This window comes from Vipera ursinii (assembly GCF_947247035.1).
Source record: "Vipera ursinii genome assembly, chromosome: 6".
NCBI lineage: Eukaryota > Metazoa > Chordata > Lepidosauria > Squamata > Viperidae > Vipera > Vipera ursinii.
In genome coordinates, this window is record NC_139515.1 from 70,080,911 (window position 1) to 70,143,504 (window position 62,594).

Sequence of the window (62,594 nt, forward strand, 5' to 3'; positions counted from 1 at the left end):
AAAGTAAACTTAGATGGTTCAGAAATGCCTCAGGGCTTGTTTGCAAGTCCATTTGTCTTTGACCTAGCTCACCTGCTGCTTTTGTGCAATATCCTTTCGCAAGTGGACAGTCTCTATCCCATGAAAAAAGACTGCCCTAGAAAGCCCCAACACTACCATGATGCCAATTTTACCACTGAAGTGAAGGAGCGCTAGCTTGAGGTCCAGCGGCTTTGTTTGGGCACGCTATTCCTTGTTCTCTTGCGCCCTCTGCTGACGGGAGAAGCCCTGCCCTCACCGCTTATAGAAATACTTTAGCACCTTTTGAGGCTAGACGACGGTGATAGGATTTGGGACTAGCGCAAATATCACAACCGTAAAATGATCTATTTACTGTTTTTTCATATTCTTGAATATAAATTCCATGCAATGCATAATTGATAAGTTTGGGCTTCTCAGCAACCATTTTCCATCGTAGATTTAATTTTCCGTTTAATTCTCTGTGTTTCTGTTTGTTTGTTTCATTTCCTCATAAATTAGGTACGTTAAGCTTGTTGGAGGGTTTACAAACTCTTAGGACGCATTTGCTTGTTGAAGGAAGCCTAAACAAAGGTGACATTATAATTGAGCAGGTTGCCAATTCTGACAGCATAACCTCAGGGGAAGGATTCCGGGTGCAGAACAAGAGGCTAGCCACATCTATTATAACAAATGAATTGAGGGACAAGATCCTGTTCTGACCCTTATCGGATGCTGAATCATTTTTAACTAAGAGGATTTGCATTTTCTCCATTTCTGGTATTGATCCTGCTTTCCTTTTCAGAATGTGTATCTCTCAATAATCTGTTTACGAGAATGATAACACAGTAAGCATCTGACATCCAACAGTCAACACTACTTGAAACTATTCTGCTGTAGAGCTGTTGCTTTGTTAACCATTGTAAATCTTTTTGGGTTCAGAGAGAAAATAGAGTACTTTGCACAATCTGAATTCCCCTGCTGTATCTGAAAGCTTTGCCTATAATTCCCAGGGCTCCCAACTGCCATTGAATTGCAATTTTAATTGCCTTTCATTAAAAGCAATCAAGACATAAAAAGTGAAGCAGTAAACAAAGAAAACAATAAAAGCTAGCAAGGAAAACTAAAAACTAAACAAGAAAGAAATAGAGAGAAAGCTTGGATATATTTTTTAACATGTATCTATTAGTAATCACAACAAAGGTTTTGTTAAGTTATAAAGTTTAAGCCTTCCAGTTCTGACAAAAAGGGAAAACACTGCTTACAATTTTCTCCCAGCCATGTACTTATTTGAAACTCACCCTAAACCTGTGTACTTCGTGTATTTCTCAAAAGCTTATCCCATAAATACATCTGATCATCTGAAAATGCCCCAAAATTCTCAGCTATTTATTGAATATGCAGCAAAGCACATATCCCACTTCTACTGAAACAAACACATGTCTATTCCAACGTTTTTGGGAATGCCCTAAAGGATTGTGAGCAGTCTACAGTCTCCACTTTACTCTGAGCAAAGTTAAAATAGCTTAATGTTTGGCTTTTAGTTTCTTTTATCAACATTGCATCTTCTGGAGATTTCTAAGACTTTTGAAGTTGGGCATGACTTGGATTAGGATCAGTCTAAGAGTATGCAAGGGCTTATCTTCTCCAGAGCTCTAGATGGTATCAGGGAGTGAGGGACAGAGCAAGACAGAGAACTACTATGAAGGCTGCAGCATAGTCTCTAGAAGGAAAAAGTAAGCTGAATTTTACTACATTGAGTTTTAATACCAGAGAGGTCAACAGAACAATCACAAAAGCAGCATCCATTTTATCTGTAAGATATTGTGAGGAGGCAGTGTCCCCAAACACTATTTCTGTAAAACAGATGGCAAATTGCTTTATGCAGCATGATGTCCATTGGGTTAAAAGGTGTTGGGGAGGGGGCATGAGCCACAGCTCAAGAGATCAAGAGAAAGTAGAGGCACAAAAATTGTGATTAGTTTTAATGTAGGGTTCTGTTTGTGAGACGTGTTGCTTTCATTCCTCAGCTTGATTGAAAACAAGAAATCGAACTCTTTCCTGCTCGCCTTTGCTATATTCCTTTGCTGAAGGAGAGCTCAGGAATCCTTCCTTTCTTCCATCTTCCACTTGTTCCTTCTGAAGTTCTTCAATCTTCTTCACACCTAGATCTTATCAGAAATTATAAAATAATTAAATCACGGAAGGTTAAGTAATTTGTGTCCTAATCTCTTCCTTGATTTCTCTTACGTAGCAGTCTCCAGGCTCAAATGGACAGTTTTGACAGTTTGAAAACCCACTGAAGATGTAGATTTTGAAGGGAAAAAAATGTGCAGAAGATCAGTTGTAATCTGTTTCCATTTGTCAGAGGGTGGGAGTAGATAGGAAAGAAGATAGAAAATGCGTAAATGCCAGTTATTATTATACAAAGCATTACTAAATGTATTTACAAAGCTTTATGTGATATAAGTGTTTATATGTCTATCTATAGTGAGCAGGAGTAAATATATATTCTAATGCTTAACTTATTATTTTGAATAACTTATTATTCAAAACAGCGAGTTAAATTGTGGTCCCTATTTTTCTACTTGCATTTTTACGTGCTTTCAAAGTGCTAGTTTGGCAGAAGCTGGGACGAGTAACAGGCGCTCACTCTGCTACGCAGCATATTTCTGTGTGTATATATGCCTTTCTGTGTGCGCATCTCTCTCTCTCTCTCTCTCTCTCTCTCTCTCTCTCTCTCTCTCTCTCTCTCTCTCTCTCTCTCCTACAAATATTATATAACACATTTGATGTTTGGTCCAGTGGTTAAGGCACCAGATTAGAAACTGGAAAAATGTGAGTTCTTATCCCATGAAAGCTGACCAGGTGACTTTGGGCCAGCCACTCTCTCTCAGCCCAACTTATCCCACAGGGTTGCTGCAGGAAAAAGAGGAGGAGGAAGGAACATTAAGATATGTCTGCCAGCTTCAGTTATTTATAAAAGTAATAAAAGGCAAGATAAAAATAAGGAAACAAATGAAGCTTTTTAACTTCTTGCAAGTTTATTTATTGTATGTCTTACTTGACCTGTGCTTTGATAAAAACTGAATGGCCCTACAATCTGCTGTTTTGGGATAATTTGTTTAACAAATGCAGAAGGGAGTGAAGATAATAGCCTTGAAGAAAGCATGCAGGAACCAGTAAAGGAAAATAAAAGATAACCCTGGAAAGAGGAAGATATGAGAAGAAGTCAACAGAACCCGCCTTGTTTCTTTTTGACACAAAAGGGACAGAAGGAAATTCTGACAGACTTTCCTGATTGTGTTACTCTACCCCACAACTATCAAGCAGCAGTCCTGGAATCCTTGTGCTGTCTCTTTTCTGAGCTGGTTTTTCAAAGGGCTAACAATAATTTCACTCTAGAATCACAGGACTGGAAAGGGCCTTGGAGGTCTTCTAGTCCAATCCTCTGCAGGATACTTCATATCACCCCAGTTAAAAGTTGTCCTGTCTATTCTTGAAAACCTCCAGCAATGCAGCACCCACAACTCTGGGAGACAAGCTGTTCCATTGATTAATTGTTCTCACTGTCAGGGAATTTCTCCTTGGTTCTACACTGGATCTCTCTTTCCACCCATTACTTCTTGTCCTCCCCTCCCGGTGGTTTGGAGAATAGGTTGACCCCCCCCCACCTCCTCATCTCTGTGACAGCCCTTTAAGTACTGGAGAAGATCTATCATGTCACTCCTTATCCTTTTCTTTGATAGGCTAGACATATGTGCTTTCCTTTAACATTCATCATACGGTGTAGCCTCCAGACCTGTCATCACCTTTGCTGTTCTTCTCTGCTATTTGCTCTTCATTTCTATTGGCAGATCTGTTGCATTTAAAGCCAGGGAAGGTCTTTACAGGAGGCCCAAATCAGTGGAATTGACACTGGATCTGGGATCAGGTGCTGCAGTCTAAGTGGGGAAGGAAAATTCCACACTCTCATGCATGTGCTTTCTTAATCTTACGTATCTCTATACAGTTAAAGCAATCTATGCCAAAAAAAATTCTTCTATGATGTTAGAAGGATTGGCAGAGGTGATTAGCTCTTAATATTCATGAGAATTTGAAGTGAACATCAAACAGCAAGATTTAAAATGCAGCCTCTGAATTGGCTGGGCACTATGTTTATGTCCATGGCATATCTTTAAATGTTTCCTGGTTTTTATCTGAAGAATCGATTGCTTATCTTGATTGAGATAGCTCCTTTTCCAAAGCCCACCAGCTAGTTTTGAATCTCAGAAATGCCAACTTTTCAAGGAAGTGACATGCACTTCTACTCACTTTTAGGTAGCCTCCAAAAACATTTATTGAATTAGTCAGTTGCTTAATTGCTTTGCTGAATTGTGAGTGTCCAGTTGTGATTCCATCTTACCAAGTTCCCATCAGTTTGATTTTTTCCCCTTTTCCCCCCAAAATGAGTTATTTACCATTCAAAGCCAAAAGTCTGTTCTCTGATATGCCAATGCAAATCTTTCTGAGCTTCAGGATTTTTACCTCTATTGTTGTGCTGAGTGATATTTTTTTATGGGATGTGCTTGGTAGAGGAAATATCAAGAAAAACAATGTATCAGCAGAGCTAGGCAGAGTGGCCAAAGAGTTATCTTCAGAAGATTATTTAATGCCATTTTCCCCATTCTCACATGGACAGGAACAGTATGTATAGTTCTGTTCATTCAGGTCCTAAATAACATGGGATGCTTACGCACATCACCTAGGCTCCCTTCGACACAGACTTTCCATTTGGGCATTGTTTAAGAAATGCCCACAGAAGATTGTATAAGCTGAATTACATTTCAACATTATAAGTATACGTTTTCAATAGACCATAACAGAATTGAACTCTAGTATCCAGCTCACATGAAGGGTGACATGATAGCAATGTTTCAATAAAGGGCTGCCACAAAAAAGAGTGGGGTCAACCTATTCTCAAAGCACCTGAAGACAAGAAGCAATGGATAGAAACTAATCAAAGAAAAAAAGCAACTAGTTCTAAGGAGAAATTTTCTGCCAGCTAGAACAATTAATCAGTGAAACTGGTTGGACGTTTTTAAGAAGAGATTGGACAACCATTTTTCGGATATAGTATAGTGTTTCCTGCCTGAGCAGGGGGTGTGACTAGAAGACCTCCAAGGTCCCCTCCAACTCGGTTACTCTGTTCTGTTAACAGTTTCACATTATAGATCCTACTCTGGGTATCCTAATGAATTAGGAGGAGGTTGGAGAAATGAATGTTGTATTATGATGAAGGATTTGGAAAAAAACTGGATATGTCTGTTCAGAAAGTCAGATGATTAAGGTATGATAGTATAGCTGATCTCAAATAATTAAAGGGCTATCAGAGAAGTTATGATGAAAATTTGCTCTTCATTGCAGTGTAACAGAATTAAAGGTAGACATTTTCCCTTTGATTCTCATTGCCAAGTACAGCAAATGGCATGATTCTGATGAGAGATGCCCCAAAGGATATAATTCTTCACATCTGGAAAGCATTCACTTATTATCATAGAAATCTGATAGGGCACCACAAGGATAAAAGCCTCTAACCCATTTTCCTATTCATATGACATAGACAGTCTCACAGCCTCCTTGAAATCAATTCTTTCAGCTTCCTGGGCAGACAGAAAACAATTAGGGATGCCTGGATGGGTGGCCAGGTGCCATATTTTGAATCCTCCCATCTTCAGCAAACCAGGTTGGGAGGCTATCACACCCAACTGTGGTGCAATTGGAGTTGGAGTGGTGGTTGACACAATCGTGGAGTTCCATTTCTTCCCATTTTGCATACTCTGGATCTGACCAGAAAACGAATGCCTGGCTTATTTTGGGGGAACTTAATACAGACTTTACATTGATTATGGATACCAAGTACCCTGTGGAATGGTACACACCCAGAAAGCTCCAGATGTGGCATGGTGGATTTAAGTTCCAGGTTGGAATGTAATAGCAATAGCATTTAAACTTATATACCACTTCACAGTGCTTCACAGACCTCTCTATGCAGTTTTCAGAGTCAGCATATTGCCCCCAACAATCTGGGTCCTCATTTTACCAACCTCAGAAGGATGGAAGGCTGAATCAGCCTTGAGCTGGTGAGAATCGAACTGCCAAACTGCAGGCAGCTGGCAGGCAGGAGAAGTAGCCTGTAGTACTGCATAATAACTGTCATGTCATGATGGTGACATGATCCTCACTTCTACCTGATGCCTACAATTAGACTGAATGATATATATGGCCCTTTCCCACTCTGTGATGCTACAAGGAGGAGGCTATCATTGTCAGCTAGGCAGGAAGGGAGCAAAGTGCTGCCAATCACTGTCCCTGGTTCTTTTGATTTCCTAGTCAGAAGCCACAAAAACTCTGGTTTGTTCTCTCTCACCTTTTTCATGATCACTTTTCACTTTGCATCTTGATCAAAAGGATTGGAGAGGGGAGTGCACACCAATCTTGGTCCAAAAGATTGGAGAGAGTGCATATTAATTTACTTTTTAATGGGGAACAAGACAAGATGAAAGTCAGTTGCCAGTGGGACAAGGTGAGAAATCAATTTATTTTGCAGAAGAAAATCATTAAATTTTTAAAGAGTTTTAATTCTATTAACTGTATAGGGAACTGATGCATCAATAGATTTCTGAAGCGGTGTGGAAACCACTTCTTTCACCCCGACAATATTAATTGCATCAAGATAAATACATATGATTGCTTTAAATAAATTAACCATTTATTCAGAATTATAAACATGTCCACTGAGTTGCTTGATTTTGCTTTAGGGAATTTCCTGAGTGATAGACAAAGAAGGGACAATATACACCCTACTGCTTCCTTGTAGGTAATGAGATGTCAGTGCCAATAGTTTTAGTCCTTCAAAATTCCTCCTGATGGACTAAAGTCTCAATCCACATCTCCTAACTTTGTTAGTTACAGACAAAGGAGGCAAACAAATATATCTCCCATCATCTCGCCAAAATATTGATCTTTAGCAAAAATGGCCAAAATTAAATGGTTCTTAATGAGTACCACTGCCTGCACCTCTTCCGATGGGCAACATTTCAGATCACTGAAATACAGAAAACTCATATTATTGCTCAGTCAACCAAATGGCTGGAACTCACATCTGGTAGTCTGAATAACCTGTTACAAAATGAACATAGTAAAGTTCAAGAAACCATAGCTTAGTTTTAAGGGCAAGCGTATTCTCTGCATCTTCAATCGCGTCATGGGGGGGGAAAGGGGACTCGTCTTATCCTAGATCAGTCTAGAGTCTTGAAATGGGACAACATGTAATCATTATAAAATAAATACATTATAAATTACATGTCAACTTTTCCCACCTTGCTGCCCTCCAAATACCTTGGAGTTCCATGACCATGGAGACAGCAGATTATGGAAGGTGATGTCCAGTCAACCAAAAGGGGATTTAATTGGACTACAATAATTTAATTCAAAATAACATGGTTTGCCTGGGCCCAAAAACACACTACTGCAGGGGTATCAAACTGCCAACTCGCAGGCCAGAGGCGTCATGCGGAAGCTGCGCCCACCCCATTGCCGGCAATGGCAAAATCGTCCCGATACGTTTATTTATTTATTTAATTTAATCCCATTTATATCCCGCCCTTCTCCGAAGACTCAGGGCAGCTTACAATCTAAGCACATCAATGTGCTTAGCAATATCACATGATGTTGCAAGTTTGGTGGCTCAGAGTGTTGTGGAAACTGAGTTTGGATGATTGTGCATGCCCCAAGACTTTTTTGCAACCCTGGTTAATTAGTTCACTTAATCATGGGTGTGAAAGGGCAGGTTGCCTAGAAAATGAGCAATAGCTGTGCTGCTGTTGTGAACTCTTCCCAAAGCAACATGGGTGATAAAAGCTGTGCTAAGAGACAGCTGAGGTTGTGGTGCTGGTGTGAGGGAGAGAGGGAGGGAATCTATGGAACTAAAGCAGCCTGAAGCAGCTAGAGATACTTTTGACCAGAAGTAGGGACTCACAAAGAGTAGTAGTTGGAGAAGCAGTAGAAGGAAGTATAGTAGCAGTGGGGAAGGGTGGAGTAGTGATGAGCAATGAGTCCTAGTCTGTGAATGCTTGTGCATGTGTTGCCTAGGAACCTGTCTTGTTGTGTTGGCTCTCGTGTTTTGGAGCCCACTGACTTCAGTATATATAAAAGAACCCATGACAAAGTGGAGGCAGATATCTATAAAAAGGTGGGATATCCTTTTTTACCTGTGGGTAATTGTCCTGTGTGAATACAACCTCTATTGGTTAATGACTCCAGAATCTGAAGGAGGGGATTCCTCTCATCATTCTGTTGTCCAGCTGAAGATGCAGAAGCCATCTTGCCTAACTCCATCTTCCAATCAGTGCAATCTTTCCCTTTGGGTGTGGGTATGTGTATAAGTGTGATTGTGGACAAGGAGTTACACTGTTGCACTTTCATCCTGCAGTCTATCATTGGTCTGGTACAGAAACCAAACAGGACTCCAATGGATAGTTAAGGCTGCAGAAAGAGCGATTGCAACCAGCCTGCCTACATCTGCAGGCCCTCACATCCTGTTTCAAATCCTCCCCTTGGGATGGCGCTATAGGGCATTACATGCCAAAACAGCTAGACCCAGGAACAGTTTTTCTCCCTGATGACAACCAATTCTCACAGTACTGTCTAATTCAGGGGTCTTCAAACTTGGCCCTTTTATGACTTGTGGACTTCAACTCTCAGAATTCCTCAGCTGGGAGTTGAAGTCCACAAGTCATAAAAGGGCCAAGTTTGAAGACCCCCGGTGTAATGTCTATGTGTATTTACCCATGTAGTATGGCTGTAATATCTTTTAGCCGTATCTTCTTTACTCCCCCCCTTATTGTTGTTGTTATTATTATTATTATTATTATTATTATTATTATTATTATTATTATTATTATTATTATTGAACATCGCAGTCAGCCAGATGTTCAGACTGGGACTGGCATTTTTGTCTACCTATCGAGTCCTGACCAACGACCTGGGATAGGCAGATGTGGATGTTTGATGGTGTTACAGATATTATGATTACGATCGTGAAGCCTTTGCACTTACACTGAGTGCCTCTGTACCCGGAGACAAATTCCTTTGCCTGTTCGATTCCAATTCCAATTCCAATTCGACTCAATCTTTTCCTACTGTCAGTCAGCTGACAAAATAAGATTGCCGACGGGAGATCGGTCAAGCTTTGCTAGCCTTGCTCTGCGACGCCTCGAGCGGGTTCCCCCAACACGCTTCTTATCCAGGTCACTTAGCATCTGAAGGCTTGCGCTTTCGCAACCGCCTTTCGCAACCTTCTCCTCGGGCGAACGGCCTCCGTCCCGCCGGGAGCGGGCTGCCCTCCAATAAATTCCGCCGACGGAATTCCCAGGTCCGTTGCGTCACCAATTCTATTATTTAACCAAAGCGGCCCGTGCTGGAGCGGCGACGGCCACCGGCGGAGGCTTTCCCTGCTCTCTTGCGCCCTCTCCCGACGGAACGGGCCGCAGCCCCAGAGCACGTTGGCGAGCACAAAAGACGGCCGTTTTCTTGGGGAGTTTCGCTGCAGGCGAAGAAGGGTGGGGGGGAAAAAAAGAAAAGAAAAGAAAAGAAAAGAAAAGAAAAGAAAAGAAAGAAAATTGCAGAAAGTCCTCTTGGCCGCTCATCATGATTAAGTTCACCGCCGCAAACCACCGTGTGATGCTCAGCGACGGCAACTCCATCCCGGTGATAGGACTCGGGACTTACGCGGATCCCGAGACGGTAAAGCCACCTTTGATTTTACTGGTTTGCCTACAGCTGCAATCTAAACTCCGGGCGTTGATGGAGGGGCCGAATTTAGCCTCCCCTCCGCCTTTAAAACGGGGAGTCTTTTCTCCGCCGTAAAACTCCGCCGCATCGACTTCTCTGCTCAGAAATAGCCCTCCGGTCCGCCCGTCCAGCGTGCGCGAGTAAAATAAGGTCATCCATCCTCAGCCGCTGTGCAAAGCGGAGTCCCCGCGCTGCACCTCAGACTGCGGACGCCTCGGGATGCCAGGTCTTTTCGTGGGAAGCGCGCCTCGCGTGAACTCTCCTAACCTCTGTGCCTTCTGCTTCTGAGACGGGTCGCGTTGCGAAATAGGCAACTTTTGTTCGTGTAAATTTTTTTTTGGGGGGGGGGTAGAAGTGGGCCAGTCGTGGGGGGTTCGGGTGCGGTTTCCCAAAGCCATCTCTTTTTTTTCTGACTGGGCTTTATGACCTCTTGAAGGAAAGGTTATTCGCTGTTTGGAGAAGACAGCTGACCGCCCTTTGTTTCTTCTCTCTCTCTCTCTTTTGGAAAGGGAGTCGGGGTCGTGCAATTAAGCCCGAGCCCCTTCTCAAGTGGGGTTCAGTATTTTGAAACCACCCGTTTGGATTCGAGACTCAAAAAGTGACAGGATGCAAAATGACGTTTAAAGTTTTGCCTTCCCCAAAGCTCCCGTTAATTTAAAAAAAAATAAGAAAGACACTTCCATGGAATGCAAATGAAAAGAAAGGATGGGGAAGGGATGCATGGCGAACATACCCCCTCTGGGCCTCAAATGGGGCAGGGGGTGGGGGGAAAGAGCTGTGCAATTGCTATAGTTAGGGTTTCAGTCTTCCTTTAAGTTACTCTTGATGAGAGCATGGCCTTAAAAGACCCGTTCTTCCTTCTAGGCATCTGTTCTTCCTTCTAGGCATCCATGGGGCTTGTAATGGCTGCATCTCTCTCCACTGCGGTCCAGAGAGATGGCTTTGAACAATAGTGAGCTTGGGAAGAAAGCTCCCCCCTCTGGTGTTCTCCAGTTGCGAGGGGCTTCAACGCCCTCCCTCATTTCCAGCCAGCTCTAGGGTGTAAGACTTAGGGATGCAGACTTAATTCTTTTGCTTTCATTGTGGCAGAAATAAGAAGTCAGCGATGGAATTAGCGGCGGTGGGAATTCCTTCTCTACCAATCCCTAACAGGGGTTACTTTGTCTTGCGTTCCCTACTTTTTCCGACCCAGATGCCATCTCGGTTTGCCTTTGTGTTCCTGCATCTCCCTTCATCTTCCCGTAAGGGTACATCACCCGTAAGGGTGATGCTTGGAAAGGCATTCCTTGTAACAAAAGGGGGGGGGGGAGCTTGAACATCCAGAGCCAGGCTGCAATGTTAGTTGAGATCTAGAACATTAAGGGGAAAAGATCTTTGTCTGATAGATTTGCCTTGCTTTAAACAATTTCTCTGGCTGTCCATCTCACAAAAATGATTCTGGCAGCCAGACAGAGCTTTTCACAGTTAATAAAACTCAAATATAGTTTGTGGCTGTGGATTTCTTATCCCTTGCCTCAGCATCTTGTGACTCATGATTCCACTGAACCAAATTACATTTTAAGACATGAGGAACAATCTGTATTCCTTGTCTGGAATACTCTCCCAAGAGTCTAGCAGCCCTGATGAATAACTGTTAGCTGGGCATGAAAGATGTTGTGGTCCAACACATCAGATGATAGTAGCAGACTAAGATTGGCTTGCCAGGCTTATGTTTGATCTCAGATGGATTAATTGATATCCTGGATTTTCCTGCCATCAGATTACAGAACTTTATAGAAACGTAGCTCAACACCAAGGACTCCTGAGGACAGTTGAATGAAAATAATGGGATAATGCAATATATCTTGAGACCTCTCCATAGCCTTGCTCAATATATATATATAATTTTATTTTAATTTTTTTTAAAAAAGAAGATAAACCTAATACAAACTAATATAAAGTGAGGAATAGAAAAAAAATAAAAGAGAAAACTAAAAGCTTTTTGTAGCTTTTTAATTTCTTTTCTATTTTTCTATTATTTTTTTTTCTCCCTTACTTGCACTTTTTCAAGTAGCCCTGTCCAATGTATCTTGAGGCTTTCAGATACGTTGTCCTTGTATTTAGCTTCTTGGCCTGGCTCTCCATCTTGGCTCTCCAAGATGAAACTAAAAAGAGGGAGAAAGTGCTTCTGTCCTCAGTCAATTCTGAGGAAACCCAGGATCTAGAAATGTATAATCCTTAATTTGCAGTCTGATCCCTTCTGTTTTGCACTGGTCCTCTGTGTTTTGAGGTCAATGAGAATGAAACAGTCCTGCCTGCAGAAAAATGGCATGTGTGAGAAAAAAAATCTAGAACAGATTTCTTTTTTCTTGAAAGATTTTCTTTTTTCTCTAACTATATATAAGGAAGAGGCTTATTAGAGAGGAGGAAAAACGGCATATTTTAACTGCTGCAAGGTTGTGTCGGGTACCATCATATTGCTCTTTAATGGAAAAGGAGCATTAAAAGAGGGAAAAAAAATGTCGCTATGCATTAGGCTACCAGATCTGGGTTGCAAGATTCCCAACCCTCTTTGCTGCCAGCTAGTGGTTGTTAGGATGCTTGCAGTCCAGAATGAGGAGCCCTAATTTTAAGTATATAAAATATATTTGTATTGTATCATCTGAGGGCAGAGAACTCTTTCTGCTGTGAAGGGAGAGAACTTTATCCTTTATACCATTTTAATAACAGTAGATACATTCTTCTGTTCAGGAGGCTATCCCTTCAATTTCTAAGAAAAACATTGCTGAAGCGAAGATTCCCCTGCTCTTTCAAATTATAAGCGTTGTAGGTATTTGACGTGACCCACCTGTATTGTGACATATAATCAGAATAATCCCATTTCAAATCCTATATCAGTTTAACCATGCATCTGATGAGCTGGCTCAAGAAACCTTGTGGTTTTACTAAAATGGATAGTAATAGTGTGAAAATGTGTTATTAAACTCCTTTTGTTTTTGGTTCTTTTGTAGTAATTGTAACTTCTTAGTTCTCTACCAATACTTCCTGAGTGTTCTTCTTTATTATCTGATGGGATGCTGAGTTACTCAACTTCAACAATGAGATGGGAGCTGTATAAACTTGATTAACAAATAAATATCAAAACAGAAAAATTACTTAATTACAAACTGGCAGGCATTCATGGGAGTTGAATGGCTCTCTCGACTGGCCTGGGATTAGTTTTGTCCTTAATTAATTACAGTGAATTTCATTTGTCATTCTAATGTCTATACATCCTGATCTGAGAGATAGTTCTATAGGTCTGCTTTGGATTTCTCAATATTGGATATAATGACCACTTGTTTAACAATTATTTAAAGTTAAAATGGCACCAATCAAATGGTACTTGCAATCCGTTCTTAATATTCTGGCCATCCCAGCACCCCTCCAGTTAAGAGACTGTGATCCAGGTACTGGATTGTACTTAAAACAATTGCAACTATTGTGCCTTCAGCCAACTGCCTGGGCATGGGCTAATGAAGTTGGTGCTCTCGCTTTTCCTGTCACAACAAATAATGGCAATCAATTCAACATGCTTTTGGCTGAGCATCTTAAAATTTTACTTAAGAAAGTAGTCTTTTTTAAAAAACAACAACTGAAAACCACCCATTATAAATAACTTACATGTTGTCTATAAAGAAATTATAACAACTAGAATGCTACTAGACTGGAGGATCATTTAATATTTCTCAGTTACATTTCATGAAAAGAAACAGTTTTGAATAACTAAAGGTTATAGGTTTAGTCTTTGTCATTTCTGTTATTAAGAACAAGAAATAAAAAAAAAATAGAAATAAAGGCCAAATGATTGAGAAAGAACCTTTGCTGAAGCCCTTGACAATTTGGGTTATCTTACTAAACGAGTTTAAATGAATGAGAAATCATTTTAAATTATCCAGATTTTACTAGCACCAGAGTGATGGGCACTTCTCTGAGACAAAACAGTGTCAAAACAGTGATTGGATTTGCCCATCACGCCTAACCATTATTTGCTTAACCTTGATTTGTTAATAACCTTGCATGGATGACATAGTACTACATATCAAACCTAAACCAAACAAATCCTCTGAGTTTACTGCAGAGTGTGAATGACCAATATCTGTTTTGTCTATTGCCGATGAACAACAACTAGAAGAGTTGGCAATTCCTACCCTATCCTCTAGTTTAGGACTTGTGTAATAACGTCAACATAAACTAGGAAGATAATCTACGCAAAACCTGGAGGAGTCCTTTGGTATCTGCAGCCAGACTTCTCAGACATTTGGATTCTGGCTGCCTTATCTAGAGATTCTCTGCTGCTGTTAAGTCAAAAGAAGTTCAGGCTTCCTCACCTCATAAGGTTTCTAAGTCTGCTCCCTGCCTGCCTATTGTATTGCTGCAGTGAGCAAATATAAAAGGCAAATATATGTGTCAGACGCTCTTGCTTTCAGAGGAATATTTCTAAAACAAAAGACCAGACTCCCATTCACCTCAGCTCCTGGAGCTCCCTGAACTAAATGCCAAAATCAGATGCCAGAAGAGACCATGCCCATGTCTCTTGATCATCATTTTAGCCATTTTTCATCCACTGCAGGATGAAGGACAGGATGTTATCATGTTTCTTGATAACATGTGCTAAATATTGGACAATATCCTCTTCTTTGGGCCATCAAAAAGTTGATGAAAACTTTCTTATGCTTACACTCTGTAGCCTCATTCACACATCATGTAAAGCTGTGGCTTGGTTAATTCTGATTTATTGACTAAGCTGTCTGATCAATCATAAGTCATGGTTTATAAAGCATAGAGTTCATGCAGCATGCTACGCTAAACTTGAGGAAGCCATATTATGTTGCAGCATGATCTCTCAACCAAGTGGGAGATTCGCATCACATCTTTTGGCTAAGTCATGATTTGCTCATGATTGGATTCAAGTATCTTACCAGCATATAAACTATGTTTTATAAGCAATTAGCAGCAAGATAAGTTAATACTATTAATGTTACCATGCAGAAATCCGTTGAAAAAAGGTGCTGGAACTCCGTTCCAGTGTGTTCTATGACAAAAAAAAGCCCTGGGAAATAGGGAATAGTATTTTGATTTGCAAGGATGTCACTAATTTCTCTAATTAAAGATCCTAGCTTGCATATAATGATATTAGCATGCATGAAGCTTTGTGGCATAGTAGCAAGAATGTACCCAAACTCACCAGTACTGTCCTTGCCACCAGCCGTACATCTTCCTGTGGCACGAGTCACAAAGACTGCTAATATAACATTTTTCTTCTCTGTTATACAAGCTTTGATTGACCAAAGTCATGATGGGCAGCAGAAATCAAAGCTTATGAGCCCATATGGGAATGATTACAGCACATTAAATATTATATTACACCTTGGAATGCAAACAAAGAAAATGGTAAAGAATGTGAATTAGTGAGGGGTGCTCTCTGAGCCTGGTTGTTTTCTTCCAGACATTTCATCACCCAACCTCAAGTTTGGGTTAATGAAAAGTCTGCAAGAAAACAGCCAAGGGAGCATCAAGGACCCCTCATTTCAACCCTGAGCTACAAATATTCCCCTTTACTGGTAAATGTGAATTAGTGAATGAAACAAACAAAAAAAAGTAAGTTGTGCCTGTAAAATTAAGAGAAAAATTAGAAGAATAAATAAGCATGAACAGGTCTGGTGTGCAAAAGCATTAAAAGATTAGTTTTTCAAAAGAAAGAATGAAAAGTACAAATAGAAAATATATGAAAAGATGCTTTGTGGAATGGTAAAATGAAAGAGGTGTGATGGCTTAGCGGCTAAAGATGCTGAACTTGTCAGCTGAAAAGCTGACAGACCAATGTTCGAGACCTGAGCACTGCACGATGGGGTGAGCTCCAGGCCCTGCATCAGCTCCTGCATCAGTTGCAAAGCTTGCAAATGCGAGTAGATAAATAGGTACCACTTTGGTGGGAAGGTAACAGCATTCCGTGCCCCTCGGTGTATAGTCATGCTGGCCAAATCACCACAGAAATGTTTTTGGACAACACTGATTCCCTCAGCTAAGAAACAGAGATGTGCACTGCCCCTTAGAGTCAAACATGACTGAACAGGGGAACCGTTACCTTTACTTTTAAAACGAAAGAGGCTGTGGATGATAAAATGCATATAGATAGTCCTTCGTTAATGATAATAACTGGGATCAGAATTTCCATCACAAAGCAATATGGTAAAAAATAGTGTCGTATGACCACATTACTCAGTGATAGACATCCCAGCATTAATTGAGTCCCATCAGTTAGTAACAAGGTCCCATGCCTAATAGGTGATCCAAGCAATTCCTGGTTTGGTCCCTTCCAGCCCTGAGCCTCAGTAACCTAAGGATCTGCTTCCTCTTGAACTGCCCATCTGCCTATCTCCCTCCATCTCTATCCCAAGACCCAAGCATCACATTTTAACATATTTTTAACATAGACTGAAACTAGCTGACAACTGTTGCTTTGAAGAGGCATTCTTTTTGTACCTAGCCAGCACAGACCTGGAGGAGGGGGAGGGGGAGGGAGAGGCTGATGACCTCATGGACGTCTCCAGCAACATCTCGGAGAATCTCAACTACTACATCAGCGGCAAAATCCTGTCCAACAGCAGCACCAGCAACTGTGAGGTGATCGAGGTGGAGCCTGGCGCTGCCAAAGAGTATGGCTTCAACTGCCTGCTGAGTCCATGATAGTGGAGATCTCCCCCAATGTCAAGGTGGTGCCGGTGCACCTGGTGTAGTTGAAGGAGCCTCCTGTCGGCGGGACCCCCGAGGCCAAAAAGAGGAGGACGGCGAGCTCCTCGCTGCTGGCCAAGGTAAAGACAGAAATGGATCCAGAGCCCATCACCTCGCTGTGTTCCTTGATGATTCCCCTCTCCATATCGACCATGGAGACCCTGCCCTTCCCCAGAGAGAAAAGCATGTATTTATCCTCCAAGCTGAAGCAGTTACAAAAAGATTCTTTTTAAAATAAAAGTGATTTAAAAATTCCAATTGCAAACAGAACATGCCTCTGTGTTTATATGGTTTAACCCTAGTTGAATTTCCAACAAGTAGCAAAATATTAAACATGTGGAAGACACTACAGCTTGATATGAATAGATCTCTACAGTACAGGGAAACTGCAATGGCCATATACAAATATATGGGTATATTTATAGTCCTGTATATTTAATAGACGTGTAAAAAACAGAATGTCAACATAAGCAGAAATCACCTCTTAAAAGGAGACACTCAATGTCAAACCTGACTCATAGGTGGCAAATGCCAAAGACAGCTTGTAACAGAAGGTCAGGCCCTGAGTAGCCACTTGCAATCAGAAAACTGGATTCTCAGAAAGTCTCATTACTCAGATGTGTTGAGAAGAAAGAAGGGTTAAGTTACAGAATTTTGGAAAGTGGGTGTGTTCATAAGTGGCACAGAAGATTGGGTCATGCCAGTTTCCGTGTTCTTAAGAAGATGCCAGAGTTCGCGAGAGATATGGATCTAACGGGGTGCAAGGTGTTTTTGGATTGTGCTGTCTGCAAAAAATCCAAATCCAAAGCAGCAGCAATTCCAAAGTGTGCTACATGCCTATCAACACACATTTTTGATTTGGTACACACTGACATAGTGGGTCCTTTTACACCAACAATTGGTGGTAAAAATATTTCTTGACAATTGTTGATAATTATTCTAGATATGGATATGTATTTCCTATGAAAGAAAAATCTGAGACCTTTCAGATCTTTAAAGACTTTGCCGCTCTTGTCTATACCCAACACGAAGTTAGCATAGCTAGAATTCAGAGTGATTGCGGTGCTGAATTCATGTCTCAGCGTTTTCAGGACTGGATGCGTAAGAATGGCATACTGCACCAGACCTCAGGTCCTTACACTCCGGCTGAGAATGGAATGGCAGAACGCAGAAATGGGGTACTGCAAACCATGATGCATTGCCTCCTTGAAGACGCTAACCTCAGTCTCCCATACTGGGGTGAGGCTATTAAATATGCTAATCATATCATCAACCGTACGTGTAGTAGTTTAATAAATCAGACCCCCTTACTTCATGTTATATGGATACAAGCCTGATCTCTCGCATCTCCATATTTTTGGTTCATACGCCATGGTGAATATTCCTTTAGCTCAAAGAAAGAAAGGAGGTCCTGCAGCAAAAAGAATGAGATTTATGGGTATTGATGATAATTCAAAATGGAGCAAATACATTGACTCCACGCAAGTAATTGTGATTTCCCAATCCGCTACTTTTGAGGAAGATGCTGACTGGTCCAGGATTCATTCTAATGATCCTGGAGTTTATTTTCCTAGAGATGCTGCTGCTAATGCCACACAGCCTGATGCTCAAGACTCACAGGTGAAAGTTCCTTCCACGAGTTCTTCTCAACCTGCTGTTCCGTCTTTGCAAGCTGCCGATGCTGCTGTTAGCAATGATGATGAAGATGAGGACAAAACGAAAGAAGAACGGACGGTCATTCTGAGATGTTCCAAGAGGGCCACAAAGGGAATCCCTCCAAAACGGTATTCGTGGCACGTAATGAATGCACCTTTACCTTTGATTTGTAATGTTACACTTTCTCCTGATAAGTTCACTCAAATCAAACATATTCCTGAATCTGAGCAAGATACAGTAAATGGTATGAGGCAATGCAGGGTGAAATGGACAGTCTAAAGAAACTTCAAGTGTTTACACCTGCAAGCCCTCCAGCAAACAAGAAAGTTATTGGCACTTGGTAGGTCTACAGAATTAAAAAGAAGCCAAATGGTGAGTTGTTGTATAAAGCCAGACTTGTAGCTCAGGGTTTCGCTCAACATTATCCTGAGGACTATACAAATACTTACCCACAGTTCAGACTGAGAGTGTGAAAATCGCCTTAGCCACTGCAACTATTCTTGGTTTAGAGGTTTTTCAGTTTGATGTTGAAACGGCTTATCTACATGCTGACCTAGATGAAGAAGTCTACATGAAAGGTCCTCCAGGGTTCCGACAACAAGAAGGGGATACATGGTTTCTACACAAAAGTCTTTATGGTCTGAAACAGTCTGGTTTAATGTGGTACATATGTCTTACAGACAAACTAAATTCTTTAAACGGACGAGTGTGTGTTTACTAAAAGATCTGACAATGGGTATGAGATAGTTCTTGTTTATGTTGTTGATATTGTTTATATTGGTCCAAATAAGCAGTTGAGTGAGAATTTTGCTAAAGCTTTACAAAAGTATTTCACATTGAAGGCTTTAGGATATATTAATGCTTATTTGGGTGTTCAGGTTGTCAAAACTCAGAAGGGGTTTAGTCTCACACAAGAAGATAAAATTGAACAACTATTGCAACATGAAGGATGCTAATACAGTGAGTATACCCATGCAAACCGATTTTCACAACTTGGCACATGAACCAAGTCCTGAGTTCGAAGATCAAACACTTTATCGCTCAGTAATTGGGTCGCTGCTGTATATTAGTAGTTGGACTAGACCCGACATTGCACTTAGTGTTAATCTCTTATCACGACACGTAGGCAAGGCAAAACAATTTCATTGGACATTTGTTAAAAAATTATTGAGATACTTAAAATACACTAAACACATGAAGTTATTATTAGAACCGACACATACTGATTATGCAGAGTTATGTTGTTATGCAGATTCCAATTGGGCGAGCGATAAGAAATCACATAAGAGTACTTCAGGTTATATGATATTTTTAAATGGATGTCCTGTGTACTGGCATGTGCGTAAACAGAATTTTGTTTCTTGTTCATCTACTGAAGCTGAATATGCTTGTGTTTCAGATGCATGTAATTCTCTAACGTGGTTTGATGCTTTAGTCGCAGATATCTGGACACATCCGATTTGACCGATCACTGTGATGGAAGATAACGAATCTGTGGTTTATATATCTGAAGCACGGTTTACAGGTCAAGGTCTAGACACATTGACATCTGTTATCAAAATATAAGACAAGTAGTTAAACAGGGTTTTGTGGAATTGCAGTGTCTACACATGATCAGATTGCTGATATGCTTAACAAGCCACTTCCTGCAGCCCAGCACGATTATCTGCGTAAGAAAATGTGTCTTATCTGAGTTCTGCTTTACTGACAAAGAAGGGGTTGTCACTGCGTTTTTATGTGTTTGCCAGTTAAGCACGTTGCAGTCTGCTCTGCAGCTGTGCTGCTATCTTATCATTGTAACCATGGTGAGTGTCACATGTTCAACCATGTTTTGGTTTCATGTCTGGCTCTACTACTGTGCGCATGTCCAAAGAAAAGTTTCTTTTTCTTTTTCTCTGTGCTTTCTGGTGAGACAGAGCATGTAGTCAGTTAAGAGTCTTTATTTTATTTTCTCCTTTGACACTTTAGTTCCCATTGATCAGTAAGAATCTTAAGTAGGAGTCTCCTTGTTGCCTTTGATTCTCTTCTGCCTTTTGATGCAATGAAAATGTTGCAACTCACTTGCTGGTTATGGAGGGAAGAATGTGCATTTGTTGTGGCTCTGCCATTTGTGCAAATGTCTGTTCCATTTCCATTTCCACTTCTCTTCCTCCTCTTCTTCCTCCTCTTCCTCTTCCCCTTCCTCTTCTTTTACCATTTTGGGCTTTGAGGGAGATACAAAGTTCTGTTTCTTGCTCTTCTTGTGGCCTCAGTCATTTTTAATCGATGTTGTTGTAGTGTGTCTTTGATGTCTGTCATGGTTCTGACAGACGGAGACAAGATGTCTTTCCATCTTCTTCTGTATCACAGTTATTTACAAGCCAAGAGCTATTTATATGCTATACACCTGTCCTTAAGTTGACAGAAAAGTATACCTGCAACAAAAGAGGCTGTCACAATTAGTCTGCTTCAGAAAAGGGGACAGTGACTAGAGGAGAAACACAAGGCAGACAACTGTTTTGTGACCATTTCCTCTTTTTGTATATGCCTTGTATGGTATTAAATCCCACAACATCCTCACCAGATTAGCAAACCACTTTATTTGCTGTTTTTTTTTTTTTTTTTTTTTTTTTTTATTGAAAAGTTTTATAAAATACAATTTTCCTTTAAAAAAACCCACCTTCCCCCTCCCTCCTCCCCTCCCTACCTCCCCCCTATCTCCCCCCCTCCCCCTCCCCCTCCTCCCTCCCCTACCTCCCCCCCTCCACTTCCCCTCCTCCCCCCTCCCCCCCCCCCGACTTCCCAGAGCAAAATACAAGGTATATATCTAAAAGGCAATCATAAACAATCATATACTAACAATTATAAACTCTAAAATCCATCACTCTCTAGCTTGTATATAGTAAACCAATCCTTAATAATACTAAATATATATAAAAAACTAAAATAAAAGAAAACTAGCATCATTCCCATCTATATTCTTCCACAATTCACTATTACCTTAACATATTCTCATTTGCACATTAATAAATAGTTCTTACACAAATTAACCCACATTAACCCACAAAACTTTCTTCCTCTTCCTCTGTAGTAAGTTGTCCATTAATTCCAAATTAAAAAAAAAAATCTATTACCATACATAGCATCCCAAAACTTTTTTTTTTTTAAAAAAAAAACACAACTACCACTTAACTATAAATATTTTGTGGAAGTTCCATAGATTTCTACTGATCTTATTTTTTTTCCTTTTTTGAGCGTTTTAAGGCAGCACGCGTCACCCTCTGTTCTCTAAGATCATCCAAAAGAGTTGCAGCTTGAACTCCTCCTGTACCCTTCTCGTCTATCTGTGCATCTTCATCCTCTTGATGTTCTCCTTCTCCAGATCCCTCTGCAGCTTCCAGAAGTGTTGATGGGGTTACTTTCAAAACATTATTATAAAAATCATGCGCTTGCTTCACATTACTCAAACAGTACCTTTTGCCATCATACATGAAGCTCAACCCAGCTGGGATCTCCCATCTGAACCTTATATCTCTTTGCTTGAGCTCTTGCACAAGAAATATAAAATCCTTCCTTCTCTTTAAAATCTTTGGAGGAATTTCTTTTAGAACCAAAACTTGTTGACCAGCAATCACAACTTTGGTATCGTAGGCAGCTTGTATAACTTCATCTCTAATTTCCCTTTTTACAAAATAAACCACCACATCTCTAGGCAACTTTCTCTGTTTAGCAATCCACGAATTCACACGAAACACTTTGTCCATACCTTGTTTTAATTCAGATGCTGGATGGTTCAATACTCCCTCAAAAGCCTCAGAAACCAGCTGCTTTAAATCTTCCTTAATATTCTCTTTTAGGCCTCTAATTCTCACAGCAAACTGCATCTGGTAAAATTGAGCCAAGCTCTGTTCACTGTCGATTTTGTCTTTTAAATCTTCAATTTCCAATACTTTTGCTTCTAATAAAGCATTCTTTTGAATCAAATCTTGCACTTGATCATCCAGCACCTCCACACATTTAGCAACTTTTTGCACTGAGGACAAAATGTCTACCTTCATTTCTCTAAGTTTCTGTTCCATCCTTTCTTCCATTCTCTGCTCCAATTTCTCCAATTTCTCCTCCATCTGTAGAAATTTAACACCCATTGACTCCAAAATTAACTGGGTATGTTTTTCAAGATCCTTCGATGTCAATACATCAGGAGAATGCAACGCCTGCAGCAATGATTGTTGTTGCACCGGAGAATTTCCAGCACTCCGAAAAGTTCTAGGGGGAGGTTTAGCCGCCATCTTTTACTTACAATTGTGACGCACTTTCACTTTAAGTTTTAAGCAAAGTCCATCAAGCTTGAGAGTAAAATAAAATCTTCTTCATCTCTTCATCTTTCCCTCTTGTACTGCTCTGCCTGCTCTTTCCCTTTCATAGTCTCTCCTTCAAGCAGGGATGGTCGCAGACGCCTGGCTCTGCTCCATGAAGTCCGGAGCAGAGACGCTAGCCAGCTGGGAGCAGCCCAGGCTACGGGGGAGTTCAATCCTTCAGCCGCCCAAGCTCCAAGCTCAGGCGGCCCCGGAGAACTCAACCCCCACCTGGGGGCTCACCTCCTCCTCTTCTCCCGAGGAGGGGGCTTCAGATTCGCCCGAACAGCTGATCGGCGCTGTTTCGGGCGAAAAAACACCAGCTGAGCCGCGGGCAGCCCGGGAAGGCTCCCTCCGTCGCCGCGGAGCCATTTGCTGTTTTTGTATGTAGTTTAAGATTGGTTCTATGCCAATTCTTTCTTTTATGGTATCATTTCTGATTTTATCACAAGTAATAAATAGAAATAGAGAATTCTATTACATGTAATATACAGGTAATGTCCTTCCTGGGATATTTGTGAGGGATGGGCAAGGTAGGCAATTGTTGACACATGTATAATGATGTAACCTCACACACAATACAAATTAGTGCTTGCCTCTGATGCCATGACATAATTGTATCATTTGCAGAAGATATCATGATGCACCTGTCATCATTTTGGCATCTTAAAACCTTGCTATGTATCCTAAGTATAGATTTCTTGGCAGCAGTACAGATGTGACTGATCACTGCTTTGTTTAAAAAATGTGCTTTTTAAAATTCCAAGTCTAGACGACAATCCTGGATTTTGTAGTGCTCTTGCAACTAGGCCAGGAGTTCCCAACCGGGGTGTGAGATGATATTCCAGGGGGTGCGAAAACTTGGGTTTTCAAAATTATAGTGTATATGCATAATTAGTTACTCTTATTTCAAACTTTTGTAAGGGATGCAAGAATATGCGCTCATGACCTCTCGTATAGACTACTGCAATGCTCTGTACATGGGGCTGCCCTTGAGGACCACTCGGAGGCTTCAGCTGGTGCAGAATGCGGCCGTGTGAGTTGTGATGGGGGTTTCCCGATACTCCCATGTAACACCTCTTCTCCGTGAGCTGCATTGGCTTCCAGTTGCCCTCTGGGTGAGATTCAAGGTGCTGGTGATTACCTATAAAGCCCTAAATGGCATGGGTCCGGATTACCTACGGGAGCACCTGCTGCCAGCGTCATCTTCCCTTCGTCCTGTGCGCTCCCACAGAGAGGGCCTCCTTAGGGTGCCGTTGGTCAGAGAGTGTCGGCTTGCAGCCCCCGGGGGGAGAGCATTCTCTGTGGGTGCACCAGTCCTTTGGAATCTACTACCGGTTGAGCTCCCAACCTGCGCTCTTTCCGCTGTGATCTGAAAACCTATTTATTTGAACAGGCCGGCCTGGTTTAAGGGTTTGGGGTATTTTTAATTATTTATTGTTAGGGCTTAATTAATTTAATCTTATTTTTAACTTTTGTATGTAATGCTTTTATTGCCCTGTACACCGCCCTGAGTCCTTCGGGAGAAGGGCGGTATAGAAAATCAATAAATAAATAAATAAATAAATAAATAAATCAGAAGCGTTCTAGGGGTGTGGGGTATAGAAAAGGTTGGGAGCCGCTGATCTAGGTTATAACCAGGTCTGATCAATTTAGTGTTTTGAAAATCACCTAAAGTTGGCCAAGGGCAACTCTATTCACTGTCCCCTTTTTTGAAGCAGACTAATTGTGACAGCCTCTTTTGATGCAGGTATATTTTTCTGCAGTGCTTTTTTTGTAAAAGAAAAAGGTGCCGGAACTCACACAGGTCATACAACCCGGCTTGCCTGCCCTACAAGGTTCCATCCAAAAAAGGGGCCGGAACTCCATTCTGAGCATTCTATGAGAAAAAAAGCCCTGCTTTTCTGTCAACTTAAGGACAGGTGTATAGCATATAAATAGCTCTTGGATTGTAAATAACTGTGATACAGAATAAGAGGCATTCTAAGACAGGGGTCCCCAACCCCCAGTCCGTGGACTAGTACTGGGCTGCAGCATGCCAGCAACCAGTCCATACAAACAAGCAAAGCCCCATCCATGGGATGCAGGCAATATACAAAACCATGCACCCTCCAGTCCGTGGAAAAACCTCTCTCCACGGAACCGGTCCCTCGTGCCCAAAAGGTTGAGGAACTCTGTTCTAAGGTCACCTTAAATTTAAGGCTGAACCTTAAATAATCTAGGTTTTCTGTATAGGAATTGATATATCTGTTCTGGAAAGTTACAGAGAATACTAGAAAAATCTGCAAATTTTATACTAACTCTGATAAGATAAATCTCTGCCCCACCCCTGGGGAAGAAACCCTTCTGTTTTTTTTGTTTGTTTTTCTTGTTTTTGTTTTCTTTCTCTTGTTTTGGCTAAACACTATCTGGGGTATGCCAGCCTTTTATCTGTATATGTCTACAAACAAAATTGATATTAAGACCTAATCAAGCTTAAAACTACACTTTACACAATCTAGCCACAAAAGACATACACAGTAGATATCCATAGTGATATTGGGTTGTTGTTTACAATCAAATAGTTTTGGGGAAGAACACTAAAGAGTAAGACTGTTCATTTACTTCTCTCCTCTTTTGCCTAAAGCCATACATTGGCCTGTTCCACAACCTGGACAGGTGGGTTGGAAGGTGAAGAACGGTGTAATCCAACATTTTTCTGAGGTCCCAGGTTGCTATATAGGTCTATTTCAACAATGACAGGGAAGGGAAAGACCCTGAGGTTTTACATTGCTTTTCTGCCCTTGCAATTGCCTTTAGCCATTAGGACAGCCTCTTCCAATCTAGTGTCCAATGGTGTAACTGAGAATGCCATCTGCAGAACCCTCCAGCCAACATGGGGCCAAAATTTTGTTTAATCCAGTTCAGTTTTCGAAATGTTGGCTGAATTACTAGGAGTTGCATTTCAAACAGGCCTGGAGGGCATTCAGCTCTGAGACTTTGAAGGGTTGGAATTTTATCTGGAAAGAGTGCAGCTTAGCTAAATGACAAAATGAGCAAACCAAAATGCCTTTCCTAAGAATTGTGAAATATGTCCCAAAAAAACTAGGGAATTGCAAATTCAACCCCCCAGTTACCCACAAAATGCTCTGGGTGACTGTACATTGTTGACACCCTTTTGCATGCTCTTATAGTAGAAAAGATCCTACCATGACCTCCTTGGGGAAAAAACGGAGTATATTTCTTTAACAGAAATTGCTTTTAGATCTCATACATTCCCTACCTGATCAAATGGTCTAAATTCCACCCATCCCAGTTCAAGTGATAGAATATGCTTTCAAGAAAAAAAATGAAGTGAAGCAATGCATTTAGCATGATTACTTGGTAAAATGTTGATGGTCCAAGTGCAAGTGTCTAGACCGGGATGCCTTACGCACTGTCACTCATGCGCTCGTGACCTCTTGTCTTGATTACTGCAACGCTCTCTACATGGGGCTACCCTTGAAGACCACTCGGAGGCTCCAACTGGTACAGAATGCAGCCGCGAGAGTTGTACTGGGAGTCTCCCGATACTCCCATGTCACACCTTTGCTCCGCGAGCTGCATTGGTTGCCAGTTGTCTTCCGGGTGAGGTTCAAGGTGTTGGTAATGACCTACAAAGCCCTTCATGGCATGGGTCCAGAATACCTTGGGGAGCACCTGCAGCCGGCGTCAACTTCCCTCCGCCCAGTACGCTCCCACAGAGAGGGCCTCCTCAGGGTGCCACCGGTCAAAGAATGCCGACTGGTGGCCCCCAGGGGGAGAGCGTTCTCTGTGGGTGCACCGGATTTATGGAACCATCTTCCGGTTGAGCTCCGGATGGCGCCCGATCTCCGCTCCTTCCGGCGCGATCTTAAAACCCATCTCTTTAAACAAGCTGGCCTGGCCTGATGGGACGGGGTGGGATTTTTACAAATGACTTCAATTTTAAATTTGTATTAATTTATGGGCATTGTTTAATCATGTTTTAATAATCTTAATTTTTGTATCTAATTTTTATGTATTGCCCTGTTCACCGCCCTGAGTCTCTTGAGAGAAGGGCGGTATACAAATTAAATTAATAAAATAAATAATAAATAAAGCTCCCCACTTAATTGGCCAAATCAAAAACCCAATGGCTAGATTTCAATAACATAATTTCAGTCCACTAGCATAATTTTAATGAATGGAACCAGAGTGGTTTTCCTCTTGCTTCAACTCTTAAAGGAAAAAAAAAAGGCCTCTTCCGATAATTCACAGTGTCACCAGATGCTCTCTTGCAATTTGCCCAGGCCAGTGCATTGTGTGACCACACAATCTTCAAGGAACAGAATGTTTTTTAAAAAATTTTGGCAGTATCCTATGTTGACAAAGTGTTGGAACACATTATTAGCAAGTGAAAATTTACTTCAGGCACTGAAGCGAAGTATAATTTCACATGCCAGGTTACTCCATATTAAGCAGGTTTTAAAAGACTCTGCCAGAAATAAAGATACATATGACAGGGAATCTCTGTTGCAACTATACAAATAGTAAGCAAGTCACTGAAGTTTCTATTTCTATCACTGTCTTTTACTATCATTGCCATCTCACATTCTTATTGAGAAATAGAAAGGGATAATTAAAACAAGGTTTGCAGTTCACCAATAATAATGTATATTATACATTTGGGTTGTAAACCTGGGACACTGGGATATTGTCAGTGCTAAGAACAATTGGATTTAACTTTGAATGGGTATTAGCATCCTCTGCAGGATTTTACTGCTTTTGTGCTACAAGCTCTGCTCTGGGGCATGTGCATGACATCATGACAAAAAGAGAAAAGTGGTGAGGATTATGTTGCACAAGTGCTTTCATCTGTCTGACCCCCTTGCCCCCGGTGGAAGCCACTGATGAGTAGATACTGTATAGAATTGCATTGCAAATGGACTTTTCTACATTTGTCTTTGGGCTTCTGAAAGAAACGATTGTAAAGTTGAACAGCTTTAACCTTAAGCTATCAGAGAGATGGCAGAACTAGGGGTAAACTTATGGGAAGCAGCTTGAATTGTTTTTTTAAACAATTAAAGGAGCGACCAAAGTTGATTGGAAAATTAAACAATATAGCAGGTTGATATATATTGTACGCTTATTTGTGTGATATGTTTATCTACATTGCTTTGCTCTCAGTTCCCTGGTGGGTGGAGAACGTTTTCTCTAATTTTTTCTGACTTCTAATCTACAGACTCCCAAAGGCACATGTGCTGAATCAGTGAAAACTGCCATTGATGTTGGTTATCGCCATATTGATGGGGCTTTTGTGTATCACAATGAGCACGAAGTTGGACAAGCCATACAGGAGAAAATTGCACAGGGGAAGATCAAGCGTGAAGACATATTTTATTGTGGCAAAGTAAGACATCCGAATCAGTTCCTTTCCTTGGAATAAAGATGAAGCATGTTGTTGCTTTAACCGATGTTTTGCCTCCTTTTCTGTTTTTCTCAGATCAGAAAGGAAACTCAGGGAGCAGATTCCCTGGAACAGAGGTGGAGAACTATGGCCCTTTTATTATTTGTGGACTTCAACTCCCAGAATTCCTGAACCAGCCATGCTTTTTGTGACTTGTAGACTTCAACTTCCAGAATTCCAGCCATGGCAGGAATTCTGGAAGTTGAAGTCTACAAGTCACAAAAAGGCTATAGTTCCCAACCTCTGAGCTAGAATCTAGAACCATTCTTCATAGCAAAGATTCTGCATTCTTATTCCTTTCTGTTATAGGTGCTGCAGCTAATTTTATACTGGTAATTATTTTAGAGGAATCTTTAGGCTGCCTTTTCATGGCAGGAGCCCTCAGTGAAGTTTCCAACATGAGTAATAATAAAAGTAACTGACAGTTACAGTAACCATGTGTCCTCTATTATAAAGGACTGTCATTTATTTCGGAAAGCAATAGTTTAGATTTATTTCATTACTTCCTTGGTTTTCCTCTTGAATTTTCTTTGGTAAAGCCAAGTTATAAACATTTTTTAAAAAAATCCTCATGAACCTGTTTTACCTTTGCCCCCTTTTTAAGTTTGTTCTTCCCCCCCCAAGAAAATATGGCAATACTGACAATAAAAGAAAAATCCCGTCTCGCTATACAAAAAACATGAAACTATTGCAGTCTGATAAAAATACAACTTCAGAACAGGCTGCAGAAAAATAAATGAATCATTACAACCCAAGAGATAATGGAGTCAACAAAACTTTTTAAGTGGAACATAAATGAGTTTTCTTGGAGCTGGGAACTGGACATTTTTTTAAAAAAATGCTTTCATCTCTGTGAAAGATGTGGCAGAATTGTGATAGCATCTGAGTGACTTGAAGCAAAACCTGGGGCCTGCTTTGAGGGGAGGAGTTCTTAAGAAGCTAAATGGGTGCCCTAGGTTTCTTGCAGAAACCTAAGATCTCCACTTTGCTTCCCCAAATTCCCTTAATGGCAGTGTTATGTTTGCAGGTTTTTTTCCAGTTCTTTAAAAATTAAAATCAGAAATGCCAATGTTTGAAGGTGAACAAGGATTCAGAAAATGTTGGGGTGAAGCCTGTTTAAAATTACAAAGGCTTTTGCTGGCAGAATAGAAAATATGAATGTGGTTTTAATTAACCTTGACCCTGCCACTTTAAACAAGGGCTTTCAGGCAAGAAAAAAAATCCTTGCAAATAAAAGTCAGATTCTTTTAAGAGATCAGTCTCTAAAGCAGTTCATTGATCTATTCTGGAAAAGACTGTTATTGTAGACTGCAGGAAATGGCTAATTTCTTGTGTCTGAAGCTTGATTTTTCTTGAAGAGGAAGAAGGGGCCACTAGAATCTCTATAAAAATCTTTAAATTCCCATCAAGCAAAGTTTTGGAAATAAGAAGAATTCCATTTTAAACCATCAGATAAAAGACTGAACATTAGGTTGCAGTTTCTAGGCAATGTTCCTGATAAAAAATAGAGCTGTTTTCTGATAACATACAACTATTGACAACTGCAACATGTCTATCTTACTGAAGAAACTGAATGCAACGTGAAATGAAGCTGCAATTACAACTCACACTGCTATTCTCCCTCAGGCCCCCCCTCCCTCTTTTTTACAGCTCCCACAAACCTGAATTGATAGCCATGTTGAGGCAGGGAACAAACAAAAACTGTAAGTTCTGTAACTGGCTTATAACATTAAAAATAATGAACCACATAGTGGTGGAAGATCCTAGCTTTGTTGACATGCATGATGCTTCATCCTTTTTTATGTCATTGAACTTGCATTCTTCATGTCCCTCTCCATTATTAAATATAAGTCCGAACCATTAAAACATTGCCTATTCTTAGTAAACCTATCTGCATCTTAGAGCATTTGTTTCAACAGCTTCCAGCTAGGAGCTGTGAATTCAAGATTCTTTAATGGGGACCATTGCTTCATTCAGCAGTTGTAGCAGCATTCTGCCAGCTAATAAACATGATTCTTCTGTCTTTCCCCTCCTAACTAGGAACTACAAAACTGTTTCTCTTGACCATAGTTGCTCTGCATCAGGAGACGTGAGGTCTCTGAACTGATGGACAGGTTCCATATTAGTCTTCCTCTGGAATTTTAATTGATTGCTTGATCAAGCCTTACATAAGAACTGAATAATATCACTGACAAATAACTGCATTTGTTTTCTGGAACATGCATCTATAGTTTTTAGATACCTGATTTACTGTTTGGATCATGGCCATCATCATGATCACCATCCTTATTTTAATCTTTGTTGTTTTTATTTGTGGTGGAACACTATGTTTGTTTTCCAGAAAAAGAAAACCTTCTAAGATAATTTGCCTATAAAATTGGAGTATCATCTAAGTTTTATTGAAATTCTGTTTGTTGAAATTCTGGTAAATGGGGCAGATGTGTTTCATCAATGAAATAGCGTCATCCCTGGTTAAAAGGTTCTGCTTCCAAGGCCATCCTATGAGATTGCTCCCTTTTGCTGATGGACTAGTGGAAAAAATACTCCTAAAATTCTCTAAATTTCTTTTGTTGTCAATTTTTGGGCACTATCTAACAAAATGAAATTCAATGGTGAGAAAAGTAAGGTTCTATATTTAGGTTAAAAAAAACCAACCCCAGAATAGATGGAATCTGGCTCAATAGCAGTAACTGCAAGAGGAATCTTGGAGTCCTAGTGGACAGTGTGCTGCATCTGCCAAAAAAGCCAACACAATCCTGAGCGGCATTAACAGAGGAACAGAATCAAGATCACGTGTTAATGCCACTTTATAATGCCTTGGAATACTGCATCCAGTTTTGGTCACCACAGTATAAAAAAGATGTTGAGACTAGAAAGACTACAGAAAAGAGCAACAAAGAAGATTAGGGGACTGGAGGCTAATACATATGAAGAACGGTTGCAGGAATTGGGTTTGTCTAGTCTAGTGAAAAGAAGGACTAGGCGTGATAGAATAGCAGTGTTCCAATATCTAAAGGGCTGCCACAAAGAAGAGGGAGTCAACCTATTCTCCAAAGCACCTGGAGCCAGGACGAGAAGCAACGGATGGAAACTAATCAAGGAGAGAACAACCTAGAACTAAGGAGAAATTTCCTGAGTTAACTTAATTAATTAATTAAACAATCAGTGGAACAACTTGCCCCCAGAAGTTGTGCAATCTCCAACACTGGAGATTTTTAAGATGAGATTGGACAACTACAGTATTTGTCTGAAATGGTATATGTTTTCCTGCTTGAGCAGGGGGTAGGACTAGAAGATCTCCAAAGTCCCTTTCAACTCTGTTATTCTTTTATTCTATAAGGGAAGGACAGGCCAGTTAATTTCAGGCTTATTACCGTAATTCTCCCATATTTTCCATCAAGTTTCATAGTTATTTCACTATAAGTAATGAAAGCATTAAAATTAGAATGAATGTATAAAGCAGAATTAAATCTTGTCTCTGAAACTGACAAAGGTAAAGGTTAAAGACTTTTAGAGCAGCAACTGATTTTCCAGCTCCCCTGTGCAGAAAAGTTTATTTAAATCTATTTCCTTTTTTAAAATGCTGAAGATTTTTGAAAGAATGGTAAGTACACTCCTGCTTCATTTGCATGGTTGATATAAGAGAGATTGAAGCCTGATGTTGCTATGTCCCAACATACAAGATTTCCTGCCATTAGTAGGTCCATCATTTGCTTAAGAAAAGGCAACAAAAAATTGTACAACCATTTGCCTGAATTGTTAGGGTTTCCTGCCTGAGCAAGGGGTTGGACTAGAACAGGGGCCTGCGACCTTGAAAAGTTTAAGACTTGTTGACATAGTTGGCTGAGGAATTCTGGGAGCTGAAGTCCACGGGTTTTAAAATTGTCAAGATTGCAGACCCCTGGACTAGAAGACCTCAAAGTCCTTTCCAACTCTGTCACTCAGTTATTCTCATTTACATAAAGGAGATTCCTTGACACAACGCAGGTAATCCTCAACTTATCACCACAGTTGGAATCAGAATCACCGTTGTCAAGAGAAGTAGTTAAGTGAGTCACAGCTGATTTCACCACTTTTTATGCCAGGTTTGTTAACCAAATCACTGCAGTTGTTAATGGTGATTAAATGAATCTGGATTCCCCAGCGGACTTTGCTTCTCAAATGTTGGCTGGGAAGGTCACAGACAGTGATCCTATGACCCTGGGATTCTGCAACTGTTGTATTTTGATTATGTGACTGAGAGGATGCTGCAGTGGTTATCAGTGTGAGGGCCAGTTGTATTTCACCTTTTTCAGTGATGTTGTAACTTTGAACAGTTGCTAAATAAAAGATTGTAAGCTGAGGACTGGCTTGCATACATTATATCATATGTGTATTAACTTAGTAAGCCTGCTATGTTCAGATTAAGGGCTTAGTGCAGGAGTCTTCAAACTTGGCCCTTTTATGACTTGTGGACTTCAATTCTGGTTGAATGAAATTTTTAGGCTCCTACTCCAAATTTTGCTACTGTTTTAATACCTTTCCTGTGTAATTATCGGCCCAAACATTCTAGCTTTAGAGAAAGAATAATGAAATAGTATAATTTGTCCATTCCTCTGCTGCTTACTGTATTATTGTGAGTTAAATAATTGTGGCATTTTAGCAGAGACCAGGAAAAATATAAAGTCACAACAATCAGGTAGTTATGTCAAAAGAATACAAGTTTCAGCAGGGCAGGTGTGCGCAACCCTTGTGAGCTAAATTGTCCCCAAATTGCTCCTAATGTAATTTTAACACTCTAGTAATTTTAACACTCTGCTCTAGTTGGAAGCATAAGTAGAGAACTGAATCTGGGATTAATTCAACCAGTCAGGTTGCCCTGATAAGAAAAGAGGGTTTCTGTTCTTCACAGAAGATGGGCGTTCGTTCTTTGTCGTTAAATTTGTCTCTTGCCTTCGTTTTGTACATAATGCTCCTCCTTCCTATGTTCCTCACAGAGTTGTTGGGTTGGCCCAAGAGAGAGAATGACTGACCCAAAGTTGTCCAGCCATTAGCAATATGATGGGTCTTTATGGCATTTCCTGGGATACTCTGCAATTGCCAGGATCCCGGTAACTCAGAAAGGTTGTGAAACAAAGACTTCAGGACATAGAATGGCTGCAGATGCTTAATAGGCACCAAGATAATTTATGTTGTGAAGTGCTAGTCTTACAGTATCAGTCCAATTGGCTACTGCTAGTCTCTGACAGACATCTGATGTTTCTGGTTCTGAATCAGTTTGCCTTTCTGGATCTCACATAATAGACCTCAGAAGCTTCTGGAACAGGAGCATCAAACTCGCAACATCACGTGATGTGTCGTGATGTATTGCGACTTTTTCCCCATTGCCAGCAATGGGGTGGGCGCGGTTTCAGTGTGACGCATCTGGCCTGCGAGCCGGCAGTTTGACACCCCTGTTCTAGAAAGTCTCCAAATATGGCACTGGTGGAATAGCAAGTTTGGCATAGTGGCTAACCAGGAGATTATGAATTATTGGCCTGTCTTAAATATCAGGCTGGGCAATGTTGGGCTATTTGCTTTCTCTTACAGGGTTATTTCTGTGGGGAAAACAGGTAGGTGGGAGAATTAGATATATTCTCTGCCTTGAGTTATCTACAAAAAGGCAAGATAAAAATATAATAACAACAGCCCTCTGTTTACATTTTCCAACAGTTAGTAATGATAGGCATGATGCCTTCCATGCAGATAGTGATAAATGTAGCAGCCTTCATATTTTATTTATCTCAAAGATAGCCCTCCTTTCTTTTGCCAAAAATCTGACAAAAACAATCTTGAAGCAGTTGCAATTTGAAAACATTGAAAAAGGGTAACAGTCAGAAGCAGCAGATGTGATTAAGCAAATGAGTATTGTAAACAGATGGAGAAAAGCTTGCTTTTCATCTTGTGACTAAGGATTACAAATGTTGGTGTTTCATCCCAACAGATAAACTGCAGGTGGCACATTTCAGGGATGGAAAGGGTTATTGAAAGTCTTGCACTTATGTCACTATAACTCCAGATCTGATTGGGACAGAGGGCCATTGGAAGAAAAAAAAAGGCAAAGGTTTCTTTGTCAGTCATGTCCGACTCTAGAGAAAGCCAGCAGTGTCCGAAGACAATTTTTGTGATCATGTGGCCAGGATGGCTATATTCCAAAGGCACACGGAACACTGATACCTTTCCATTGAAGTGGTACCTATTTTATCTACTTGCATTTGCATGCTTTCGAATTGCTAGGTGGACAGGAGCTGGGGCAAGCAACAGGATTTCATCCCATTGCACGAAGCTCAGGTCTGACAAGCTCAGTTTCTTTAACCACTGAACCATTGTGTCCCCTAGGCCTTTGGAAGAAGGTTTATATAATTTTTCTTCCCACGGATGCTGATAAGAGACATCTTGGAGTCCTCGCATTCAATTACACAGTTTTAAAAAGTTCAGATGGGATGCCATCCTTCTTCTGCTGGTTGGCTGGCTGGATGCCCCTTTGTGTTATACTTCAATAAAAGGAGAATTGGGAAACATGGAATTTCCTGTGTGGAATCCCTGAGTTCAACTTGGTCAAATCTCTCCCAGTCCTGCTTTTTGTGAGGTGAAATTTACATGGGAGTTAATCAGCCTTTCCCAAAATGGTCATCTTCCAGATATGTAGAATAACTCCAAAACCCTCCAGGCAAAATGGCTGTTGGGGGTGGGTCTTAGTGTATTTTGATTCAAAGCCATTTTAAGGACACTTGTGGCCCTAACCAATAGCTTAGTTTATGTGTTAAATCATAGGGGTAACTTTATCTTTGTACTGATTCTCCCACCATGATGGGAGAAATCTCATTAATCATACTTAGTGCAATGACTTATTTCACTCTATATAATGGGAGTTATGTTTCAATACATCTGGAGAGCATCTGTTCTGACAATAGCTATGGCGACATTCATTTCCTTCCTTGCCTTTGTTGGTAGAGATGGCCTTTGGTCTTCAGGGTACTCCATTCTCCACTGAGCACTTAGCTGTAGCATTGTTGCAACACCAACAACAGACAGATTTATGAATAACTTGCAAAATGCCATGATGCAGCTAACACAAAAGTTGGGATACAATTTAACTCAGCCAGCAGTCTGTAGTGCAGCCAGTATTTCTGTGCTCCCATGAGAATTCCAGAGATCTTTGGAGGAGACCAAGACCAATTCCTGACCACCATGATCCAGTGTGGTCAATTTATGGCAGGCTGACCAACAGAATTTCCCACAGATTGCACCAAAGTGACTCCCATGCTGAGTTTGCTGAAAGAAAGGGAAGCCAGATGGCCCATGCCTATCATTAAGGGCAACAAACCAGTGCTGGACAATTATTAAAACTTCATGCAAAGATTGAGAATTTCCTTTGATGATTTCATAAGGCTCCTAACTGCAGCTGTGAAATTCACAAACTCAAGCAAGGTCAGCAGAAAATGTGGATGTATCGAAAGGTATAAGTTTTAAAATTATTTGCCGGAGATGTGGAATGGAAAGATCTGGCTCTGAGTTACCAATTTAGTGAGGGAATTGCTGACAAATTAAGACATGAGTCGGTAAGACAATGCACCCTAGATAATTTGGAAGAGCTGTCAGAAGAATTGGTCATGCAAGTTCTAAAATTCTTGCTGGTGGAAAGCATCAACATCCATATTTTGACATGCTGATCAAAGTCAAAGCATTTTAAAGAATGGCAGGCAATGATTGCTGGAGGTTCCACTCTCTTCCATCAATAGCCAATTGTGTTGAGATAAGTTGGTCTTTATTGGGTGTGGTAGTCATTTCCTCCCCCATAAATCATCCCTTTCATGAGGCTAAAATATTGTTGCTAACCAAGAGATAACTTTGGCAGAAGAGTGATCTGGCAGCTTTCTCTCATTCTCATTGTTTGATACATAGCAATTATCTTTACCAAATAGGTGATAAAATGCACAATAAATAGGGATGAAAAAGGAAAAAGAATTACAGTGAAAGACAATCTTATTTTAAAAATCCTTGATACAAACAAAAAATAAGTTTAGCACAGTTCATAGTTTCACCCAGAAGAGGGTTTAATTTGTAGAGTTTGCTCTTTATGTAAACTTTGAAAATGATGCAGTGAAGCCAAGAGTTGGCTTACAAGAATAGAATAGAATAGAATAGAATAGAATAGAATAGAATAGAATAGAATAGAATAGAATAGAATAGAATAGAATAGAATAGAATAGAATAGAATAGAATAGAATAGAATAGAATAGAATCTGGAAGGGACCTTGGCAGTCTTCTAGTCCAGCCCCCTCCTCAAGCAGGAGAACCTATTCTATGTCAGACAAGTGACTGTCTAGCCTTTACTTAAAAATCTCTAGTGATGGAGTGCCCACAATTTCTGGAGGCAAGCTGTTCCACTGGTTAATTATCCTCACTGTCAGGAAATTACTCATTAATTCCAGGTTGCTTCTTTCGTTGATTTCCAACCAGGGTTTCTTGTCCTGCCTTCTGGTGCTTTGATGAATAATTTAGGCAATGCAATTAGGCAATGTAATCCTAAATCTATTTTTGTATCCAGCTGGATGACTTTGGGCCAGTCACTCTCTCTTAGCCCATTCCACCTCACAGGGCTGTTGTTGTGGGGAAAAATAGGAGGAAGAAGGTATGTTGGATATGTTCACAGTCTTGAGTTATTTGTAAAAATAATAAAAGCAGAATACAAATAAATAAAAGAAAAATAAATCCCATTGACCTGAGTGAGGAAAGGATTGTAATCTGTGTCACTGAAAGATGATCTGCAAATCTGGGCAACTAAAAAAAAAATTTTACAATTGTTTGAAATTCCCACCTGCTGCTATACTTATTTTATTTACTTATTGAATTTATTTGCCACCCATCTTGCTTCAAAATTATTCTGGGTGGTTTACAGCATTAAAAGCTTTAAAACCATAAAAAATAAATAATATTAACACTATCATTTGTTGCTGTGGGGGAAACAACCTAAGAACCTTCCAGATGTTTGGAGCTTCCATTAGCCCTTATCAGCATGATGAACAGATTATGGGAGTTATAACCTCAAACAGATACTTGATTCCTTTCTTTGACAAACTCCATAGCTATTAAACACAACAGGAATTAAAGGGCTCTCCAGTCAGTACTTTGGGTTAGATCATAGATCAGCAGAGTTAGGTTTTCTTTTGGAAGGAATATAACTGTTGTGGCCCAAAGGAACACATCAAGGGTATCCTATATACAATAAAATGCCATTTGCTTTGAAAGATCTGGATAATAATGCAACAGGTTTTTTGATGGGGTTCAGTGACTGTTTTCATCACATCAAATGTGCACTTTCATCATATCAAAGGCCATCCTTTGAAAGACACTGCTTGGGATCACACCCCAAAAGAAGGTGGAATTAAAATAATGATAGCTTATAAGCAATTTACTCTGCTGGTTCTTTAATTCTCACCTCCCTGTAGACAATTCTTCGCAGCATAATTTTATACAGTTCTACTCAAAGTTACAGTAAATTTCATTTATTTGAATGGCAGTTATTTCCACAGGAATGGGCAGAGTATCTTATTCCGTTTCCACTATTGTTTTATAGAACATTTGCCAAAGTATTCATTCCCTTAGCAAAAAGTGTAACATCTTTGGTTTGTTCTGGCAAATTTGCAGTTTATTATTCTAGAATTTAATATAACTAGTGCTGGTTTATTTTAATTAATATTATTCACTCAAATTGGTATATTTTTAAAATTTGTGTTTCTATATTCCACAGTTCTAAGGAGTAAAGATCCTGCTTGCTTTCTTTTTCTTCTTTTTGCCCTAGTTGTGGAATACATGCCACCCACCAGAATTAGTGCGTCCAACTCTGGAGAAGACATTAGAAATTTTGCAGCTTGACTACATTGATCTCTATCTTATCGAACTGCCGATGGCTTTTCAGGTAAAGTGCGGTGCTGGAGCGCCTCCTAGGGTATATGATTGTGAACTGTAAATACTTAAAGTCTCCCTGGCAGACCATTATTTTTTTTGGACAACATCCCACAATTGTAGATCACCACATAGTGAAGAGCTCAGTTGGCAGAAGAGCAAAGTGAGACCACAGATTTATATTGACTGTCTCTGTCAAAAGTCACACTATTGACAACTTAAATATCCCTATTGTGAAGTTGTTGAATGATGACAGCATTCAAATATGTATGCATTTTTCTTGATTTCATTTGTATATATGCAAGGATTATGGCAGCAAGAATCCACTCAAACATGGATTCAAGAGCTCTTTATTGAATTGATGACAATATGAAATGATATGGAACTGTGGTGGTCAAATATTTTATGTACATATTAGGACTGTGCAAAACCTTTCAAAGAGGTTTTTCACAATTCACTTGCTTTACTGTTTTGATGAGAGGGGTTCTGGTGCATGCTCCAGTGTGTTGTGAATCACTTTCTATTTTACATTCCTATTATAGATACTCAAATTATTAGTTGATGTGCTAATCAAGTAGCAGATCATGCATGTAAGATCCTGGCCTTCATTGCTGCCATGCATTATTATTTTTCCTTCTTATTAAGTAGTAGTAAAGCTGTCCCAAAGGTGCTTTCTCAAGTGGGAACTGGACTTCCTTTGTTTTTCCTTGAAGGCCTTTTGCTTCTCATCCAAGAAGCTTCTTCAGTTCTGAAGCTTCTTGGATAAGAAGTGAAACTTCTTCAAAGAAAAACAAACAGCTACCTTTTGAAAAACATCTTTGGGACAACAACGACCTGGATGACTGAGAATCTCCATAGATATATATAGTGGTAAAGATGTGGCACTCAGACATGAATTTTCTTATTGAACATGCACAAGATAGAATATAATGATTTATGTCCAAGAATTCCCTTCTTTCCAGACAGTCTTAATTGCCCATAAATCAGTCAATACCAAATATAGACATTAACAGTCTTCTGTACAGGAAAAGCTCTGGGCAAACTGTCCCCTTACAGACTAATTGCGATCCGAATCCGACCGATTGCGACTAAGAACCTATATTAGGTCTTATCTCGCTGCGATAAGGGTGGCGAGGTCTAATCACTTCGCTACCCTTATTGCGTCCGCAGATAATCGCCCGGCCGCCCTGTTTAGGGTGACTCGCTCCCTCCTTAATCAAGAGGTGAGGGAGGAACCCTTGCAGGGTCGTGCCAAGGAGTTTAACCATTATCTGTCGGACAAAATCGCTCGGATTCGGACCGGTCTGGACTCTGACTGGGCAGAGTCTGACGATCAGGACACTGGCGGTCTTGTCGATATCACCTGGGAGGAGTTTGATTCTGTGACTCCAGAGGAAGTGGGCAGGATTATGGGGAGGCTGAGCTCCACCACATGTTTATTGGACCCGTGCCCTTCCTGGCTGGTTTATGCAGCCCGGGAGAGGACACACAGCTGGTTCCAAGCAGTTATATCAGCTTCTTTGAGTGAGGGTAGCTTCCCTGCCGTCTTGAAAGAGGCGGTGGTGAGGCCTCTCCTCAAGAAGCCTGCCTTGGACCCAGCTGTATTGAACAACTTTCGTCCGGTCTCCAACCTTCGCTTTCTTGCGAAGGTTGTTGAGAGTGTGGTGGCGCATCAGCTCCCTCTGGTCCTGGATGAAGCGGATTATCTAGACCCGTACCAATCGGGTTTCAGGCCCGGGCACAGCACGGAGACGGCATTGGTCGCGCTGGTGAATGATCTCTGGAGGGCTCGGGACAGGGGTCATTCCTCTGTTCTAGTCCTATTAGACCTCTCAGCGGCTTTCGATACCATCGACCATGGTATCCTGCTGCGGCGTCTCAGGGGATTGGGAGTAGGAGGCACGGTCTTACAGTGGTTCTCCTCCTATCTCCAGGGACGCTCGCAGTCGGTGTTGACAGGAGGGCAGAGGTCGACCGCGAGGTCTCTCGTTTGTGGAGTTCCTCAGGGGTCGGTCCTCTCGCCTCTCCTGTTCAACATCTACATGAAACCGCTGGGTGAGATCATTCGTGGCTTTGGAGTTGGGTATCATCAGTATGCTGATGATACCCAGCTTTTTCTTTCGATCCCAAACCACCCCAGTGATGCCCTCAACGTGATGTCCCGTTGCCTGGAGGCGGTTCGGGTCTGGATGGGGAGGAACAGACTTCAACTCAACCCCGACAAGACCGAGTGGCTTTGCATACCTTCATCCCGGGTCTATTCGGATATTCCATCTCTTTCTATGGGGGGTGAATTATTACCCCCCGTAGATAGGGCTTGCAACTTGGGAGTCCTCCTAGATTCACGGCTCACCTTGGAAGATCACATGGTGGCTGTGACTAGGGGGCTTTCGCCCAGGTTCGCCTGGTGCGCCAGTTGCGGCCCTATCTAAGCTGGGATGATTTATGCACAGTCACTCACGCGCTCGTGACCTCTCGTCTAGACTACTGCAATGCTCTCTACATGGGGCTTCCCTTGAGGACCACCCGGAGGCTCCAACTGGTACAGAATGCAGCTGCGAGAGTTGTGTTGGGAGTCTCCCGATACTCCCATGTCACACCTCTGCTCCGTGAGCTGCATTGGTTACCAGTTGTCTTCCAGGTGAGATTCAAGGTACTAGTAATGGTGTTTAAAGCCCTACATGGCAGGGGTCCGGAGTACCTTAGGGAACACCTGCTGCCGGCGTCTACTTCCCTCCGCCCTGTGCGTTCCCACAGAGAGGGCCTCCTCAGGGTGCCACCGGTCAGAGAATGTCGACTGGTGGCCCCCAGGGGGAGATCCTTCTCTGTGGGCGCCCCGGAGCTATGGAACCAGTTACCGGTTGAGCTCCGGACAGCGCCCGATCTTCGCTCCTTTCGCCGCGATCTGAAAACATACTTGTTCGAGCAACCCGGCCTGGCCTGAGGGGGGACTGGTGGTGTTTTTATTATTTTTATTGGGGGTTTTAGTATGTATTAACTGTATTTTTTAATTGGGCATGTATTTAATTACTTTTTATCTTTTGTAATTTCTGTGTTTTATTCTTGCCCTGTACACCGCCCTGAGTGCTTCGGGAGAAGGGCGGTATAGAAATATTAATAAATTAAAATTAAATTAATTAATATATCAGGCTACTGCAACATGAGCCTTTGTATCTCATGCTAAAGTACACAAAGTGACTTGCTGTGTCAGCACTAAATTGAAATGTGGTTTACATGTCATTGTGGATGAGTTTGGACCTTATAGCTAGTATTTTTATTTATGATGCAAATGCATTGGCCACCCAACTCCAATGGATTCGTGTAATCACATGACTCCCAAAGTCACAACATACTATATGTTGCCAATGTTCCATTTGAGCCCCTTGACTTTCACCATTAATAGTGAGAGTTAGTGGCAGGTTCTTTCACTTATAAGCCCTATCACAATTTTGCATATTGTGTAAAGGCCACCTTCTATATCATAACTATCACAGTAAGGCTTAGAGTTCTGTGTAAGTTAGTTTATACTATAGCCCTAAAAGACCAGCTGGGCTAATCTTTAATATGATCATTTTCAATTAGGCACCATGAAATGAGTTGGGTTTTAACTGAATAATGTCAACTGTGGAATTCCAATACATATGCAAGACACTAGGTTGGAGGTAATAGCTTAAATATAGTAAAATTTCCTGGCACTTCTGATATCTTGGAATGGTTCTACGAATTTTCTCCCTGCATTTTTCAACCTGTATGACTCCTTGCTACATCCATGTTTATTAATACATTTATTTTCTGCCACATATTTACAGTATAACTAATACCATCCATTATAAAGCTCTACTAAACTTGTAATTGATATATTGTAATCCAGAAGATAGTTATGGCATTAATTACAATGTGACCTGCATAATGGACCATGGGGTTATGACAAGTTCTTTTAACTACACCAGTTTGGTGGGCTCAAGACACAAAAGAGGCAACACAATATGAGTCCCTAAACAATAGGCACACAGAAGCATTCCCAAGTTATTGCTCACTATTCCTTACTGCTCCACTTTTCCCCATTACAGTACTACTACTATTCCAACTACTACTTCTTGTGAGTGCAACTATTCCTACTCTTTGTGAGTACCGCTGGAGAAAATTGTTTTGTTCTAGCTGTTTTACTTCCATATACAAACACACACCTCAGTCTGTCAGTCAGACAGACACACATAGATAGACAGACAGACAGAGACACACACCAGCTTTTCCTCAGCATAGCTTTTATACCAACCTTACCTTGCTGAGTGGCGAGAAGGCTTAAAAGGACAGGACAACAGCAGTCATGTGCTGGTCATTTTCTAGGCAGCCTGTTCTCTCACAAAAGGTAAGTAGCTTCATGTGAAGATATAGCATAGAATTAATTTGTCTCTGCTCTGAGAGCTTAAGGGAAGATGAACTGTATATCTCATTCTAAAGTGTGAATGAATCAAATAGGACACAATTTGCATTCTGTTCAATGATATAAATCTCACTACTTTGCATAGTTTCCTGCCATTCTGCAAGTAATAGGATTTCCCCCTATGAAATATACCAATAGTATTTTTCCTATTCTTCCTACGATTCCTATGAATCACATTTGGAATATAGGTGACTAACAAAGTGTTGGCAACTGTTTCTTTTCCCCCACTTCCACCCACAAAATTCCTTTGAGATTTCATTTTTTAAAAAAGGATATGTTGATTATTCTAGAATTCTGTTTTGGGCTCTTGTTTCTATTGGCATCCTGCCTAAAGAGAGGGAGTGAGCCCAGCTGTACATTCCTGCTGGCTAAATGACGGTTTAGCAAGCTAGAGATCAATGTTCTTCTAATATTGTTCAATTTGCGGTAAAGTGAGAGTAATTCAGAATATTCATTTGTAAAGCTCCCCAGTCACTGTTAATTATAATGGAGAGGAATTTCAGAGGCAGTGCCAGTCTTCATTCAGTTTTTTTCAAAGAGAAAACTCTAGACTAGAGAGCCAGCTAGGAGTTGGCTGGTATTGGGATCTTATTGCTTTCCCCCTAGTTAGAAAACATTCTGCCCCAATGTCTAGTTGCCTTTTGGCAAAACCACCAAAAGAAAGACATTCTAATCTCTCAAGATTAATATAAAGGAATTAGTTCAGGTGTAAACAATGTAGTATCCTTCAGATGTTTAAGCTTCGGCTCCCACAACAAGAGATTGTGAGAGATATACTCAAAAATATCTGGAGCACATCAGGTTGCTTACATGGGACCTGATACACATTGGGTCTGTCATATCTGACATACATACATCTGATGGTTAATGTTCAGTAAATTGTAATAGCTTTGAGGTCTTCTCCCCAAATTATTGTGTAGTGGGTTCTCGACCACATGGACAACTCTGGACAACAGGGTTCAGCATAATAGATCTTTATTGAGGTTAGCACAGAACTCAGGACAAAGGGCTATTAGCCTCTCTTATATACTTAGCCAGGTATACCTGGGACCAATCCCCTTATCAGGATTTCCCGCCAAGGACCACCCTGCCAGTCCGGACAGGGTACCCTGCCACCTGGTGGTGTCAGTGGCTCATTTCTGTGGAAACATCCCCTATATACTGTTAGGCATATGGTGCTAGCCTACAACGTTGGGTTGAAAATATATTAACCATAATGCTATGTCTTTAAGTTGTTAATTGACCAATGGGTGTGTAAGTGTTCTCATGGCCATAAGAGGAAGCTAGGAGCGTAGCTTCTCTCTCTCTCTGAATTCACTGATCTCTATTATTACTGTTTTTGCTCTGCTGTTGGTTTACTACTGTTGTGAACCTGAACTGTGTATTGACCTCTGGACCGGTAAGAAGACTTTGTAGTTTGGATTACTCCTTGGACTGTTGCTATTGTTTATGACCTGGACTGTTTATTTTTGACTGTGCATTTTTGTTTTTACACCACCTCAAAGTAATCCCCTTATCAGGATTTCCCGCCAAGGACCACCCTGCCAGTCCGGACAGGGTACCCTTCCACCTGGTGGTGTCAGTGGCTCATTTCTGTGGAAACATCCCCTATATACATAACACAAATATCTACTTTCTCCTCAAACTATGGGGAAACTGTCTCCCTGTCAAAAATTAACACAATATTGCAACCTTGTGAGATTTTATCTCTTTTCCCCACCTTCCCATGTGACTTTTTTGTTTCTTCAGCCTGGAGAAAACCTCTATCCTAAAGATGAAAATGGAAAATGGCTTTATCATAAAACAGATCTATGTGCCACATGGGGGGTGAGTATTTAGGAAGAATTAATCATATCATAACTAACAGTATCTAAAACTTTCTCATAGTCCTTAGGATATCTCTTCCAATAAATTTAGAAGGGAAAAGGAGATTGGGTTCCATTGTACACTTGAACAGCAATAGATTCTGAGTTGTATGCTATACTGAAGCAGTAGTATTGGCCTTAAAATTAGGTGTGCTCAAGATTGATCAAGCTAGATGTCTGTGATGTGGAGGAATATCATTGTGGCAAAAATAAAATAACAACATAACACTGCACAATTCAGGAATGATCTGTTTACTTAACTGACCAAAATTACAAAGTCACAAATAGTGGAGCAGGTTATCAGGTATGATAAATATGGTATGCATCCTGTAATTTGTAAAACATTATTATTTTCATGATATTTGGAGAGTTAAGCCATTGTAGTCTTATGGCACATTAAATATTTAATTCTATTGAAGTTTTTATTGAACTCAATATATATCTAAGAAAGCAGAGAAACATTTGGTGGGCTTAATGATATTGTTTTTCTGGGAAGTAGAATTATTTTCAAAATTTGAAGACAAAGAAACCAAACTTGTAGGAATTTAAAAGAAATGAAAGGATTGTTCTTGTCAGATCAGTGTTGCAAAAAAAACAACAACACCCAGGTGGTATGTATTCCTTAAAGGCCATTATCTTGTACAATTTTTTACAAGGATCATTAGTATTTTCTCCCTTCTTGCATTTTTTTGTTTTCTGTTGCTTGTCCCCTGTCCATCTTCTCTCCCATCTTCCTTTTCCTTAATTCGGTCATATTTTACTCTATACACATACTTATGCCTGATTTTCTTCATTAAAATTCTTGCTGAAGTATAATTTCTGCAGCCAAGAGCAAACTTTGGTGGGGGATGAGTCAAACTGTCCTTCTTTCATCTCCTTTGCCCTCCTCCACTGGCTGCCTCTGTGTAAACCTGAACTCCCATAGTTCCCTAACCAGCATGGCCATTGCTGAGAATGGGCCTTCCATTTCTGGGAATTGGTACACCTGAGGAGCACTTAGCTTCATCATGGATTGTTTTCTTATAGCAGCATCACATTTATTTATTTTGTTATCCTAAGCAGTAAGAATATTATTTGCCAGTTTATTACACTGTTTTGCCTACTTCATTCTGACAGGCTTTGGAAGCATGCAAAGATGCAGGCTTGGTGAAATCTCTTGGTGTATCCAACTTCAATCGTAGGCAGCTGGAAATGATTCTGAACAAGCCAGGTTTGAAGTACAAACCTGTCAGCAACCAGGTAATGACTGTGAATAGATGAGCCCATGTAAGCATGTTAACTTTCTCACATAATGACTGGCATAAGCCATTGGTCCTTGACTAGTGTATCTAGCATCAGAATATCTTGTACAATGAATCTTCATGATTTCCTGTCATAAAAAACAACTATGTCATTTTTCATATATTTCTCCTTCCAGGTTTGTTTTTGGTTTGCTATAAAACGTAAGATAAACAAACATGTTACTAAAAACAAACAACAACCAAAATCGTAGCTATTCATTCAACCTTCCCTATGCGCCTTGCATTTTTGGCTGAAATGAACAAGCAGTCAATTCATACTCAGTCAGGGAAAGCATAAAATCATGTTAATTTTATGCTCAAGGTTTAATCATGGGAAATTAAGGTAATTAATTCCATTCTAAGAGGCCATTACCTCTGGGAGGAGGGAGGCATTTGGGGCAGTGACCATCTGAAATAATACCTAAAAGTGTAGTATTTCAGAGAGTGCTTCAGATAAAGTCAGAATGGTCTTATTTACTCTGATTAACAGCGTGTTGTGTGTGTGTGTGTGTGTGTGTTTCTGAGCTGGGTCGTCTGTTCCATAATTCTTTTAAGTAGATGTGTAGGAGACAAATGTTTATGAATGTACCATGTACACACCATACATTCCATGAAAAAAAGTTGGGAAATAAGGCGACCCAGCTAATGTGTTATATCAAAGATAGGAAATTATAATTGCATTTAACTCAAACATGTGAAAAAAATACTAGGAAGATAATTGGCTGTTGCTAGTTGGCAGAGGACAGGAAGGCCTGGAGGAACGTTGTCCATGGGGTTGCAATGGGTGGGACACGACTTTGCAACTAACAACAACAACAACAACAAGTTGGGGGTGGGAGGAATTATAGAAAAGGAGATGTTTGGAAGTTTGGAATGATGGTTCTTTTTCTTTCTAAAGATCCATATCCCTTATATCAGACGTGTCAAACACAAGGCCCGGGGGCCAGATCCGGCCCACGAAGTGGTTTCATGTGGCCCGCAAAGCCACCCTGGAAACAATGAGGGAACGGCCCCCACTGCCTTGGCCCTGGCCCAGAGACCCTCCTTCTGCCAGAGACCCTCAGATCTGTCCCACTCCTGCCCAGGCCCCCATAGGCACCCTTGATGCGAACGATGTAGAGCTGGCCACGCTCACCCAGTAGGCCATACACACTTTAGCCACGCCCACCCAGTAGGCCACACCCACCCGGCCCCCTGAGGGCAACCACAATGCTGATGCGGCCCTCAATGAAATTGAGCTTGACACCCCTGCCTTATATCAAACTGATCATGAATGATTAAGAGCAGATACTTGGGAGTGAGATGCTACACAGCTCAGAAGGCTAGGCCATCAGAAAAATATTGTGGGCCTTATTATCTTGCAGACAATGAGGTTCTAAGGCATATCTGGTTTTTTGTTTTTGTTTTTTAATATGCAAGCTTGCTGAAAGCAGACTAAAGCAGTTTTCTTGGCCGTTGTAAAAGGTCAGTGTGTTCTACCAGTTTGAGCTTATAGTTGAAACACGTGGATTAGCCTAACTGAAATCTTCCTCCACCCCTTTAGTGGGCCCCACTTTAGCCACAGGAGATTCTATGGATTAGAACTTGTGTTTCCCTTGGCCTACCATTACCTTAAATGTCACAGACCATTCAGATGCCTGGAGTAAACTGGAACAATTCAATGAAGCAATAACTTCTTATTAGCTGTTTAATTGGCCAGGCTACTCAGTGTCCTGGGGAGTTGAATTTTCTCCTTCCTTGCTCCAAACTTGCACTGTTTTTCCAAGGAAATCATATTGAATATACAATCATAGGAATTGCTTAAGTATTTCAGTGAACATCTCTCATGTGTAATAAATAAGCTATTGTTTTTGGAGCACATTTGAAATTGTTTTACAGGCTTATCTTTTGATGAAATTTAAAAGCCAAAGAATTGCAAGCCACTTGGAAATAGGCCATATTGCCTGTATCTCGTAGCCACTTTGAACTAAAATATTTGCAAAAACCATACATCTTACTAAAATAAGTTATACCAATATAGTCCCACCCTCCCTTTTGGGGGAGGAAAAAAAAGTTGAAAAGATTATAAACCGGGACACGGTTAGTTCTGACTTAGGCATGAAAGCTGGCCAAAGGGATCTTGGGCCAGTCACTTTCTCTCAGTCCTAGGAAGAAGAAGGCAATAGCAAACCACTTTTGAAATCCTGTGTGTCACCAGGAGTCAACAGTGACTCAAAGGTGTGTGTGTGTGTATGCGCACACACACACACACACACACACACACACACACAGACTTGATTGTGCCAAACCCAGCTGAACTAAGTGAGGTCTCCTAAATTAGTTTGCACATTTTTGCCACTTCTACAAATGCAGCTATAGAGGCTACATACCAGAGACAGAAATCTGGAAGAAAAGAAGCTTCTTAATACTTTCCCAGTTGATACTGTTGTGATTCAGGGTCAGCCTGTGGGTTCGGCAGTTGGGTCGGACGACTCAGAGGAGGAGGAGGAGGGGGGTGTTGAAGAGCTTGCTGAGGGGATTGGACAGCTTGATGAGAGCCCTCTGCCAGGCCCCTCTCATCTGGTCACGACGCAGACCCAGCTGTGTGAGCCTGACAGCGTGGATGAAGATGACCCACAGCTGGCCCTGTTCAAGGATGCCCGACGCAGGAGGCAGTCAATCAGGAGTAAACAGAGGAAGGCAATGGGGCTCCTCGGAAGGAGGCAGAGAGAAGCCACACCCTGAACTGTATTTAAGGGGGAATGCGTGGGAGGGCTGGTTTGCTGAAGGCAACCTTCTATTTGTTTTTGTAGCAATAAATTTGGCAGGCGTAATTCCAGCCTCTTGCCTTCTTGTAAAAGGGGTTGTCCCTGCCTTTTCTGCAGGGCCGGTAGCAGGCTGGTACAGAACAGATACTTTGTCCTTTTGAAGTTGTTGCTTTTTGCAAAAATAAATACAGCTAACTTTGTTTTTGTTTCTTAACCCCGATTTTTTAAATTCTGCATTTCCCACGCCTGTAGATTGAATGTCATCCATACTTCATTCAACCTAAACTTTTAGAATTCTGCAAATTGCATGATATTGTTCCTGTTGGATACAGTCCACTAGGCACATCAAGAGATGCAAGCTGGTAAGATTTTGCATTGAAAAGGAGGAGGAGGAGGAGGGGGGGGGAGAGGAGGTGTAATAGTGAAGCAAAGTTAAAGGATTTATGGTTTAATGCTGATGCAGCTTTGTGACCAAAGCAGAGAAACAGAAATAAAGAATGTTTTGTCATGGATCAATTGTGATGTTCCATCACTGAGATTGATATGGCAATTTTAAGTAGATGAAGAGAGAAACAAATGTGAGGTAAATGATCAAAATAGAAGTCCTCCTGGACTACTCATGCTAGCAAAGCAGAAAGTTGAGTGGTGAGGATGATGACAGTCAGCTCTAACGTTTTCCTCATCCATCCTCACTGAACCCCTCTTTTTTCTTTTGATGGCTGACAATGCACTACTAATAGAGAAGCAGAGAGAGACCAATTCTCCAATTACATGTCCTGCAATTTGTCCTTTCCCTGCAAGTCCTGTTTTATTTTAATGCTTCAGCTATCAGAACTTAGCCTCTACTAAATGGGCTCATTTTCCTGACAATCACAAAGCTTCTTTTATTCCCTAACAAAAATAAGAATTCAAACAAGGATTAAGAGTAAGATAGTCACCTGATTTCAAAATAGCATTTTGATTGTTAGATTATGTGCCATCAAGACATTTTTGATTCCTAGCAACCACACAGATACATTTTCTCCAGGACAATCTATCCCTAACATGTTCTTTCATGCCTCCCAATGGTGTAATCATTGCTTCTATGACTAAGCCCGTCCACCCCATCCATCCACTGCTGCTTGTCTTCTTTTATTTCTGGAGCTGGGTTGATTCGTTCAATGATCCATTGGTTGCTTTATTGGCTGCCGAGGATATCCTTAGGAATCTCTCTATAGCAAAGTTCAAAAGCTCAATGCTCTTCATAATCCTGTTTCCATAAAGTCCAACTTTTTGCTTCCATAGAGTGTCATAGGGAATACCATGGTTTGCACAATTCTGATATTTCTAGGTGTATTATTATATTACTGCATTTGAGTATCAAAGCTATCCATCACTTTGATGTCTTCATTGTCAATTCTACGGTTGGTTTTTCTACCTGCTAGCATTAATTGGATGGTCTTTATATTTAATTTTAGTCCCATTGTTTCACTATACTCTTTGACTTTTAGTATTGGGGCTTGCAGATCCTGTGCATTTTCAGCTATTAGGATAGTGTCAACATAGCACAGGTTATTGATGTTTCTTCCTCCAGTTTTTAAACCACAACCATCTTCTTTCAATCCAGCTTCCCTTAATATACGTATATTTTGCATATATAAATCTCCTTTTTTGGTATTGGTATGTACATTGACTTCTTCCTATTGCTTGGTTACTGTGTCATTCTTCCAATTTGCTGGCATAGTTTAGCTAGAACCTTGTATGATTTTTATTCTGTTGCTTGCCATATTTCAGTGCATATTCTATCAATTCCTGTAGCTTTCCAACTTTGTAATAATGGAGTGCTGATTGAACTATAGCTAGAGGTACATCTTCTAAGCAGACATGTCTAACTCGCGATGTCATGTGATGTCGCACAACGTATGGGAGCTTTTTCTCCATTGCCAGCAATGGGATAGGCACGGTTTTGGGATGACGCATCCGGCCCGTGGGCCAGCAGTATGACACCCCTGTAAGGTATCTTGGATGTTGATATTTCTACTGTATAGTGTTTCACTTTATTTCTTCCACCTTTCTTTGATCTCTTTTCAAAGCATACCAATTTGAGGCTGAAACCCCCTTCTGAGTTCAGAGATCTTTTGAAAAACTTTCCTTCTTCTTCCATGTTTGTTTTCATGTCTTTACAGATGTTATTGTAACACCATTTCTTGCCTCTTGTAATATCTGACTGAAACGCTTTGTTAAGTTAATTTCTGAGAGTTTAGGCTTTGGATTCTCTTCCCTTGCATGGTTTGTTCTGACATCCACCTTGCTTTCTTCTCTTTCTTCATTTTTAACAGTTCCTTTTTTACATTCATCCTTAGCCGGTTCCTTAAATTCATACCATAATTCTTCTCTCAATGAAGTTCAGGACTTCAAAGCAATTCCTGATGTTCTCCTTGAAAATGGTGGGTATATGTTCTAGATCATATCATGGAAACTGACTGGTTTTCTTCTTTAGCTTAATGTGGAGCCGGCATATGAGCAATTTGTGATTTGTTCCACAGTCAGTACCTGGCTGTCTCTTTGATGGTATAACTGAGCCCCTCCACTTCCTTTTAACACTAATATAGTTAATTTCTATGTACTCCATCTGGTGATGTCCATGTACAGAAACATCATTTTGGATGTTTGAAGAGAGTGTTGGCCATGAAGAAATCACTGGAGTAGCAGAAATGGATAAGTCAGTCTCCTGTTCCTTTCACTTTCCTAAGCCATACAATCCAACTACATTCTCCTTCATGTTTCCAGCTTCATCATTCCAATCACCAATCACAAGCAGCATATCTTGCTTGCATGTTCTATTAAATTATACATAGAAAAAAAATCATAGTTAATATTCTGATTTAGTACTTTTACTTATGACGAAGGCAACATTAGAAGTCTTGATCATCCTAATTTGTGGCTGAGATGATGTAATTTTGGAAGACATGAATTTGTATTTGAAAAAAAATAGAAGATGAATAAAAATGTATAAAAGACAAATAAAAAGTATGCTTCAAATAACAGCCAGCACAATAAAATATAAAACATGAAAAACAGACTATTTCAATACAGAGCAAAATCTCTATGCATGAAAATATTCAGAAGAAATGCGTCTTCTTGACCCTGACTTCCATTATTGATTTGGAAGAGACATTCCTTTCTATATTAAACTGTCTAAAAGAAGAGATAGATGACCTCTTCTAAGGTCATGTCTTCTGCAGATGTCTTAAATTCTTCCATTATAGCCGATTTACGTTAAAAAAAACCTGAATACATGGTTTAATGCTAGAATATTTTAAACCAATGGAAACATTTTTAATTATATATTAGTGCTACGCATAAAAACAGTTGTCCTCTACTATGGCAGCTAAAATCATGCTTTCAGCCTGAGGACAACTTTTGAGTTTTAGTTGTTCTTTCACCCATCTGTTCATATGAGGACCCAGATTGTTGAGGGCAATTAAGCTGACTTTGTAATAATGCCACTTGGGAGGGGGTGTGAAAGCCCTAATAAGCAGGCATATACATAGAATGAAGGCTACTGCTAAGTTTGTAAAGCCGCCCTGAGTCTTTGGAGAAGGGTGGGATATAAATGGAATTAAAATTAAAAAATAAAATAAAAAAATGCTGGCACGGTTTGATTTCTCCAGTGAACTAATTCTGCATCCCTAAGTAACATGCCTCAGTTTGAACAAAGTTCAATACTGCGTTTGATTTAGTAATGGATGCACTTTGGATTATTTTCAAACTTGATCACAATAGTTGTTGTCTTTTGCCAGCTCCTTTTCAACCCTATATTGTAATCTACCTATCTTCCTCCTAAGGAAAATCTGATTCTTTTCTCTTTGTGTTTTTTACAAGGGTGAATGTATCTTCCCCTCCACTCTTGGAGGATCCCCTGCTAAATGCCATTGGGGAAAAATACAAGAAGACAGCCGCTCAGGTGGCCCTGCGCTTCAACATTCAGCGTGGCGTGGTGGTCATTCCAAAAAGCTTTGATTCAAACCGTATTAGAGAAAATTTCCAGGTAAACTCAGTGAATGAATGCAGTGTACATTCTTCCCAACTGAAACAAAATGACCCAGATTCTCTCATGGACAGAAGCCTTCAATCTTTTAGATTTAGAGTCTGTTACAAGTGCCATTACTATTACTCTATCTCCAGTTGTATCTGGGTGGAGATATTGCAGCTGTGATTCATTCATTGTAACTCAAGAATGAAAGTCATTCTTCACCATCAGCCTTCTTTAACCTTGCACCTTCCAAATATATCAGTTTACAACTCTCATCCTTTCCAGCCAGCCTGGCTCTGGAGGAGTTTTCCAATCCAAAACAGTTTGGAAGATGTCAGATTGGATTAGAAACTAGAGGGAATAAAAGATCAGACATCTTTTTTTTTTACATCTCCATTCTTTCAGATGTCTGTAACACCTTTTTTGTACATTTTGAAAGCTACAAGTTGTCCCCTTTAGAAAGGCAAATAAATATAGTAGGAAGCATAAATGAGAACATCTATTTCTCAGATGTTACTGAACTATAGTTCCTAGCACTCTCAGATAGAGTGCTGCTGCACGTTAAATTTCAAATCTTCTGAAGGAAAACGGATTCCATATCCTTAGAGGTATTATAGACTGCTGGATTTGGACTGATTAAACTAAGGCCAGTCATGTTCTTACAGGGTGACATAACATGTGATAAATGTGAATGCCCTATTCCTCTCCTTTAAAAAAAATCCTTCAAGGGATTGCTTCTTTCTTTCCATACAGTCAATTAAATTTGCCATTTTGTATCCTCATTTTAAGTGTCCTTTTTGCAATGTACGTATACTATGTTTTTCTTCCATAAACTGCTGCTGGAACTATGGCTAACAAACAATGATGAATAAAAGCAGGGTGAAAACTGAAGTTTTCACCAAGTTACTTTCATAATCTGTTTGATTAAAATACTTGAGATACAACTGATGAAAGTGAACAGTGTTGTGCCTAATTGTACAGGCTCTGTGACAAGTTACTTGTGAATTTGCTATTAATCTGCTTACTGTCATTTCCCACAAAGCTGTGGGAAGAAGTGAAGAAGTTTGAAGGCTACCTGCCTTTTGTGAATTAGCAGTTGGGACATTATTAAAAGACATGTTTAATTACTACTCATATGAACATTTTTTTTCTTTTTTCTGTTAAGATCTTTGACTTTTCTCTCACTGACAAGGAAATGAAAGATATAGAAGCTCTGAATAAAAATGTCCGCTATGTGGAGCTTTTAATGTAAGTCCCTGAATAATTTCAAAGATTGACAGCAGAGGGAAATTTGTGATCTTTATGGGATACTCACTACTACACTGTCACTTTTTACAAAAATAAAATTGGGGGCCATAAATGATGTAAACAGACTGGGAAATGTCTGGTTTCAGCTTTGTATGTCTTGTGAACTTGCCCATCCATGCTTTGTATAACATATGGCTAAAATTAGAGCTTAGAATAATGTGTGAACAATCCAGGATCCTAAATAGCCATCACATCGGATGGATCTCTTGAGCTTCACACTTTGCCCATTGTTAGGACATCACAGGGCAGTTGCTAATAGCCAAAACCACGAATTCCTTTGGATAAGAAGTTGGCACAAACCAATTTTCTGTTCATTCATTGCTCTCCTAATATTCATGCTCCCATGAGTACAACAAAGATTAAGGTTATGTGAGAATTATATATCAGTTTACCTTTAAAAGATAGCTTCACTTTTCCTCAAGCCCTTACCTCAGCACATAGAAATGTCGTCAGTACCACAGAGTTCTATAACTAAAAACAGGGGAATATCCCTCATGTACTTGAGACAGAAATTGGAATATAAAAGCAATAGATAAATGCTAAGATCCATGACTCCTTCATGTATTGGATTATAATCGCCAGATTTTTTTAGCCAACTAGATAGTTTGGACTCTTCTGTCTTCCCACAGTGCAACAGTCTCTGCCATGAAATTCTCTTCATCCTGAAGCTGGAAAATGGCTTTAGGTTTCCCAAAAAAGATTTAGGAGCACAACAGGCTATTTGATGAGGCTACTGCTCACCTCAGGATTGATAACATTGAAATCAGGGAAATCTGCAGAAGAATAAACTGTGTAAGAAATGACACAAGAGAGGCTAGGTTTTATTTTACACACTCCAGCCTGCTGTTAGTTATCCAGACCATCCGTGTCCTTTGATAACCAAACGAAGGTTCCAGCTTTAGCCCCAGCAACCTAATTAAAAGGGATAGCCAGTCTTAAATTGGATGCCTGGCAGTCCAAAGAAACTAACAAATAGTTAGCCAAACCAAAAAGGCCAGAAACCTTTGGCAGTACAGAGAACTGAAACAAAATTCAGTAATGGCTGTAGTCCTCAGCATATATAGCTAAGTCAGCAAGTGTTAAAAGACGTATAATTTTCTTTTACTTCTCAATAACCAAGCAATACTTTGGACATGTCCTTTACCTAGGATAGGGGTGTCTAAACTTGGTAACTTTAAGACTTGTGGCTTTCTCTATGGTGGCTGGGGAATTCTGGGTGTTGAAGTCCAAAAGTCTTAAAGTTACCAAGTTTGCAGACCCCTGACTTAAGGCTATTAGATGTAGATTGTAAAATTCCAAACCGCAAGCCAGTCCCACAAAACTCATTGAGTGATTTTAGACTCCCCACTGTCTCAACCTAATCTACTCATGCAAGTGAAGTGGAGTTAAGATTAGGTTGTAAGCCACCCAAAGTCGTTGGATATGAGATGGGCAGCAAATAAATTTCATAAAAACAAACAAACAAATAAATAAGATTGGGGCCTTGAGCCTTCAGAGAAAAGGAAGGATAAATGCAGTTAGTACGCTTACTAATACTAAGTCGTCAGGCTGAGTCCGTAATTTCCATCAATCATATGAAAATTAACTTGTCTCATTGCCAGATGTTTTTCTTCAACTTTCCAGCCTATCCCAGATACTTGCTGAAAATCTCTCATCCAAGTAGTAACCCAGTCTGACCTACCTTAACTTTTTGAGGTTAATCTCAAGGTCAGCTGGTGCTGCCAGCTACTGACACTACACTAGAACTAATAGTAATATTCTCTCCATTAAAATATTTAATGCAATGCTCAACAAAGCTGCAATGACAAACAGCATTTTCATTTCTTCAGAGGCCTAAAGGGAGGTGGGAGACCAGGAAGAACACCTAATATATTAATATACAATTGTGGTCTTTCTGCTACAGCTTCCAGTAGCCCGAGGCATCATGGGCCATACTAAATAATATTGAGAGTTCTGGTTTAGCAGTTCTGGAAGAGCGGCAGTATTTTCATTCCTATGCTAGTTTTGCTCATAGCAAATGCTGTTTGTGAACCAGTTATGTAACTGTGGTTTTATTTTAACTGATTTTATTAATCCTAACTTCTACTTTCCTGCAGGTGGAAAGACCATCCTGAGTACCCTTTCTTTGATGAGTACTGAAAATTTGGGGCATCCAAGAACAAACACTCACTTGTAATATCTTACCTGGTAGCAGTTTGTATCTGGTGGTAGTTCTTAAGTCACATAACCCAATCCAATCCTTAGTGCTACAACGTACGTAGTGGATATAGAAAATAAAGCACATTTTAAAATGTAGTGTGCAAATACAGCCAAAGGTAAACTGTAGTAGAGGAAGACAGGATTGCCTTTTTTTTACATATATATGAAATATATATCTTTCTCCAGCTGTCTCAAAACTTGTCATGATTAACACACATGAAAGAACAGTTCTGGTTAAGCCTGCAATGAACCAGAACTACTGGATGCAAAGGCAGGAAACAATGATTGAGGGCAGCAATTATTCCAAATAAATCTGGAAATAATGTTTGGCAATTGTTTGGGTTGCTTTTTATTTATTTTTAATGGCCTTCCAGTTTAGCATACTATTTTTACTCTTATATGTTTCGTTCCTATTACAGTGTTTGCATGAATAATCACATTGTGTGTCTCCCCCCCCCCGAAATAGCCTCCCTGAAAATGCTACTGCCAGATGTTCTAGACTGCAGCTTTCATAATTCCCAGAGACCACTGGCTGCAATAGAGAATGGGGAGATAACAAGAAGTAAGACCTGCCTTCACTTCCAACAGTCTCTTGATGTTCCACTCTATGCTGTAAATGGGAGGAGAGAGGAAACTCAAAATCTGAGCCAGGAAGAATTTAAAACCATTCTACTCACTTTGTAAATCCAAGTGAACATTTTGTAGATCTATTAAGTGAATACTTTGAACAATTCAAAGTAAGACTACAGGTAGTCCTCAACAACCTTTCAGCAACCATTTGACATTACGAGGACACTGAGTGATTGGTGGTTATGACTGATCCTTGGAGTTCTGCCTGTCTCAGCACCCCCACAGTCATGTGATCACAATCTGAGTACTTGGAAAACTGCACTTTTCACTGGTTGCTAAGCACACTGCAGCCACATGCTCACCATTGCTACCTTCCACACCAATTTCCCCAGGAAATCAAAGGTGAAGCTGACAGGAGAGATTGCAGGTTGCTGGAATAAGCTTCCCTACCTGCACACCATCCCCCAGTCTCTCTACGTTTGCACCATGCCAGCCTCTTGTGCGCCCAGACTCCCCCTCCCCAGCTCATATGGCTCCTGTTGTTTACCCCACCCACTCTTATGTACCTTCTGCAATCCACGCAACATCTGTCATATCCCTGCTTACCCCTCCCATGTTATGCAGTACCTCTCATGCACCTTTCCAGATCATCCTCCACTCAACCCACTCACCCCTTCACTCTCTCCCTCACCCAGCAGCAGCCATTTATCAGCCTGTTGGCCTGGAACTTGCATCTTCTTGGCAGCTTCCCCACTGACTTTGGTTGTGGGAATCTGGCAGGAAGTTCCCTTACCTAATTATTGTAAGATTCAATTGACAAAGGCAACCGGGTCTTCAGAGATTGCTATCACTAAGCAATGCAGTTCCACTTTATGACTGCATTGCTTAGCATTGGAAATTCCAGGTCCAATTGCCATTGTAAGTCGAGGGTTATCTGTGCTGCCATTCTCATTCCACAGTTACAGTTTGCATTAGAAAATGCATGGCACTCATGCTCAGAAGGGCAACTTCAGCAGCATCCTTGCATATCCTCGATTGGGATGTAAAATTTTAATCCTGCTCCAATAAGATTAGTGGGACCTCACCAATAAATCCAGTAGAAGTAAGATGTAACACTCTGTGCAGTACAAAATGTGCTGCAGTTTAACTTCTGTATGCATTCATCAAAAAGCTGGAGAGGGAGAAGACATTAAACAAATAGTCAAGGCCACCATCCAAAGCTAGATGTGTCTACATCCCATTTAGAACATGATAGTCTTTTAGCAGCTGGACATTCTGCTTTTATCTGAATCCACAACTAGAAAAACAATAATTGTCTTGCGGTAAATACATACTTTGCCTGAGACTTTCTTCCAAAACTTTAACCATTTTGCTTTCAAATGGATAACAGCTGACAAATCTGCACTGAGGTGCAAAAGGCTCAAAATGGGAATGACAGTACCGTAAATTTGGTCCTCTAATTTGTCCAAAGAAACCTTGTGAATCCATTCCTGTTTATTCGTTGAAGATTTAAAGCAAATTAAGCCCGTAGACCCTATTCCCAAGAGAATAGTCAATTTCCAAACTTATAAAGGGGCAACTTTTTTTATTACTATAGACATTTTGGAACTGGGGACATTCAGCATGTTACGATACAGCTTCATCTTGATTTACCAAGTGGCATATGCAGAATGCTATTTTTATGTTGGAGAGATGAAAAGAATGTATTGGCTAATGCCATCCTTGGTTCACCAGGAAAATGCCAAGCCCTCATAAAGTCTGATACATTTCAATGAGCCACTTACTCACAAGTTGTGGCAATTTTTAAAGATTTGGGATTTATCATTACAGTTTAATTTTTTGAGATCTTGGGCATTGGATATGATGTGGCCAATACTGCCAATCCAAGCAACACAACACATGGGCTGGTTGGCAAGGGAATTCTGGGGTTGAAGTTCACACATCTTAAAGTTGCCAAAGTTGAAAAACACTGATCTAAAAACACCTTTCCCAATCTAGCCCAGCAAAGGCTAGCCTAGAGAGAGAAATCTCAGTGCTGTGAGACAAAGAGTAACAACTGATAAAGTCAGTGGCAAACATCTGCTTTGTAAAAGATGAAAATACAGCAAGGGGATAGGGAAAAAAGAATGCTATGTTGTTGTTGTTAGCTGTGAAGTCATGTCTGACCCATTGCAACCCCATGGACAACATTCCTCCAGGCCTTCCTGTCCTCTACCATCTTCTGGAGTCCATTTAGGCTCACGCTACTGCTTCAGTGACTCCATCCAGCCACCTCATTCTCTGTCGTCCCCTTCTTCTATTGCCCTCCATCTTTCCCAGCATTAGGCTCTTCTCCAGTGAGTCCTTCCTTCTCATTAGGTGAATGTTATATTAAAGGTAAAGGTAAAGGTTCCCCCGCACATGTGTGCTAGTCGTTTCCGACTCTAGGGGCCGGTGCTCATCTCCGTTTCAAAGCCGAAGAGCCAGCGCTTATCCGAGGACGTCTCTGTGGTCATGTGGCTGGCATGACTAGACGCCAAAGGCGCACGGAACGCTGATTACCTTCCTACCGCAGTGGTCCCTATTTTTCTACTTGCATTTTTACATGCTTTCGAACTGCTAGGTTGGCAGAAGCTGGGACGAGTAACAGGCGCTCACTCTGCTACGCGGAATGTTATATTACAAATTACAAAAAAAAACACCTGCACTTAGCTATCCAAAGGAAAAACTGCATAAGATTAACTGCAATGACTAAAATTACCAACCTACAGCAATAGGTGTGAACTTGTTAGAATTCTCTGCCATTATTGAATTATAGCTCCAACACTAGGCTGTGAAAGACTAACCTAACCTTTTGAGTCATCCACGAGTTCCAGAGGCATGCAGCAATAATCAAACAATACATCCCGATTCAGCAAAAAAAAACAAAAACCCAGTTGGCTATTGTAAGCAATACAAAATACAAAATGGTGTGTTCCCATGGCTTAAATGAAACATAAGTGTTCTTGGTTTAGGATCAACACTGAAAAAGTGAGATGCCTATTTCAAAATAATTCTTCAATTGGCTACAATCAAGCAGAGAAGCCAGAATGAAGTGTACTTAGAAGGATTCAAAAGTTGGGAGCCTTGTTTGAAGTTCATCATCCAAAGAGGATGATGACAAAGATGATTAGGGGACTGAAGGCTAAAACATGTAAAAAACAGTTGCTGGAATTGTGTATGTCTAGTTTAATGAAGAGAAGGATGAGGGGGGACATGATAGCAGTGTTCCAATATCTCAGGGGTTGCCACAAAGAAGAGGGAGTCAAGCTATTTTCCAAAGCACCTGAGGGCAGGACAAGAAGCAACGTATGGAAACTTACCATGGAGAGAACCGACCTAGAACTAAGGAGGAATTTCCTGACAGAACAATTAACCAGTGGAACAACCTGCCTCCAGAAGTTGTGAATGCTCCAACACTGGACAAACATTTGAAATTGGACAAACATTTGTCTGAAATGTATAGTGTTTCCTGCCTAAGCTGGGGGTTGGACTTCCAACTGCCAACTCTGTATTCTGAAGAAGAGATGTGGCGTAATCTAATGCACAGCCCAAGGGATTTGAGGTTTAAATCAGTTCCATACTATAAAAAAATAAGTGAAACATGTAAATGTAATATTTAAATTAGATTACAGTTACAACCTCCATATCTAACACATACATCTAGCACTTACAATTTGGCAACAATTTAGAGAAGGGATTCAAAGAGGTAGAGTTTCAGAGAATGTAACTTTTTTTAAAAAAATCCTGGCCTTGTTTCAGAATTGCAACAAATCCATTCAAATTCAAAGGCAAACACGTTTTTCTGCTCTAGTAAAGGGCAAATGTGGATAAGTAGGACAGGTCTAACATAGCATATAGTAGATTGATTAATAAATAAAGAAGCAGAAGGGTTTTTTAATGAAATTAAATATGTGTTTGACATACTGCTGTTTGAAGATTTATTCTTCTGTCTAGTAGTACAGAACAAACCAGTTTTCTCATTTGCAAGTATTCCATAAAGTCATCTGTAAAATTTAAAATTCACATATCCAGACATGAAAACTTAGAACTTACTTGCTGAGTTTACAGTTTAGAATAAATGGTGGTAGCCAAAAAGTAGATCTTTTCAAATATAGTAGTTCTATTGACAGAAGTCCGTATATTATAAAACAAATACTTTTTACTTGTATAATTCTATTGTTCAAAATTGAGCTTCCTGCAAATATACTGTAAAGAAAGTCAACCTAAGTCACAGCTAATTTCCACAGCTTTCTTTGGATTGGGGGTTACTATTGGACTCACTGGAGAAGAGCCTAATGCTGGGAAAGATGGAGGGCAAGAGAAGTAGGGGACAACAGAGAATGAAGTGGCTGGATGGACTCACTGAAGCAGTAGGCATGAGCTTAAATGGACTCCAGAAGATGGTAGAGGACAGGAAGGCCTGGAGGAACGTTGTCCATGGGGTCGTGATGGGTCGGACACGACTTCGCAAATAACAACAAATTCGACTAATACATTGCAAAATTTCCTTTCAGCTCTTGGGATTATCAGAGAAGATCTCAGAAAAGATGCAAAGGGGAACAATGCAGCTGTTTGGCTTGGCTCTTATAAGTGAGGGGATAGCATTGTTTTCTGAAGCAGCTTTGAGCCATTGTCAAAGTAAAGGACTCCAAAAATCTGCATCGCCCTATTGTGTAAGACAGTTGCTACATATGCAGGGAAGGCTCTGCATTACCCCATTTTAATTTTGTCAATGCCTACTGTAACCAAACCTTCTGTAAATTGATGTCCACGCATCTGGAGAACATAAAAGTTTGGGGAAGGCTGCTGAAACATCTCTCTTGGTATAGAATTCCCTGTCCCACTTCTTTTCTAGGTTCTTTTAATTAAAAGAAAACCATATAGGAAGCTGCAATGTTTCAAAGGATCAGTTTCTGGAATCATCTTTATTTGCTCTATTGACATCCTTAGAAAATACAACTTGTATATTTGCAGCTCTGGGCTTTATTTGGCATGGGTAGTAAGTAGCCTCTTGATGTCCGGAAATAATGGGATATTTTTGCTGATAAATGGATATTTGATGTTTAGAAGGCCTAAAGTAACAGTATTCTAATAACTATGCAAGCCTTTTTAGTGAGCATTTTAGGAAAGTGCCTCTGACTTGCTCTCAAAGTTTCAAATGTGCCCATTCCTGGTTTACATCTTGCCTTTCAAGCAATGAGCTTGAAGAAGGTAGACCTGTTCCCATTCATAAACTGATCTCTGCTCAGATCTTTGCTTAGCTTTAGCAACATGGCTTGAGAGTCCCATCAGCTCTCTAGTGAATTGTCAGAAATATCCTTCCCCTCCTTTATTTAATGGTTATATGCTGCACTACAGCTAAGAAGGTGATGATGAAAATATAAATTCTCTGGGGGCAATTTTCCAATTTACCACCTGAAAGCTGGTAATATGTGGCAGAACTATATGCATTGCAATGGGTTGGTAACTAAAAAAAAGTAGAAAGTTAAGGTGGAGTGAGTGTTCCAGTTTCTCAATTCTATATTGAGCTTCCAAAATTGTCCTCTAAAGCTTTGATTTTCAATCAGTTCCCAGTGGCATTGGCCACTGGGAACTTGACCAATGGTCAAGAAACCAAGACTGGAGGAATGGGGGGTGGCATTTAAAAAAATCAAGTGTGAGTTACTGGTATGCCATTCATGGCAAGGATGATATCCCTCACCTCTCAGAAAATAATCTGATAAAGAATGAGTGTGCTGCCACCACATGGCTGTTTTGGGGAAATTACAATGTGGGCAGCCAGACCCCCTCCTACCCTATGATGTATTTCCTTTTCCCTTCCCTTTTCTGGGATGGACTTCCTCTTCTTCCTCCCTGGAGACTCTCTTCCTCCATAACTGGGAGACATACATGTGCTCCTACATACTGGCAGACACACGTGCAGACGTTGTGAGTAATTACTGTCTTCTGACCTTGGGAATACTGGCCAAATATCATCTTAATGCACCTCATCTGCTGTAATCTACTCTACATGCAAATAAAGATATTTCTAGATGATGAAAGGTGTTTCCACGAGTTCTGCTATCTGGAAAGAGCTGTTAATAGTGATAACAAGGGATTAATCACAATACATCAGCTTGATCCACAATAATGAGTTTTCTCTGCACTTACCTGAAACATTAAGAGACAACTTGGCAAAAGAAAATAAGAAGAAAGGAA

At 40.5% G+C, this 62,594-nt stretch overlaps 1 protein-coding gene across 1 annotated transcript; it reads left to right on the forward strand.

Moving 5' to 3' along the window:
• Positions 1-9,273: 9,273 nt before the first annotated feature.
• On the forward strand, positions 9,274-55,745 carry AKR1D1 (aldo-keto reductase family 1 member D1; the record flags this gene model as incomplete). The annotated part of the gene is made up of 9 exons (XM_083366052.1): positions 9,274-9,783; positions 27,796-27,963; positions 37,844-37,960; positions 44,141-44,218; positions 45,373-45,495; positions 48,536-48,645; positions 52,148-52,313; positions 53,464-53,546; positions 55,703-55,745. Exons 1-9 carry the CDS (start codon positions 9,688-9,690, stop codon positions 55,743-55,745), a joined length of 984 nt encoding a protein of 327 aa, XP_083222178.1. The 5' UTR covers positions 9,274-9,687.
• Positions 55,746-62,594: the final 6,849 nt, after the last annotated feature.